The 56721-nt window shown below is 40.8% G+C and overlaps 1 protein-coding gene across 5 annotated transcripts; it reads right to left on the bottom strand.

Moving 5' to 3' along the window:
* Positions 1 to 237: 237 nt before the first annotated feature.
* Positions 238 to 32681, bottom strand: TXNDC8 (thioredoxin domain containing 8). Of its 5 annotated transcripts, none has more exons than NM_001416040.1 (6): positions 32543 to 32634; positions 29153 to 29257; positions 21992 to 22051; positions 18200 to 18265; positions 1203 to 1268; positions 238 to 345 (listed from the first exon to the last, which is right to left on the bottom strand). In NM_001416040.1, the coding sequence occupies exons 1-6, from the start codon at positions 32564 to 32566 to the stop codon at positions 283 to 285; spliced, it is 384 nt and encodes a 127-aa protein (NP_001402969.1). In that variant the 5' UTR covers positions 32567 to 32634; the 3' UTR covers positions 238 to 282.
* Positions 32682 to 56721: the final 24040 nt, after the last annotated feature.

Genomic DNA, 56721 nt, shown 5'->3' on the forward strand with positions numbered 1-56721 from the left:
TTGATTGCTATGATAGATCCCGTCTTCTGCCATCTCTGGAAAACCTTCTCACTGAAGTGGTATTACTTAGCTGTGCAAGGCTAAAAGAATGGAAATGACACGATCTCTGACAGCACAAGAGTTTTGACGATTTTTGCAGTGAGATTGCGATATGGAATTCAACCTGTAAAGCATCAGGAGAGCGATCAATAGAACACCACAATGTTTGCTGGAAATAAAAACACAACACATTCACTGTGGCCTTTTAAAACACTGCAAGTGTATTTTGTCTTGGAGATCAGCTTACATGAATTCTCGAATCTTTTCTTCCAGTTTTTTAGCATCAGCTCCACAAAGTTCAAAAATCTGTTCACAAATACACAAAGGTGAAATATTTATTGGTTCAAATATGGCAAAGATGGAGCTTTGTGGAATTTTGTTCCTGTTTATAAATTTATCCACTACTCATTTCCATCATCTGCAAGATAGAAATTAGATAAACTTTAGATAGAAATACACATTAAGACACTAAATTTCTGATGTTTTATTTGGCACCTTTTCAAAATTGCTTATGCTAACAGATTTATGTAATTTTCCATGATATTCCTCTAAACTAAGATCTAAAATATATCATGTTGCTGGAAATGAGGAAAGCTGATCATTGAAACTTCTCAGGGCATTTATACACTGATCTTGAGGGCTTGCTAATTCATATACATGATCCCCTAAAGTTAAGTAGCTTGTGATTTCCCATGCCCTGACTTTAGTTCAGGTAATAATAATGATTCTAAGAAGCACATTTTCTTTTCAGTTTTTCACATCTCTGAACTAGGATGGTGCATCTATCAATGAACACCTTATATCTGATGAAATATGGAAGTTAAAGACCCTTACTCTTCATGATCAGTTCTGTACCAATTGCTTGAGGTGGGTTGGAGAAAAGGAAGAGTGTGGGTAAACTGAAGCTGAGATTTGGTGAAGACTTGAGTTTCTAGTGAGGGAGGTTTCAGCAGCCAGAAATGGTGTTAGGACTTTGGGGGTAGGGGTTAGAAAAGTCTAGAACTACTTTCAGTGCTCAGTGTGCAACAGGGAAGATATTACGCCCACATCTAATGATTCTGCTTCCCAGGTAGCAGCATGGCGCCTGTGGGCATCATGGTTCATTCTATTTCTTGAAAGTCAACCCCACTCTTGTGCCTCTGTCTTGATCCCATTTCACTTACCGGCTCGCTCAGGGATCCACTTCTATAACAGCAAATTGCTCTTTTGATTCTCGAGAATAGGGTTACCTAAGTGTGGGTGCAGAATTTCATGTTTTATCTGGGTTGTCTGGTTTGTAGCCATCTCCTCTATAACTAGTTCTCTCGGCCTTGGCCACCAGGGGAGGAAGGTGTCAGAAAGGATCTGCAAAAGGCTCTTTCTTAAGAGCCAGTGGCAGCTGGATGGAGCCTCTAGGGCATCATGGGAGTCTCATGCTCCTCTCAGGCTAGGGGAGGTACCAAGCCAAGAAGTCTTGGCAGTAACATAGGTAGGACTTGGTCACCTGAATGACCAGCTTGGCCAGGGGTAGAAAAAGGATGGTAAGCTTAGCCAACTGACCAAAGTACTGAACCCATTGCCAGGAAACTCCTGGTCAAGATGAGGCAAAGGAAGCCAGCCTTTGCCTGCTTGGCATGCTCCATGAAGCGGGGGGCTGGGAGCTGGGAGCTTGGGCATGCTTTTTTCACTCTTTTCACTTGGGGATATTAGGACTTCCTAGACAGCTCAATCTGGTCAGAAAGGAACTTTGTCCCTGGTCTCTAACTGATGCTGGGGTGGAAAGCGGGGTGGGAGAGGCTTGGGGTTCACTCCAGTCTCAGTCTGTTTTTCCCCCTGTTTTTAACTATGTTTGCAGTGGCTCCCACTTATCCTTCCTTGTGGCTTCTGTCCAAGGTTCCTCCTGAGTCTCTATCCTCTACTCCTCTGCTTCAGGAGTGGCTTGACTCCAGTGAAGGCACACGTAATAGCTGAGCAGAAGAAAGGCGCTGGCAAAGAAGGGATGAGAAGTTCCCAAGGTGTGTCTGTTCCCCATTGTCCGCTGCCACGTAATTCTAGACAGTGCCCCGCACCCCCGGTGCTCTAGAAGATGCTGTTTTATCATTCTTAGGGCAATGATTCTAGTAGATCTGATTCTGACTCCTTATTTTAGGATCTCCCCCACTGCCAAAAAGCAGCATGGAGCCAAAGAGTTTGGGGGCCCCTAAAAATGGGCTTCTCTTTTTGGATGAGAGTTCCCTGAATAGAGGGGTGGCACAATCCGTAGGGGTATTAGAAGCAGGAGGGCTCACCTCGAAGGGAGATTTCCAGGGAGGGGTGATTTCCATGACCATAGGGATTGTGGTATGCCCATGCTATGACTTGGGCACCCAGAAGCCACAAATGCGCTAAGAGTCTTGGCAACCGTGGAATTTGACTCCTCTTTCTTCTAGATACATTGAATCTAATACAGGGCCACCATCACCTACCCAGACATCTGAGCCAGGAAACCGAGGCCACTTAAAATATTCATATATATTCAGAACATCGCACAAATGACAGCATACAGCTTGGCGAGTTATTACAAGAGAGAGCCCACTCGTATAACCATGTCCTGATCAAGATGTAGATGTAGCTTAGCTCCTCGCTCCCAGGCATTGCCCTGTGCCCAAAGCCAAAGTCTACTCCAGACTTTTCACCACAAATGGGCTTGGTCTGTCTTTGAACTTTTATAAATGGAATTCTATAGTATGTTGTGTGTATTCTTTTGCACCTGGCTTCTTACTCAACATGATGTTTCTGAGATTTATCTGTGTAACGGCCATACATTCATTTTCAGCTTTTTTTTTTTTTTAGTATTCTATTGCATGACTATAACACAGTTTATCCACCTGGGCTATGACCCAGAGTGCTGCTAGGAACATCCTTTGTGCAGACATCTTTGGGGGCATATGAACACCCATTCTTGTTGCATTCTGTAGTTTACCTGAAAGGGGGGGATTACTGAGTTCAGCTTTTATAGGAGTTACCCAACAGGTTTTCAAAGAGATTGCATCAGTGTAAACTCCACCAGCAGGGGATAAGTGTTCTGCTTGCCCCACATGCTTGACAGCACTTGGTACTGCCAGTCTTCTTCATGCTAACCATTTGGTGGCTTTAGGTGACATTGAATTTGTGTCTGAATCCCATGGTTTTTACCCAATCAACTTTCCCCTGGATTTTAGCAACAGCTTACACTTTGCTTTTTGGAAGGAATGATGCTAAAGCTGAAATTCCAATACCATGGTCACCTCATGCAAAGAGTTGACTCATTGGAAAAGACTCTGATGCTGGGAGGGATTGGGGGCAGGAGGAGAAGGGGACGACAGAGGATGAGATGGCTGGATGGCATCACCAACTCGATGGACGTGAATTTGAGTGAACTCCGGGGGTTGGTGATGGACAGGGAGGCCTGGCGTGCTGCAATTCATGGGGTCGCAAAGAGTCGGACATGACTGAGCGACTGAACTGAACTGAACACTTTGTTTCCTTCTCCAGTCTTATGCCCCTGAGACTTCTTCCCCTCAAAGCTCAAAAACACAAATCCTGCCATGCTATTTTTCTTTGTGAAATTCTTGAGTGTTTTTCCATCATCATAAAATTCAAGCTTCTTACAGGGATTCCTTGATTTTATCTTTTCCACCTCCACTGTCGCTCTCTACCATAAACTGGACTCAAGCAAAAATTTATAGCTGGATTTGTTACTTAATAAGTGCCTACTCGATCCAGACATACAATGAACAAAACAAGACAAAATCCCACCACAGAGCTCATATTCTAGCGATAATTAAATACTCTTGGTGTATGATTACCAAATAATTCCTGACCTCATACCAGAGATACTTTATAAGTCTCTGCTTCTGCTCATCTTTAATCACTTGCTAAACTTAGTAATCCTTTACGATTTAACTCATGAAGGCTTCTCTGAAGTCTTTTTCTGTCATCTCAGAGTAGCCAGTGCAATTCCAGAATCCAAGAGTTGATTTTATTACCCATCTTCTCCGCTAGACCAAGGATGGGGACTATATTTCTCCTCCACAGTTTTAGTATCTAGCTCAGAACCTTACCCAGAGTAGGGGCTCTATTAGAATGGTATTAACCCTGAAGTGAATGAGCTAAGTTGAATCCTGGTCTTTGAGGGCCGGGTCCAAGACTCAGTGCTAAGTTTGAGGGATTAGGTGTTACCTATCTTATTCTTTCTTTGTCCAGTCTGACAAAGGCAAACATTATCTTTGTGTCTTCCTGTCTAGCACAGGTCTTTGCATACAGGAGTTTAATAAATGTAGGTAACAGATGAGGAGCCGTTTACTGATAAGGGCTCATTTCACAAGTAGCTTTCTTTCGAAGGGATATATTTGCAAGGCCATTAATATCTAATTTCTGCCCAAAATATTTTTTCATTTTAACCTGAATGTTTAGTTGTACCTCTCAAAGTATGCTCTACATTGAAGCATTAAGAAGTAGTGTTAACCTTGGTCTTCTCAACGTCTTCATTTTTCTTGTACAGCTGCCACCCTAGTAATGACTGCTAATGAAAATTTCAAGCTCCAGTTTGCAAAGACCAGTGGAATATGTGGTGGTTGTTCATGCATTAGAGAACCACCAACTACATCCAACAATCAGTGCAAAGAAAAACCCCAGGGTTTCCTGGTGGTCCTGTGGCTAAGACTCTATGCTCCCAATGCAGAGGGCCCAGGTTCCATCCCTGGTCAGGGAAGTAGATTCTATATGTCACAACTAAAAGTTTACCTGCCATAACTAAAGATTCTGCGTGCCTCAACTAAGACCCAGCACAGCCAAATAAATAAATAAATAGAAAACCCAAACTTTCGTTATGGACATTTTCAAACATATACAAAAATAGAGAATAATAACATGAACACCCCCCCCCCCATTTACCCACCACCCAGGTGCAACCAGAGGCAGTTTTTTATGCCAAAGACAAGCAATCACCTATAAAGAGTTTATTCCTGCCACTGGGAAAATGTAAGCGTGCTGGTGAGGCAGTGACTTCTAAGAATATACATCAAAGAGTCTGGCTAGTGATGTCCTTATAGAATAAGTATAAAATACTTTGATCAGTTGATACACAACTGAATGAATACTGAAGTTACATTTGGACCACTTGTGTGAAAGTTCAACAATTTCAGACATCTGTAGTTAGAAACAACAGCAGCAGCATAAAATTCTCAAAGCAACAGCAACAACCAACATAAACCAAAAAGCCCAACCAAACTAACCCACACAAGATACTTCTTGGGGGATGGGCTGTGGAAATACTTGTATGAACAATTCAAGTTTATAATTGAAATAGCATGATACTCTTTTTCTTCTGAGACATTATATGTGATTAATAAAATGAAAAGGGTATATCCAACAAAGGAATGTTTGAAAGTACCTCAGCCTTCTACTGAGAGGTGGATAGGGTTAATTACAGTTGGTTCCTATCTTGGCTTTTTTCTCTGACTCTCTGACTCCAGCCACACTCATTCTTTCCTCAGAACCATCTGCATCTTATTGCAGGTATTTGCACACTTCCTCTTTCACTTTCACAACACCCAGGGCAGACTCTGCAAATGCAAGCAGGTAAATTAAGGTTTTTGGAGCTGAGCAAAATCTAACCAAGAAGACACAGCCTCTTTGAAATAGTCTGTTTCACACAACTTGAACTTACTTGCACCTGAATTTAAGAAAAAAGCATATAAAGTAATCTGTTAGCTAATCTTTCCTTAATCTATACTGGCCCTTTTCTCAACTTGTTCCAGTAGTGAGATTTTGATAACATACTAATTCACTTTCATTTTCCTGTAGTAGAGTTAGAAACTGCCTATGCACCTGTTTCTCAGTACACTGGTGGCGTGAACACTTTTTCGGTGAGGGACCCGGTAATACCCATCTTAGGTTTTATGGGCCATATGGTCTCTGTCGAAACTACTTAAATGAACTCTCTGTACTATCTGCAACTTTTATGTAAATCTACATTTTTTTGTCTATAAATCTATAAAGTTATATAATATTGAAAATACAGTATAATTTTTATAATGATAATGCAGCAATAAACTTCCTTTTACTGAAGAAAAATCTACTCAAGTTATTAGGAGAACCACTGACTAAAACTACCCCAGCTGGCTAGGCATGATAGTAACAACTTGGGTGAGTTATCTTATGACAGGAGGTCCTGGTAAGGAATGTGGTACTAACAAGCTACATCAGCCAGAAGAATTTGGGAAAGGTCTAAAGGAGAGAAGAGATGCCAGTTCATATGTCCTACCAACCTCCCAGAATCCTTCTCACTGACTCCATCTTGGCTGAGAGATACACGTGCCACCAGGAAAAACCCTGAGTCATAATGATTGGCCAGAGACAACCCGGAAACTAACTCTATTACCATAAAACCTGAGACTGTGAGTCACATCAAAGAGCAGTGCTCCTGGGTTCCCTTACCTTCCTGCTCTCTGCTCAGGCGCCCCTTCCCAATCAAATCTTTTGCTTTTCAACACATGCATCTCCTCAGACAATTCATTTCCAAGTGTTAGACAAGAGGCCACTCTCAGGCCCTGGAAGGGGTCCCCCTTCCTGCAACAAAAACAGCTATTGTAGTGCAAAGGTAGCTGTACATAATTAAACAAATGGGCCTAGCTGTGTCCCAGTAAAACTGAGGGTCAGATTTGTCCCTGGGGCCATAGTTTGCCAAGTATGAATAACTATGCCATCAACTGAAGCTGCCTGAAAGTCAGTCACTCAGGATAAGGTGGCTTTCTGTTGGAGGGGAAAAAAGAGGCATGAACCTAGTGTTGTAGGAATTTATGTTAAGCTACATTGAAAGTATGACAAGTGATTTTGGACTCTGGCCAGAGAAAATGTTATCCTGCCCATTACTGGAAGAGTGGGAGGGAATTTTGTTCTTGGGGATAAAAATAGTTTTGGAGCCATTCCTTTCAATGGCATATACTATTGTTTTTATGTCTCTATTAAGCAATCTGCTCAACTGTCCAGCATTGGGAAAATATACCTGTTCACTATATTCCTTCACTTTCTTCTCCCTAAGTTCAAAGGTAAGCTTATCAGCTGAGCCAAGACAAAGGAATGAGCTCATGCCTGTCCTCCTCTTCCTTTTAGGAGTGTCTACTCAAGGGACAGGTCTGTCCCCTTCTGGAAAGCATGTTGGAAGTAAGCCTAATATCTGCCTTTTAAAGATAGCTCTGAAAAGCTATCACCCTCCCTTTGGGGGCTAAATAGTTACAAAAAGCAGCTTCCCTTTGGCTCAGATGGTAAAGAATCTGCCTGCAAGGCAGGATACCCAGGTTCATTCAGGGTCAGGAAGATTCCTTTGGAGGGTGGAATGGCTATCCATGCCAGTATTCTTGGCTGGAGAATTCCATGGACAGAGGAGCCTGGCAGGCTACAGTCCACAGGGTCTCAAAGAGTCGTTCACAACTGAATAACTAACACTTTTTTTTCACCATTACAAAAACAGTAGTATTTCCTCCACCTGGGCGGGTTAACTGTGTCCTCTGCAGTTCCAGATTCACCCATAGATGGGTCATCTCAAGGTCTAGGTTCCAAGAATCTAGTGGAAAGTCTTTTGACATGGATCTAAGCCATGTTCTTCAATTACCACAATTTAGCACTTTATTACTTTTAATAAAGATGACACTTCAATTTTCCACATGAATCCATGTGAGAACAAAGGTTAATGTAACAGGGCTGGTTGCTTATTCCTGGTGTGTCTCCAAGAGAACCATGACTTCACTAAGTCCTGGGGACTGTGGTCCTCCAAGTGTTTCTTGCGTGAGTGATGGATGATTTTGTAGTATATATCTCTAGAGCAATGGACTATGCCATTGCTGGCTTATTAAGCTGCTTTGCATAAACATCTATAATGATGATGAGCACCTAGTTTTACTGCTGAGTTTCCATTGTTATGGCTGGTTGTGAAGCAATGGTTGCTTAGCAAGTTATGTCATTGTGACCAGTCCCCATATAAAAGAACTCAGACCCAGAGACTCAAAAAGGCATCCCTAGGCATAGATATTCCACACATATCCTTGAAGTTCCTGCTAGGGAGTGCTTGTCCAGGGGTACTTAGAAACTTAGGTACTGCTAAGTAGCCCTGGACAAGGAAGAACATCAGAAATTCGTGCTGGACCTTTCTAGACTCCAACAATGCCTATCTTTTTTTCCCTTGTTGCTTTAACTCTATGTTTATTGCTGTAATAAATCTTAGCTATGAATATAACATGCTATTCATTGAGTCTTGTTAAAACTTTTGTGAATCACTGAATCAAACACTCCCTATAATTTCAACAAATTTAAAATTCAGAGAAGAACAGGGCTGGGACTAGGGTGGAAAATTTAAGGGGTGCCAAAAAATGTTAGTAATGAAGATAAATAATATCTTAGTACTTTAAAAAAAGTATTAAAATTTAATGCAAAAAAACCCATGATAAACAAAAGTTCAAATGAAGAAACGTTTCCACCCAGTAAGTGCAGTATCTTGCCTCACCCAAAACCCTGCCCTGGAGAAAAGACATACTACACAAGTAATTACTGCCTTTAAGTTGCTAAAGCTGAGAGCTGTATCTTTAGCAATCTTTAGGAAGGTTGCTAAATGGTGGTAAATAGTTGCTGTACTTCTCTGACTTTCCCTTCATGTTCACTTAGTTCTTGCCTCCTCCAGTCAATTAATCTCTGCCAACACATTAGATGCTCATGGGGCTGATACGTAACCCCTTCTAGGCACTGACACCTCTCAGAGCCCTGAAGACCATGTGAAAGCTCTTTACTTTTTCCCCTCATGCAGAATGCCTCTGTAACTGTGTGGGCTAAGTTGCTTCAGTCGTGTCCAACTCTTTGCAACCCTATGAACAGGAGCACACCAGGTTCCTCTGTCCATGGGACTTTCCAAGCCAGAATACTGGAGTGGATTGCCATGCCCTCCTCCAGGGGATCTTCCTGACGCAGGGATCTAACTTGCATCGTGCATGTCTCCTACATTGGCAGGTGGGTTCTTCACCTCTCTGGCCACCTAAGAAGCCACAATCTATTAAGACTGAAACCACGGGGTAGGTAACTCTAGAATACTAAGATGACTTAGCTTAAATGCATACTGTAGTTACTCAAAGAGCTTTAGAGGCCTCCAATAACCTTTATTTCTATATTTCTATTTACATATAAATTTTCAGGGAGATAGGTACACAGCTAGGTCCTAGGGCTCGAATAATAGCTACACTTCATAGTATACACCAAGTCTAGCGTGAGGCACTTTATTTACATTGTCACAAATTTTCATGATCAAGGTTCAAAGACACATGATGTTGTCGCTATGAAGAATGAAACTGAGCCTAAAGGTGGTTAAGGTACATTCCCAAGATCCTCACTAATAAGAAGCAGACCTGGAATTTAACTTACGATCATTTGATTCCAAAGACGGCAAGTCAGCCACAGACATTTTTTTGGAGTGGTGGGTCAATGCTGTTTGTTTTCTTTTTAGGGTGCAGCATATATATATATATATATATATATATTTTTTTTTAATACAAATAAAGTGACAATTTTATTATTTGGAATAAAGTTATGTGATTGCAAACTTCTTCTCCCCCAGCAATATCCAATAAGTCCATCAATACATTGTTTAAATAACCACATTCAAATGCATTAAAATAATGTATTTGAAATCTGATGTCATACATTTTAACGTTTTTATGAAGATGAACAAAGACCATTTGGGAGGGTGATTCTCCAGGGACCACCATTCTCCTCACTTCTACTATCTCATCTATTGTCCCTGCCTGGCCCTTGAAGACGCTGAGTATATGACCACTGCTTCCAACCCTATCCTCTTTCCGGCACCCAGTGGTGCTGCCCACTTGGGATTCTTTTCATCTCTGTGCCTCCTTCAAGGAGGGCGCTTGCTGAAAATGACGTCCGTGTCCTCAGCTGGAGCCCACAATTCACACCCATAAGGGCAAGATCTTCCTCTCACTTAAAATGAGAGCTCAGTTCTTCTGAATTATTCATTTATGAATAACTCATTTATTAGCATCTATGTACTTACATCCCTTCACTCTCAGCTTTCCTAAGTGCTTTGGGAAACCATCTTACTCTTATATCAAAAGATGAAAAAGTTAAAGTGAAAGTTGCTCAGTTGTGTCTGACTCTTTGTGACCCCATGGACTGTCCATGGAATTCTCCAGGCCAGAATACTCAAGTGGGTAGGCTTTCCCTTTTCCAGGGGATTTCCCAACCCAGGGATCGAACCCAGGTCTCCCGCATTGCAGGCAGATTCTTTACCAGCTGAGCCAGAAGGGAAGCCCAGGAATGCTGGAGCGGGTAGCCTATCCCTTCCCCAAGGGATCTTCCTGACCCAGGAATCGAACAAGGGTCTCCCACATTGTAGGCAGATTCTTTACCAACTGAGCTACCAGGGAAGCCCAAAAGATGAAAAGATGGAACCAATTTTTGAGAGTTGGCCCATATTTAAGCAGTTGACTAAGACCTGGCAAATCTCTGTTACTCTTCCTTCTCTACTTCACAGACTTCTACCAATTTCAGTCTGGAACCAATGTTATGAACATAGGGGATCTAGTGATTGGCTTCACAGGCTCACTGAATAGCCTAGCAATATATGCACATTTCAATTTAGATGCATACATATATTCTTATGGAAAGAATTTATAGTCTCCATTGGATTTTAAGAGGGTCTATAAACAAGTTTATGAACTACCCTTAACAGAATATAGTGTAATATTCTGGTCACAAAAATCAGCCAAGATTTTGGGTGTCCCATCTGAAAGACACCAGAGGAATGCATTTTTATTTTTTGTTTTCTTTCTCTTTTTAGTTTTTTTTAAAATTATTTATTTTTAATTGAAGGATAATTGTTTGACAATATCGTGTTGGTTTCTACCACACATTAACATGGATCAGCCATAGGTACACCTATGTCCCCTTCTTTTTGAACCTCCCTCCCACCTCCTACCCCATCCCTCTAGGCTGTTACAGAGCCCCAGTCTGAGTTCGCTGAGTCATACAGCAAATTCCCTCTGGCTATCTATTTCACACTGTAGTGTATATATTTCCATGCTATCTTTCTTTCTTTTTTTAACCACAGTGAATCTTACTGGAACAGCCTATGATGGCCTAGATGAAAACACTCAGGGGCAGAGCAGGAAAGAACAATCCCACTGTATTTATTACCTGGAATTTGCTTTGGCTGGCCTTTGGCCTAAAACTGTGAAATAATTATAGCTGTTGTTTACAGCACATCCCAGCCAGATGTTCACCCAACCTCTGCATGGAAACTTTCAGCAGCAGGGAAGGCCCATTATCCACCATAACCCTAGGTCATGGTTATGTAGCTTCATTTGATTTAGATTTTTAAATTTTTATTTTGTGAATAGTCTATGCGCTTTGTGAATATTTTGAATGAGCAAGACTCAAGAGGCTAAAATAATAAAACCAGGGGCTCTCCTGGTGGCTCAGTGGTAAACAGTCCGCCTGCCAATGCAGGGAAGACAGGTTCGATCTCTGATCTGGAAAGATCCTATATGCAGCAGAGCGACTAATCCTGTGTGCCAAAACTATAGAGCCTGTGCTCTAGAGCCTGGGAGCTGCAACTACTGAGCCCCATGCCTCAACTGCTGAAGCCTGCCTGCCCTAGAGTCTGTGCTCCACAACGAGAAGCCACCGCAACGAGAAGCCCACACACAGCGATCAGAGAGTGGCCCCCGCTTGCCGCAACTAGAGGAAAAAATCTGCACAGCAGCAAAGACCCAGCACAGCCAAAAATAAATAAAAGTATCCAAAAATATATAACAAAACCATTAAAGGATGATCCAGGGTGGAGTTGGCAGTTAGGAAACGCCAGGAAACTGAGGGTAAGGGAGACTACTGTGTTTGAGTAGAAGAGGTAATCCTGAGATTTTTGGCAGCAATGAAAAGAGAGAAACCCAAGGGATTCCCTAAGTCTTCTGGTCTAATGAGAGGAAGCTGATCATATTTTCAAGGGAGGCAAACATTCCCCTAACTCTCAGTCCTATGAGGAATTACCATAAGGTTTTTTATACAGTGTACATTTTAAAAGACATTAATGGACAGTGGCTCTTTGCCAGATGTTTTACCAGAAATGTAAAGACATTTCTCATAACATTTCTTCATAGCAGCTAAATTCTAGGGGTTTTAAAAATACTAGATAAGTAGCAGTTAACTGCTTCAATAAGTCAATTTTCAGTTGTGCCGTGCCAGAAGAAAGAGGAGAACATTTATGGAAGTGGTCTCAGAGAACTGAACTTAGTTTTTCGCCACCCCAGGAAAATGGTGAATGTTACAGGTAGCCTTCCTATTGACAGGTGGGGGTAAATTCACTGGTGGCAGTGCTGGTTGTGGTGGTTTAGTCGCTAAGTCGTGTCTGACTCTTGCAACCCCATGGACTGTAGCTCACCAGGCTCCTCTGTCTATCAAATTTTCCAGGCATGAATACTGGAGTAGGTTGCCAATTCCTTCTCCAGGGGATCTTCCGGACCCAGGAATCAAACCTGAGTCTCTTGTATCTCCTGTATTGGCAAGTGGGTTCTTTACCAGCTGGATCATTGGGGAAGCCCAAAAGATTTATAATACTGTGTCTATATATCTCTCCCACCCCATTTTTTTTGATGCCTTTGTCTTTTGCACAGAAGATTGACATTTTTTGTCAGTTGGAACCAGCATTACAAATCTTTTCCACAGGTTTTCAAATGATATCTCAATTGCTACAGATATGAATCCTTCTGGAGATATGATTACATATACACACAAACAAAAAAATTTGGAAAACTCAGCAGTGGCCACAGGACTGGAAAAGATCAGTTTTCATTCCAATCCCAAAGAAAGGCAAGTCTAAAGAATGTTCAAACTACTGCACAATTGCATTCATTTCACATGCTAGCAAGGTAATGCTCAAAATTCTCCAAGCCAGGCTCAACAGTCCATGACCCAGATGTACAAGCTGGATTTAGAAAAGGCAGAAGAACCAGAGATCAAGTTGCCAACAGCCACTGGATCACAGAAAAAGCAAGAGAATTCCAGAAAAACATCTACTTCTGCTTCATTGACAATGCTAAAGCCTTTGACTGTATGGATCACAACAAACTATGGAAAATTCTTAAAGAGATGGGAATGCCAGAATACCCTACCTGTCTCCTGAGAAATCTGTATGCAGGTCAAGAAGTAACAAGCTAGAACTGGACAAGGAACAATGGACTGGTTCAAAATCAGGAAAGGAGTATGTCAAGGCTGTATACTGTCACCCTGCTTATTTAACTTATATGCAGAGTACAGCATGTGAAATGCTGGGCTGGATGACTCACAAGCTGAAATCAAGACTGCTGGGAGAAATATTAACAACCTCAGATATGCAGATGACACCACCCATATGGCAGAAAGTAAAGAGAAACTAAAGAGCCTCTTGATAAAGGTGAAAGAGGAGAGTGAAAAAGCCGGCTGAAAACCCAACATTCAAAAAACTAAGATCATGGCATTTGGTCCCATCATTTCATGGCAAATAGATGGGGAATAAAATGGAAACAGTGGCAGATTTTATTTCCTTGGGCTCCAAAATCACTGTGGATAGTGACTGCAGCCATGAAATTAAAAGACACTTGCTCCTTGGAAGAAAAGCTGTAACAAACCTAGATAGCATATTAAAAAGCAGAGATATCACTTTGCCAATAAAAGTCTATATAGTCAAAGCTGTGGCTTTTCCAGTAGTCAGGTACGATGTGAGAGGTGGACCATGAAGAAGGCTGAGCACCGAAGAATTGATGCTTTTGAATTGTGGTGCTGGAGAAGACTCTTGAGAGTCCCTTGGACAGCAAGATCAAACCAGCCAATCCTAAAGGAAATCAGTCCTGAATATTCATTGTAAGGACTAATGCTGAAGCTGAAGCTCCAATACTTTGGCCACCTGAGGCGAAGAGCTGACTCTTGGAAAAGATCCTGATGATGGAAAAGATCAAGGGCATGAGAAGAAGGGGGCCAAAAGAGGATGAGATGGTTGGATGGCATCATTGACTCAATGGACAAGAGTTTGAGCAAACTGCGGGTGGCAGAAGGACAGGGAAGTCTGGCATACTGCAATTTATGAGGTTGCAAAGAGTCGGACATGACTTAGCATCTGAACATTTGATATCATGACATAACATACCAAGTTTTAAAAATTAACTCCATAATCAGCATGCTAATTTAGTGCTATTCAACAAGAAATTCTAGTCTCAAGAAAATTTCTTGGGAGATAAATATCCATGTGATAATCAAAGGCTTGCTGGATGACTCTGCAGTTAGAATACAGGGAGGCAGATCAGCTTAATGGACAGGGTCATTTGACTTTATTTTCCATTAGCTAATCAGCATAAAATTCAAATTGAAGCTCCTTAGTGATCCCTAGAATACAGGTATCCTGTTCCATTAATTCAACAAGGATCCACACCCTACAGACACCAGTTAAGAAATACTTGATGATAAGAGGTTGGTCCACCCCTAGGGCAGGGCTCTTTTACCTCCAGTAGAACTGAGACCAAACAGGACCAAGTCTGTCCTCAAAAGCATGGCTATGGATTTGCTCCAGAGCCTAAATACAGAATCAACTGAGAATCCAAAGTTTTATTTTTATAAAACAGGGAAAAAACTGTTGAGTAGCAGCAGCCATCAAGCAATATCATCTGCAAAGAGAAGGAAACCAGAAAGCTGTTCTGAGCTGGAGAGAAAATTTCTCTGAGTCTGATTAATACAAGGATAAAATCAGGAAGGGAGACAAAGCTGGTGGGGGGATGCAGGGGAAAGACAGCAAGATTCACTTGTTCACCCATTCATTCATTTGCTCACTCATTGGTGATGGTTTAGTTACTAAGTAGTGTCTGACTGTTGTGACCCTATGGACTGTAGCCCGCTAGGCTCTTCTCTCCATGGGATTTCCCAGGCAAGAGTACTGGAGTAGGTTACCATTTCCTTCTCCAGGGGATCTTCCCAACCCAGGGATCAGACCTGGATCTCCTGCATTGCAGATGGATTCTTTACCAACTGAGTCACCATCAAACACAAAGTGTGTGTTTTCTATAGAGCGGGGATTCTCCTAGGCACTGGGGTTTCAAATCAGACATGAACAACTCCAAGTAATTGGAAGAGAATGAGAATAATGTACGAAGTTAAGATCTGAGTCACACAAAAAATGGGCTTGGGAACATAGGCTGGGTTAAAATCATGGAGAAATTCGACTCAGACTGGAATACAAGGGTCTAGTCTTGATTCTATAGGTAACGGCAGAGGAGGGGTATAAAAATTTAAATAAGAGGATAACATACATGGAGCAAGGAATTATTTGGAAAAGAAAACAAGAGCTTTGGTGTGAACTTGAGGCTATTGTTTCAGTTAAAGATATTTATAGCTAGAATTAGAATTGGGGGATGAAATTATTAATGGAGAGAGGTAGAATGGAAAAAAGATAGAGCCTTGGAAAACACATGTGAGAACAACTGGAGATAAAGAAGCCAGAGGAAAACCTGGGGAGGAATCAGGGATCAAAGCCAAAAGAAGAGGAAGTTTCCAGGGTATAGAAGCTGATCAGTTAATGCACTTTGGTGTAAGCAAGGGGTACTAGGATTGAGAAACGGGAATTTAAACTAGGTGCAAGAAGATCCTTGGTAACTTTCAAGACTGTAAATGAGGGAATGAGTGGAAAATGAGACTTGGAAGCAGTGAATACATCTAATTCTTTTAAGAGTTAGATTATGAATAAAAGAGAATATTCTGAGAGAACAGACATATTCATTAGAAATGTTTTGGTTGCAAATGACAGAAAAAGCAACCCAAAGTTTATATAACTGAAGAATTTATGGGGGTAGTTCAGGCTTCAGACATACATAGATTCAGGGTTCCATCAATGCCATGGGCACTCCTTGGGCTGATTCTGCATTCCTCTGTATGGTAGCTTCATTTTTAGGTTCCCTGTGGTGGCAACCCAGCTATAGGAGCTTTAGCACTATATCTTTCCAAGTTCAAATTCAATGCAATCAAAATAAGAGACTTTTACCGAGTTGCTTAAGCAAAACCCTGGAATTAGCTCTGGTTGGGTTTGGATTGGCTTGACTGGAGTGAAGGGCCCATTCCTGATGGTGATGGAGTTCACTGACTGGTCTACACCTAGAGATGGACCCCTAAGGAAGTACATGGACTAAGGACTAGAAAGGGCTTGGTTTCTTGGAGGACAATCAGAGAACTGCTAACAGGGAATGGAGAATGGTAGCTGGGTAGCAAACAACAGAGTCCAATGACCAGGTTTGAAACAGGATAACTAATGGATAAAGGCAGGGCACAGATGGGAGGGATGCGGTCAAGAGACAGATGGAACTGACTTCAAAGGAGGAAGCATCTTCATTTCTAAGATGGAAGAGAAGAGAAGATAATAAAAGATGACACACAAACAATTTGATAATGTAGGTAAGCGGAGTTGAGAAGGCATGTGTTGAACTGTTTCAATTTTCAAGTAAAAACTCAAGAGAGGAAACAGGTAGTGTTATCTTTTGGGGGAAGAACTATTTAAATCTATTGCCTCAATTATGTTATAGCAAGCACATATGGACAAGCAGAAATTGAAAATAAAATTCTACAGCTAGCATATCAAATGATCTCATTCTTTATACTGTAGACATAATTTTTAAAAAAGTAAAGTATGAAATTTTTTACTTTATATATATTCCTTATAACTCTTTTTATTTTATTGAATCTTTTCAACACATTTAAAAAATTCTAAAACATTTTTATAATTTTGAAAGGTTGCTTTCCATTTATAGTTATTATAAAATATTGGCCATATTCCCCATGTTGTACAATACATCCTTGAGCCTGTCACACCCAACAGTTTGTGCCTCCCACTCCTCTGCCCCTATATTGCACTCCTACCCGTAACCACTAATTTGTTTTCTATATCTGTGAGTCTGCTTCTTTTCTATTCACAACTCTTTTTAGTTGTATACTCTTTCATAGACTAGATGGGCTTCCCAGGTAGTCCTAGTGGCGAAGAACCCGCTTGCCAATGCAGGAGACGTTAGATGTGCGTGTTTGATCCCTGGGTCAGGAAGATCCCCTGGAGAAGGGCACGGCAACCCACTCCAGTTTCTTGCCTGGAGAATCCCATGGACGGAGGAGCCTGGCAGACTACACTCCACAGGGCCGCAAAGAATCAGACATGACTGAAGCAACTCAGCACACACATAGACAAGACGTATCATAAATCACTTAGCCACTTGACTAAAAAAAGTCATTTACATTGCTTCCATATTTTGTTAGAAATAATGCTACAATTACCATGCACTTAGATTTTATTTTTCCATGAGGTATTTTCATCGGCAAAAGTTCCCCCAAATTGGATGGTGTATGAAAGGGAATGAACAGTTTATTCCTCTTAAGTATGTTGCAAAATCACCTTTCATAAGGTACACACAGGTGTCTGTGCTCCCAGTCATATACATTATTACTAGTTTCATAACACAAAGTATTTGAGACACTTCATTCCATTAATATCTTCAAGATAACAACTAACATAACATATCCGTGGGTCAGGAAGGGTCTAAAAAGTTTAGTTGTGTTAATTCACTTCATTTTCAAAACAATCCTATAAGGGAAGGGGAAACTTGCTATGATTCATGTTTTTACAGATAGAGAAACTAAGATACCAAGAGCTTAGTAAGTAAACTGCTAGGAAATGGAAGAACTGGTTTTTGAACCACAGAAATCTGAATCCAGACCCTGCCTGGTCAACCAGTAGGCCATATTACCTTGTGATTGCTTTTGATTGACATTCACTCAAGTGTTGTTAAAAATGTGTATATATTTGTGCTAGAATTTCACCATGTCTTTTGTTGTAAGGTTATTTTTTAATGGTCATGCCCCCAGAGAGAGGTAAGAGTGGGGTATTTCGTATAGATTTGGACACTTCAAATGGTCTGAATGGGAGGTTTCTCACAGTTCATCCCCCCTTTTTTTTAACTCCTTGCCAATATGTAAGTGCAAAGAAACTAAGAATTGCATTGCTATAAAAATAAGTTGTTTCATCCATCGAGGATACCTCAGGCCTTTTTTAGACTCTGATGGCTTTATGATCTATTTCAACCTGCCAGCTACAATAGAAACATACCTTCTTGGTTTGCTTGAACAACTGAAATGTGGGTACTGCTTTGATGTGGTAAGTTTGGGCCAACTCCTAGAAAAGAAAAGAAATGGAATGAAGTCATCATTTTCATATCCTCTTTTTGGACCAAGAATGGTACTTGGTGACATCTCAGGAGGCATGTCTGAGAGCCCGGGGATTGCTGATACTTTACACATTCTCTTGCCAAGAACTTTCCTAACATATCCTCAAAGCCTCCAGGAATCTTAAAACATAAAGTGACTGTTTCCAGCATTCCTGAGCTTTCTCACTGATGGGCTCTAGGAGCCAAAGCAGAAGGACTGAGGAACGAAATGAGCTCTATTTAAAAGAGCTTGTGAAAGACTGCAGAAGGCCCCAGCAGAGCCCAATATGGAAAGAGTATATTGCAAAGAAGTAAGAATGAGTAAAGGTCTCTTTACAACTCACACTTAGACATGGAGTGGTATATCATGCATTTTAAGGCTTATGTGTTTCTTTCTTATATGCCTTACACCTTTTCACTGCCCATTTCTGTAAAAGATTTTGTAGCCATGAGATAAGAAAATATATCAGAATCCCAACTGTTCTAATCCATTACAATCTGATTTCAAGTATCACTTTTTTGTTTATCTTGTTTAAGAGTCAAGCGAAAGTTAGCCACCCACAGTTCAGTTCAGCCGCTCAGTTGCCCTTTGTGACCCCACGGACTGCAGCACACCAGGTCTCCCTGTCCACTGTCAACTCCCGGAGTTTATTCAAACTCATGTCCACTGAGTTGGTGATGCCATCCAACCATTGCATCCTCTGTCATCCCCTTCTCCTCCTGCCTTCAATCTTTCCCAGCATCAGGGTCTTTTCAAATGAGTCAGTTCTTCACATCGGGTAGCCAAAGTATTGGAGTTTCAGCTTCAGCATCAGTCCTTCCAATGAATATTCAGGACTGATCTCCTTTAGGATGGACTGGTTGGATCTCCTTGCAGTCCAAGGGACTCTCAAGAGTCTTCTCCAACACCACAGTTCAAAAGCATCAATTCTTTGGCACTCAGCTTTCTTTATAGTCCAACTCTCACATCTATACATGACTACTGGAAAAACCATAGCCTTGAGTAGATGGACCTTTGTTAGCAAAGTAACATCTCTGCTTTTTAATATGCTGTCTAGGTTGGTCATAACTTTTCTTCCAAGGAACAAGCGTCTTTTAATTTCATGGCTGCCCACAGGATCAAAACAAATCTTTCCCCTACTGCCCACCCCTACTCCCAACACACACTAAATTATAATTTTCATGACCACAGTAATGACAACAATGAATACATTATTAGAAAAGAAAACTGCATTTTGTCTCACCTTGAGAAACAAAGAGCTATAAAAATCAAAAAGTGAACAGGAACTAATGCTGCTGAGGATATGGAGAAATAAGAAACCTCTTACATTGCTGGTGGGAATGTAAAGTCGTACAGTACTTTGTATGATAATTTATAAATTCCTCAATAAGTTAAATATAGAGTTATCATATGACCCAATAATCCCACTCCTAGATATATAGCCAAGAGAAATGAAAATATATGCTTAAATGTTTATGCCAGTATTAGTCATAATACCCAAAAGTTGCAAACAAACCAAATGTCCATAAAAGAATGAATGGATAAAAAAGAGGTAGTAAATTATTCAGCAATAAAAGGGAATGGAAGACTGATACATGCTACATCATGGATGAATCTTGCAAACTTATGTTAAGTGAGAGAAGCCAGTCACAAAAGACCACATTTTCTATAATTCCATTTATAAGAAATGGCCAGAATAAGCAAGTCTACAGACAAGGTAGACTAGCAGTTACCTAGGGTTGAGGTGGTGGATACAGGGAACTAGGGGGGATGACTACTAACGAGGGCATATTTCTTTTTGGAGTTGTAAATACCTTCTAAAATTGATTGTACTGATAGCTGCACAAGTCTTTGAATATCTGACAGATAATAATCCTAGCTGTTTATTCTGAATGCACGGCACACAATTCAGCGTAAAGGACAATTAAACACTGTCACACTTTGAGGGAAATAGAAAAATGGAACTTTTATTACATTCTGGGTATAATGCCATAATGTTTTTTCATATTCTGTTAAATATTATTACTTTGTTTTACATATAGAGAAACTGACATTTATAGAGGTTAACAGATAAGTGGTCACAAAACTGTTAAGGGCAGAAAGGGTAAATAATAGATTGTTTAATTATAAAGCTTAAATTCAATCCAATGTATGCACAGGCCACTTATTACTGCTATTTTTCTTCATTTTAAAATAACAAATACTAGGAAGAATAAGTTTTTAGACACATTGTATGTATTAATAAGCACATGTTGATTGAAAACATGAGGCTGATTATTTGGCGGTGGGGGTGGGGCTGGGATGAGGAAGAAAGACTCTAGAGAAAAAAGGGAAAGGTTTCCTGGAATTCCCTGTGATGCTTAAAAAAGTCCACACACACACACAAACAGAACTCCACAAAAAGCATAAGCTATAGAAAGGGGAAAGCAAGGTACGTAAAAATGTCTGTAATGCACAGAATTGGATTTTAGAAATTTATTAATAATCTATTACAGGGGTGAAATTAAAAGATGCTTCGTCCTTGGAATGAAAGCTATGACAAACCTAGACAGCATATTAAAAAGAGAAGCATCACTTTACTGACAAAGGCCTGGGCCTCCCGGGTAGCTCAGCTTGTAAAGAATCCTCCTGCAATGCAGGAGACCCTGGTTCGATTCCTGGGTCAGGAACTTTCCCCTAGAGAACTGATAGGCTACCCACTCCAGTATTCTTGGGCTTCCCTGGTGGATCAGATGGTAGAGAATCTGCCTGTAGTGTGGGAGATGTGGGTTCAATCCCTGGCTTGGAAAGATTGCCTGGAGGAGGGCATGGCAACGCACTCCAGCATTCTTGCCTAGAGAATCTCTATGGACAGAGGAGCCTAGTAGGCTACAGTCTGTGGAGCCGCAAAGAGTCAGACATGACTGAGCAACTAGCCACACATGGTTATTCCAATCGTCATATACAGATGTGAGAGCTGGACCATAAAGAAGGCTGAACACTGAAGAACGGACACTTTCAAACTGTGGTGCTGGAGAAGACTCTTGAGAGTCTCTTGCATAGCAGGGAGATCAAACTAGTCAATCCTAAAAGAAGTCAACCCTTTTAGTATTCATCGGAAAGGCTGATGCTGAAGCTTGAATACTTTGGCCACCTAATGCAAAGAGCGGATTCAGTGGAAAATACCCTGATGCTCAGAAAGATTGAAGGCAAAAGGAGAAGAGGGCAGCAGAGCATGAGATGGTTAGATAGCATCACCAACTCAATGGACATGAATTTGAGCAAACTCCAGGAGATAGTGAAGGATAGAGGAGCCTGGTGTGCTGCAGTCCATGGGGTCACAAAGAGTCAGACACAGCTTAGCAACTGAAGAACAACAACAGGGGTGAAAATCATTTTTCACTTTGAGCCCAACTCTAACCAACTGGTATTGTCTGTCTAGAGCAATTCTGTTGGGTAGGACTGTGGGGCAGAGTCAAGAGAAATTGATGAAAAACACTGGACTTATCAGTGAATTCTACCATAGTGTGCGAGAAGGGCACACAGCAGGAGAGCCACATATTTATTGTCTTTTAAAGAATACAAAACATACAAGAACCTTATGAAGGCATTTACTGCTTCATTACACTTTAAACTGCTTGTATAATCACTGAGACAGCATTTCAACATCACACTGGATTTTACGAATCTACAAGGAGGGATTTAAGATTCTTACCCGAGCATTGTCCACATCCACATTAGCAAACATGACGCTTCGGTATTGCACAGACATTGCCTTCAAAAGAATAAAAATTTCCCATTAGCTTAATGTTAAGATTAAATCACACACTAGCAGTGTCTTTTAGCAAGAGCAAGAACCAAATAAAAGAGCTGAGAAAAGAGAGCTAAGCATCATCCTGGCACTACTGCCTAGAATCTTAAGGACAGAAGTCAAGGGCTGGGTGTTGCCAAAGTCAAGCAAAGATCAATGGCAGAACCAGAGTCTAAAGTCTGTGTTATGTATCAAAACTAGATTTCCCAGAATACTCTGCCAGTTGTCTTCCTGTTAGGTTCTGCCAATGGGAAGCATTTGCAGGAAAATGGAAAATGGGAATAGGGAAAAACAACTCTTCTCTGCTTCTGTTCCAGACGTTCTGGAAGCATCTTTGACAGTGGTGGAGATAATGGTGGTGGTATAATGGGCGTACGGTAATGGATGCAGAAGCAGCCTGTAAATGTCAGCTCCTGGGATATTCTTTTTTTCCAGACAGCTGTGCTTATTCTGTAAAGGTACTTAATGGGATATTGATTTGTTTGCATTACATCCTATCTCAAGCATTCCCATCGAGCTGTTTCAAATGAAACCTCTCTTTCACGGTGGTGTGAGGTCTCTGGAGCATGACCAAGTGGAGGTAACAGCAGACAGAGCTGTCACTGGGGGCTGCACCCACGGACAGGCAGGAAGCAGCATGACATGAACTGATTAGGTGGACGGTAGGTGCAGAGCTCTGTTGAAGGGATTCTCTCCAGTTGTATGTCCATAGAATGTGCCCTAAGTGGGAGTTCTTTCTTCAGTGGTTCATCAAGATGGGGAAATTAGGGGGAAATTCTTGGATGATAAACATGAAGGCCTTTGGTATTTTAGAGTACTTTTCAGATTAAAAAATAGACGCTGATTTTGATTGGCAGCATCTCCATGCCTGGCAGGAAGATGGTGATGCCCAGGAACTCTGGGGAAACTGACTTGTGCTTTTCAAGTTTAAGATATGTGGATGTTCCCTGGTAGCAGTCAGGTAGGGAAATGGATTGGACAGATATGGACATCTGATTCCAGAGTCAGGTTCTATTGATGAAATTTTCAGAGTTTCCCAAGTCTGACAGGAAATGGATAGGGTTGTCATTTTTGTACTGAGTAGTAGCCAGAAGACCTGGTACAGATGTGGGTTTCTTGCTAGACTGACTGGTGTCCCTTATGAACACTTGCTTCCCTCTCTATGCCATACCATCCACAACAGACCATCCTCTGTCCTCAACAAAAACTCCTCCTTCTGCTCTATTCTTCCTCCCATACAATCTGTTACCACCTAGTCACCTATTCTGTTGATCTTCACTCTAAACTGTCTCCTGAATTTGATCTTTCCTTTTTCTCCCCAAACCACCACCCTAGTTCTGATAAATCCATCACTGACATTGTTGTTAAACCTGGGTTACCTGCCTCAGCCTTTCTAGCCCACTCTTATACAAACTGCCAAAAGTATTTCCCCCAAATTCACAGCTGATCATTGCAAAACCCTTAACATTCTTTATGACTCTGCTGCTGCTGCTAAATCGCTTCAGTGGTGTCCGACTCTGTGCGACCCCATAGACAACAGCCCACCAGGCTCTGCCGTCCCTGAGATTCTCCAGGCAAGAATACTGGAGTGGGTTGCCATTTCCTTCTCCAATGCATGAAAGTGGAAAGTGAAAGTGCAGTCGCTCAGTCGTGTCTGACTCTTTGCGACCCCATGTGCTGCAGCCCGCCAGGCTCCTCCGTCCGTGGGATTTGCCAGGCGAGAGTACTGGAGTGGTGTGCCATTGGCTTCTTCGTTATGACTCTACAGCAGCTCATTAAGCTATAACACAAGGGTCTTTCCCCTCTGGGCTCAGCTTTCTTTCAAGGCTCATGGGTTGCCACTTCCACTGTATAAACTGAAAACGAGCCTCACAGAGTACATGCCTTCTCATGATCAAACCATACAATTTCTCAACAAATTTATAATCTCCCTTTTCTCAAAAATGCTCTGTTTGGGGATCTATGCCTGGTGATTCTCTTAGCCCAGAGTCAGCAATCTTTACCCTATACACCAAATCCAGGACTCCATATGGTCTCATGAACAAAATTTTAGTGGAACACGTTTGCCCATTCATTTGCATATTGCCATTGCCTGCTTTTGTGCTACAACACCAAAGCTGAATATATATACTATAGACCATACAGCCCATAAACCTGAAAATATTGACTGTCTTTAACCTCTACAGACAAGGTTGCTGGCCCTTGCTTTCAGTCCTCAAGGCCCAGATCAAATGGGACCATGGAATTCACTTAAGACTTAAAAGCTTTAAATCGCTTCTTAAAAACCACTTTCAGTTATGATTTACTTTTTCTTATTACCAGACATCCTTTAGTAGAGACTGTGGGTGGTCAACTTTCAGTTTTTGTGTATTTGAAAATATCTTGGATTCTTCCCCACCTAGAGTAACGGTGTTGTCAGCTCACTTCCATTCCACCTTCCTGCAGAGCCTGGAAAAGGGAAAAGGGAAAGATTCCTCGGATTCCCTTGCAGCTAGAGTTCTGGATGCAAACTGGTTTCACCAATGAGACTCATGCAGGTAAGACTGGGAAGGCAGAAGTGAGACGGAGCTACTTTCTTTTTGTCTTTGGATGTTCCTGCTGGAGAGCAAGATCATGCTACCTCCATGCTGCTGGATCTAAAGGATCCAGTGCCCCAGCACCAGCTTCCAGATTCTGGTTCTGACTCCCCAACTGCTATTGTTGTTGTTTTCTCCCAGTAGTGGCCTCTCATCTCCTCTCATATCTCATTATGGCAAAGTTAGGATCCCCTCAAATGGGTCTGTGGTGCTCTTGAGTCATTCTTGGGGTTCCAGTCTGGAGCCCATTCATCCAGCCTTATAATGATTTTATGAGCATTTAATTCCTTGTATTAAAGTTTTTTTCTATCTAATTTGGTTCCTGTTTCCAGTTTTTGAGCTCTGACTGATACAGTACCCTAGAGTAATAAAAGCCTTTTCTCCAAATCCATTAGCTACTGTGGGTTTTTAAAAAATGACACAGAATACATAAATACATTCTCTTGTAAAAGTTCAAACATCACAAGAAAAATAAAGCAAAATATGAAATTTCCCTATTCTCAACCCTACTCCAATTTTCACTCCCTTTCACAGAAAAAAAACCATTTGCTATGCATCTTCTGCTCCTCTTTGTCTACATACATACTGATATATACACACACAGATACAGTCTGCATGCTTAGTCGCTCATTCGTGACCCCATGGACTGTAGCCCTCCAGGCTCCTCTGTCCATGGGATTCTCCACACAAGAATACTGGAGTGGTTTGCTGTGCTCTTCTCCAGGGGATCTTCCCAACCTAGGGATTGAACCCAGGTCTTCCATATTGCAGGCAAATTCTTTACTGTCTGAGCGACCAGGGCCCTGGTGTGTATATATATATATATGGATATTTATCTCTGCTTTACATAAATGGTACTATATCCATAAATTTTCCTATATTGTTCTCTTTTTACTTAATTCTATGTTGTCTTGGAGAGAATTTCATCATTATGTATGGGTCTACTTGACTCTTTTTATCATCTGAATAGTATTTCAGAGTGTGGATACACCCAAATTAAAAAAAAACAAAACAAAACTAAACTGTGTGTACATTAGTCTGGATTCCAACAGAAAACAGCACATTCAAGTTAGGATAATTTAGGGAAGTTTATCACCAAAGGGCTAACTATAAATAACTGTAAAGTTAAGGATGGGTGTGGAGGAGCTGTGAGAGCCTGGACACAATCCCAGCCATTCTCAGGGCCTAAAGGTATGAAGGGAAGAAGGGGTTACTAAGCCTGAGCCTAAAATGCCTGTTGGGAAATAAAATCTGATCAGCTTTGACTTTGTGGCAGGTGAGGATATTTATACTCCTAAAGCTAAACATTGGAGACCCTTAAGTTTTAAGTGTCTGAATAGAGAGGCCTGCCAGATATTAAAATATGTGCTGTAGATATTCCAATAATTTCAGGCACAAAATAGATGTTGATATGTGAACTGTGAACTTCCAGATGTTCAAGATGGATTTAGAAAAGGCAGAGGAACCAGAGATCAAACTGCCAACATCTGCTGGATCATGGAAAAAGCAAGAGAGTTCCAGCAAAACATCTATTTCTGCTTTGTTGACTATGCCAAAGCCTTTGACTGTGTGGATCACAATAAACTGTGGACAATTCTGAAAGAGATGGGAATACCAGACCACCTGACCTGCCTGCTGAGAAACCTGTATGCAGGTCAAGAAGCAACAGTTAGAACTGGACACGGAACAACAGACTGGTTCCAAATTGGGAAAGGAGTACATCAAGGCTGTACATTGTCACTCTGCTTATTTAACTTATATATATCATGTGAAATACTGGGCTGGATGAAGCACAAGCTGGAATCAAGATTGCCCAGAGAAGTATCAATAACCTCAGATATACAGATGATACCACCCTTATGGCAGAAAGCGAAGAACTAAAGAGCCAGAAAGAGGAGAGTGAAAAAGTTGGCTTAAAACTCAACATTCAGAAAACTAAGATCATGGCAGTTGGTCCCATCACTTCATGGCAAACAGAAGGGGAAACAATGGAAACAGTGGCTGACTTTATTTTCTTGGGCTCCAAAATCACTGCAGATGGTGACTGCAGCCATGAAATTAAAAGACACTTGTTACCTGGAAAAAAAGCTATGACCAACCTAGACAGCATAGTAAAAAGCAGAGACATTACTTTGTCAACAAAGGTCCATCTAGTCAAGGCTATGGTTTTTCCAGTAGTCATGTATGGATGTGAGAGTTGGAGTATAAAGAAAGCTGAGCGCCAAAGAATTGATTCAGCTTTTGAACTGTGGTGTTGGAGAAGACTCTTGAGAGTCCCTTGGATTGCAAGAAGATCTAACCAGCCAATCCTAAAGGAAATCAATTCTGAATATTCATTGGAAGGACTGATGTTGAAGCTGAAACTCCAATACTTCAGCCACCTGATGTGAAGAACTGATTCACTGGAAAAGACCCTGATGCTGGAAAGATTGAAGGTGGAGGGAGAAGGGGATGACGGAGGATGAGATGGTAGGATGGCATCACTGACTCAATGGACATGAGTTTGAGTAAGCTCCAGGATTTGGTGATGGACAGGGAAACCTGGCGTGCTGCAGTCCATGGGGTCACAAAGAGTTGGACATGACTGAACTGAACTGATGTCATGTAGCGAATTTCGTTATCTGAATATGTTTCTTTTAAATATCAAAGTTTATGACTGGTTAGAATGAATTCAAGTAGATTTAAGAGTTTAAGTCAAAAAATTGAAATGTTAGAAACCCTGCTGAAAAATAATATATTTTCGGTTGTGTAGAGAAATCTGAACTTTATAACTGAAGTAGGAAATTGCACAAAATGGACCATAAATGTGAAACTTCTGTGCAGAAGGAGAAATGAAAAGAAAATGTCCTGAGTTTCTTTCTGCAGCATGTTGTACACTCTCCCCACCAAATGGTGTAAACACTTAAATGGGGTAACAGAAAAATTAACTAGATGAAACACTGTATGGACATGGAAAGTATAATCTGGAGAGTTGATAAAAATATAAACCAATGTGTAGATGGAAAAAGACCTGAATATAAACATATGATTACAATTAAGTGGAATATTTTACAAAGAAATTTTATAAAGGAGCTCAGATATGAAAGGAATAAGTAAGACATAGGATTTCTTCTGATAATGGGGTTGAAAGATTGGGGGTAGTTTACTCTTTTTTATTATAGTTTAAAAAATACCATGTTCATCTGTAATCTATTCCAATATTTGGAAGTTCTGAACTCTAGAACTTTGGTAAAATGTCATTATTATGAATAATCCATTCCTTTATACAACTGTACTCTCGCACATTTTGATGATCCTTGTAGAATTATCCACAAATAAACAGTATTAATCTGGTGTGTGTACTAATGATCTAATTAGATCTCACTAAATTATCTTCAGGTTAAGCAGGACGCTTCCAAAAAAAACTATGATTCCATGCAGAAGATTTTAAGTGTAATCAGGTCCCATTTGTTTATTTTTGTTTTTATTTTCATTACTTTAGAAGATGGATCTAAAAAGATATTGTTGCAATTTATGTCAAAGAGTGTTCTGCCTATATTTTCCTTTATGGTATTTGGTTTTACATTTAGATCTTTAATCCATTTAGATTATTATTTTAATACCATTTTTATATGGTGCTAGTGAATGCTATAATTTCATTCTTTTACATCTAGCTGTCCAGTTTTCTGAGCACCACTTACTGAAGAGACTGTACAGTCTCTTCTCCATTTATAGTCTTGCCTCTTGATAAACTGATCTTCATAAATTGATCATAGGTATGTGGGTTTATTTTTGGCTTTCTATCCTGTCCCATTGATCTACATGTTTGCTTTTGTGCCAGTACCATGCTGTTTTGATTACTGTAGCTTTGTAGTATAGTCTGAAGTCAGGAAGCCTGATTCTTCCAACTCCAATTTTCTTTCTCAAGATTGCTATTTGCTTTGTTTCCATGCAAATTAAAAAAATTTTTTTCTAGCTCTGTGAAGAAAGCCATTGGCAATTTGATGAGGACTGCATTGAGTCTGTAGATTGCCTTGGGTAGTACAATTATTTTAAAACAAATTTATGCTTACTAACAAAGAAAGGAGGGGGAGGGATAAATTAGGAAGTTTGTGTTGGGATTATTTATTGGGATTAACACATACACACTGATATACATAAAACAAATAACCAACAAGGACCAGGGAACTATAGTCAATATTTTATAATAACTTACGAGAAAAAAGAATATGAACAAAATATCTCTGTCTCTATACCCCTATCTATCCATCTAAGTGAATCACTGTGCCGTATGCTTGAAACTAACACAACACTGTAAACCAACTATCCATCAATAACATTTTAAAGATTAAAATAAGAATAGTAATAAGGAGGTGGGCACTAAGTGGGGGAAAAACTATCGCCCCAGAATGGCTCGTAACTGCCAAACTCTTAAGATTTATTGGGAAAAGTATTCAAGGACTTTAAATTCCTTCTAAAAAACTGTGAAATAGACGCTGATGATACTTACATGAAAAACAGGATAAATCCTTTTGCAAGGCCCACACCATTTTGCTGAGAATTCAATTACCACGAGTTTGTTTCCAGCAGCTTTCAAAAACGCTTTTAATTCATCCTGAGACCAGAACATAAATGAGGAAATGTGTACAGTCACTGAATCTCATATAGTCAAGCAAGGCACAAAATGACAGCATAGTTATGGTGCCCACCCCATTGTTCTCCAGGGAACCCAATCTTTCCTAAATGTCCCTGAGGGCATATATATATTTATCTTCCTAAGTATACATGCTGCTGCTGCTGCTGCTAAGTCGCTTCAGTCGAGTCTGACTCTGTGCGAACCCACAGACGGCAGCCCACCAGGCTTCTCCGTCCCTGAGATTCTCCAGGCAAGAACACTGGAGTGGGTTGCCATTTCCTTCTCCAATGCATGAAAGTGAAAAATGAAAGTGAAGTCGCTCAGTTGTGTCCAACTCTAGTGACCCCATGGACTGCAGCCCACCAGGCTCCTCTGTTCATGGGATTTTCTAGCCAAAAGTACTGGAGTGGGGTGCCAAAAACTTTCAGTTCAGTTCAGTTCAGTCACTCAGTCGTGTCCAACTCTTCGCAACCCCACAAAAACTTTAGGATTCTATTTACCAGATGGATTGGTAATGATGGTTGATAATGGCTGGATACCTCTGGCAAGAGACTGAGATGGTCAATGAGAGATGAGGGGTAGAGGGTAAGGATGAATGGGTGTTCAAGGTGGATATCTACATCTAATTTTTTAAAACAAGGACCTAAACATGCATTAACAGAGAAATCTAAACAGAAGCTAATTCAGCACCTTTAATCATTTTTTGTTTTGGTTTGTTTTTTTTGGGGGGGGAGGCTGATCATTATTAAAGCTATAGTTAAAACCATACATTTAAGGATAAGACATGCTTCTTGCTGAATGTCTTAAGTGAATTTTCTATCAGCTACCTGTATCATCTAAATAAAGTAAGACTTCCCTTTTGGGACCTCATGTCATGGTATCTATGCTTGATTGCTTTGTGAACAATGTCCTACAGTACTTATTTCATTCACGACTTTCCAACAAGTCCCCCACAGAGCCCAGTCCTGATTCACTTCCGTGCCTTCATGGCCCCTAAGTGGCACATGGTAAGTACTCAGGGAGCATTTAGTTGACTAAATGAATAATCTGCTAATACACAGTGTTCTGTTAAGGATTTATTTTTCCTTTTCTCACTGGAATTGCAATAATAGTACCTAATTTACTCTATGGCTGGTATTCTCTTCCTTAATTTTTACAACCACCCTATGCAGTATTATCATTATTATCCCCATTTCATAGATGAATAAAATAACATTTTTAAACTTTCTCAAGGTCAACCAGCTGGTGAGTGTCATAGTTGGGGTTACTAACCTTACTAGTTTGACTCCAAGGTCCATTTCCTTAACCACTATAGAAAATTGCCTCCTGAGTTCTTTATGGTAATGGAGCTTACTCTCTCTCTCTCTCTCTCTAGCCCAAATGCCATCATTCACTCATCCCTGGACCACTAATTAAGATGGAGGGGTGGGATCAGTAATTGAGTTAAGTCAATTGGGGCCTATCACTGGAAATAGGGATGGGATTTATTCCATACAGATGGAATACACTCTATAACAGGGGAGTCCTGACAATTACACCGTCATTTGACTTCCTTTCAGGAGGTGAAACTGATAACTCAAAGAAGACACATTCTTCCTTTAATAATATGCCTCCAAGAGAGGAGTGATTAACTTTTCAGAGAGCCACGCCACCTCCACTTCTCACTTGCTTCTGAAGTTGTAAGTTAGATGTCATCTTCAGAAACCCCCAACTCTTCACTTCCCAGTAGTTATTAGGGTATAAACTGACCTAGTTGGTCCCACGAACTTGACTTGGCTAAGTTCTCTGTAGGTAATACTCCATGGTACAGAGTGATCCCACATGTACCAGTTAAGGCCTACTCTGTGCCGGGTACTGGACACACTGCTAGGATACAGCATGGACAAAAAGACAAAACATTCCACCTCCTCCCTTCATGAAGTCTGCATTTAGGGGAAAGTCAACGGTAACCATCTCTGGGGTTGCAAAGAGTCAGACATGACGGAAGCGACTTAGCAGCAGCAGCAGCAGCAACGGTGAGATAAGTGAAATATATAGTAAATTTGTGATAACTGCTAATAAAGAAAAAAAGTGAAAGCAGCTTAGTCATGTCCAACTCTTTGCGACACCATGGACTACACAGTCCATGGAATTCTCCAGGCCAGAATACTGGAGTGGGTAGCCGTTCCCTTCTCCAGGGCATCTTTCCCAACCCAGGGATCAAACCCAGGTCTCCCAGATTGCAAGCGGATTCTTTACCAGCTGAGCTACCAGAGAAGCCCAAAGAAAAAGAGGAGAAGAACAAAATAAGAAGGAAGGATGAGAGTTGGATTACAATTTCAGTCTGGGTGGCCAAGGACCACCTGGATGTAATATTTGAATAAAGGCATAAAGGAAACAATAGGTCCTCAGAATAGGTACCTAAGAAGGAGATGGAGAGGGCTTCTCTCTGAGATTCCCAGGAAACCAAAAAAAAAAAAAGAAAAGAATGAGTAAAATCATTAGCAAGTGTATGCTATATTTAAAACATTTTCTTAAGCCAAAGTTACTTGGCCATACCTTCTTTCAATCTGGTTGGTCTCATATTTGTGATCTTAAACACAAGCATGTTTGGGAAAGCGTCAAAAGTCTAAGTCTGAAGGTGCTAGTGGAGGGAAGACCCAGGCCCTACGCCTCCCCCTTCCCTCCAGCTCCTGGTCCCCTGAAATGAGTGGGTATCAGAATGTCTGGATGCTAATGCCTGCTTCACCTCTCTACTCTTTTAAAGGCAATTTTCTTCTTTATAAATAATTATCCCTGGCCTTTACATGTATTGAGGTCTGTTACAGAGGTACCACTGGACAATGGATGGCAAGTGGCTTTATGAAATACCACCTCAACAATTACTAATGCCCCCTGTCCAGGGGTTCTCTTTCCTAGGATAAGAGAAAAATGTGGACTATTTTACTTTCAGAAAAATTTCCAGGTACAATCAAAGTAAAATTGGTAGGATTAGATATAGGATGAGATATGTTACAAGCTGGTCTGGATCTAGCTAGAGTAAAAGCAAGAAATAAGAAGCAGGAAGGGGTAAAACTCTTTTTGATCAACTTTGCTCTTGGCTCTTCTCCACAGAATGCCATCCCTCAAGAAACAGCATGAAGAAAAAGCATTAAAAAAACAAACTCTTCTCGCCTCAGAGCAACAAAGATGTACCGCGTGGAGGAAATATTACTTAGAGCTAATCAAATCTGCTCTCAAGACGGTCTCTTTTGAAATACTTCTTGAAGCCAAATGAATACTTGCCATGTCTCTAATATTCTGCACCATGATTTACACCTGGGAATTGCTGACAAAGCTCTCCTGTTGGTTCAGTTGGCAGACTGTAGCTGTCTCTTACCAATTATAGCATCCTGGCCGGAGTATAAGGGTACCTTCTCTATGACATCACTGAACATGACATCTTAGAACCTAGAACTTTGGAAGACATGGAGCTAATTTCATTTGTATGCCATGACTACTTGGTCAGTATGTGGTCAGTAAGAATCTGACAACTGCTGGCCTTGTGTGCAGAATCAATAATGTGTCTGTCTCTTTTTAATCTCCTACTACCTATTTCTATGCGCCTCCTTCCCTCCCCCAGTCCTGGCAACCACCAAATGAGAAACAAGCAAGGTATTCATGTATTAAATAGATGAAAGTTATTTTCATTTAGGATTCTGAAGGAATTATTTTGCAGTTGAGAAAGATACTAAAGCCTTAATTCTAAAATAATGCTTCTTGTAAATTTGGTCTTTTGAGTCCCAGATTCCCTAAACTTTGTTATTTTGCCTTAATTATTTAGGAGGTAGTGAAATTTCACTCTTATGGACTGACTGCACCAGGGGTTGGCATACTTTTCCTGTCAAGAACCAGATAATATTGGGGGCTTCATGGACAACATGCAGTTGTTGGTTCATATTCTTTGTTTTCACAATCTTTTAAAATGTAATTTTTCTTCTTCTTATTTTTTTAAATATAAACTTATTTATTTTAATTGGAGGCTAATTACTTTACAATATTGTATTGGTTTTGCCATACATCAACATGAATCTGCCACGGGTATACATGTGTTCCCCATCCTGAACCCCTCTCCCACCTCCCTCCCTGTACCATCCCTCTGGGTCATCCCAGTGCACCAGCCCCAAGCATCCTGTATCATGCATCGAACCTGGACTGGCGATTCGTTTCATATATAATATGATACATTTTAACTGCTGGGCTTTATAAAAACAGCAGCAACTCCTTAAACCTTCTTCAGAGCAACAGCAACCACCACTGCTAGCTGAAATCCCAGCAAAATTATTCTTTCTAGCTTTTCCATTCCTCCATTCAGGCCTCTCAGGAATGAATTATCCGCCTTTCTTCTGTGTGTGTGTGCTAGATGGTAAACTATGAATATTTCTTGTATAGCTTCAGCCAAATTGTTTTTCGTAGCAGATATTTGTCAGTTGCTTTCTAGTACCCATTTCTTCCTCTTTCTACCAAAAATACCCTGATTTTCTGTGGGCAAATTTATCCCTCCCCCATTTTATTGCAGCTATGCAGTTTATATGGGATTACTCTAACCCTAAATCCAGGGTTCAACCCTGATGATTTTTTATTTTTTGGCCACACCACGTGGCTGGGAGATCTTAGTTCCCTGGCCATGGATCAAACTCATGCCCCTGCAATGGAAGCATGGATCTCTAACCACTAGGAAACCAGGGAACTCCCTTGACCTAATGATCTTAATCCAACCAACAATCCTATATTTAGACCAAGGGTTATCCAAGAGAAGATAAGAAAACAAGAGAAAGCAATTCCTAGCGGTTGTGACAGTTACTGAAATTTCCTCTTTATCCAGATATAAACAAGATGCTGATTGGCAGCTACCATAAAACATGCAGGAACCCAGTCTTTGTGTAATACCAATGTTTCAGATCTTCCCTGTAGCTCAGATGGTAAAGAATCTGCTTGCAATGTATGAGGCCTGGGTTTGATCCCTGGGTCGGGAAGATCCTCTGGAGAAGGGAATGGCTACCCACTCCAGTATTCTGGCCTGGAGAATCCCATGGACAGAGGAACCTGGTGGTCTATAGTCCGTGCAGTCACAAAGAGTTGGACATGACTGAGTAACTAACACTACTACTACTGTTTCAGAGAGCAGAGAGGAAACCTGGGTTTTTGGTTTCTCGGTCCCCAGGATGAAATACTGCCAGAAGTTCAATCAAAGCCTGGAATTTTTGTTTCCATAGACAGCAAATCCCTTTATAGTTTAAACTAAATTAAGTTGGAATTTCAAATAATTACGAAATCAGATTGATTATATTCTTTGCAGCCAAAGATGGAGAAGCTCTATACAGTCAGCAAAAACAAGACCAGGAACTGACTGTGGCTCAGACCATGAACTCCTTATTGCCAAATTCAGACTTAAATTGAAGAAAGTAGGGAAAACCACTAGACCATTCAGGTATGACCTAAATCAAATCCCTTATGATTATACAGTGGAAGTGAGAAATAGATTTAAGGGACTAGATCTGATAGATAGAGTGCCTGATGAACTATGGACAGAGGTTCATGACATTGTACAGGAGACAGGGATCAAGACCATTCCCATAGAAAAGAAATGCAAAAAAGCAAAATGGCTGTCTGGGGAGGCCTTACAAATAGCTGTGAAAAGAAGAGAAGCGAAAAGCAAAGGAGAAAAGGAAAGATATAAACATCTGAATGCAGAGTTCCAAAGAATAGCAAGAAGAGATAAGAAAGCCTTCCTCAGCGATCAATGCAAAGAAATAGAGGAAAACAACAGAATGGGAAAGACTAGGGATCTCTTCAAGAAAATCAGAGATACCAAAGGAACATTTCATGCAAAGATGAGCTCGATAAAGGACAGAAATGGTATGGACCTAACAGAAGCAGAAGATATTAATAAGAAATGGCAAGAATACACAGAAGAACTGTACAAAAAAGATCTTCACGACCCAGATAATCACGACGGTGTGATCACTGACATAGAGCCAGATATCCTGGAATGTGAAGTCAAGTGGGCCTTAGAAAGCATCACTACAAACAAAGCTAGTGGAGGTGATGGAATTCCAGTTGAGCTATTCCAAATCCTGAAAGATGATGCTGTGAAAGTGCTGCACTCAATATGCCAGCAAATTTGGAAAACTCAGCAGTGGCCACAGGACTGGAAAAGGTCAGTTTTCATTCCAATCCCAAAGAAAGGCAATGCCAAAGAATGCTCAAACTACCGCACAATTGCACTCATCTCACACGCTAGTAAAATAATGCTCAAAATTCTCCAAGCCAGGCTTCAGCAATATGTGAACCATGAACTTCCCGATGTTCAAGCTGGTTTTAGAAAAGGCAGAGGAACCAGAGATCAAATTGCCAACATCCCCTGGATCATGGAAAAAGCAAGAGAGTTCCAGAAAAACATCTATTTCTGCTTTATTGACTATGCCAAAGCCTTTGACTGTGTGGATCACAATAAACTGTGGAAAATTCTGAAAGAGATGGGAATACCAGACCACCTGACCTGCCTCTTGAGAAACCTGTATGCAGGTCAGGAAGCAACAGTTAGAACTGGACATGGAACAACAGACTGGTTCCAAATAGGAAAAGGAGTTTGTCAAGGCTGTATATTGTCACCCTGCTTATTTAACTTATATGCAGAGTACATCATGAGAAATGCTGGACTGGAAGAAACACAAGCTGGAATCAAGATTGCCGGGAGAAATATCAATAACCTCAGATATGCAGATGACACCACCCTTATGGCAGAAAGTGAAGAGGAACTCAAAAGCCTCTTGATGAAAGTGAAAGAGGAGAGTGAAAAAGTTGGCTTAAAGCTCAACATTCAGAAAACGAAGATCATGGCATCCGGTCCCATCACTTCATGGGAAATAGATGGGGAAACAGTGGAAACAGTGTCAGACTTTATTTTTCTGGGCTCCAAAATCACTGCAGCCATGAAGTTAAAAGATGCTTACTCCTTGGAAGGAAAGTTATGACCAACCTAGATAGCATTTTCAAAAGCAGAGACATTACTTTGCCAACAAAGGTTTGTCTAGTCAAGGCTATGGTTTTTCCTGTGGTCATGTATGGATGTGAGAGTTGGACTGTGAAGAAGGCTGAGCACCGAAGAATGATGCTTTTGAACCATGGTGTTAGAGAAGACTCTTGAGAGTCCCTTGGACTGCAAGGAGATCCAACCAGTCCATTCTGAAGGAGATCAGCCCTGGGATTTCTTTGGAAGGAATGATGCTAAAGCTGAAACTCCAGTACTTTGGCCACCTCATGAGAAGAGTTGACTCATTGGAAAAGACTCTGATGCTGGGAGGGATTGGGGGCAGGAGGAGAAGGGGCCAACAGAGGATGAGATGGCTGGATGGCATCACTGACTCGATGGACGTGAGTCTCAGTGAACTCCGGGAGTTGGTGATGGACAGGGAGGCCTGGCGTGCTGCGATTCATGGGGTCGCAAAGAGTCGGACACGACTGAGCGACTGATCTGATCTGATCTGAACCACTCAGATACGGTATTATAGAAATTTCTCCATTTGGGTCAAACTGCAAGAACTGTGACTCAACATTGCCACTGCTGTTTAAAAAATCTCTCATTCAAGATATACAACAGTAGAGCAAAATCTAACTTTAGAACTGAGGAATCTAATTTCTGTCCTGCAATATGTCCAGACTCAAAATATTCATTGCCACTCTGAAATAACTATTTACCAACTGGCATTCCAGTCATCTAAGTTTCTTTCTGAGCTTCCCTAACTGCTTAATATTTATCAAGGGAGAAGGTGGAAGGAAAACAAGCTTTAGACTCAGACAAATGTTATTTTTCCACTTTGCAATACATGAGAGGCACCAGACTTGGATGAAACAACTTGGTTTCAAATCTGAGTGCTGCTACTTTGAGCTCTTGAGCAAATGATAGCTTATCTAAGCTTCTATTTCTTTATCTGCAAAATGGAGTTAGTGAGTACCTCCTAGGGATATGATGATAATTAACAGATATAAAGAAGTATATTTAAAATGATTATTTCTTTATATCTTTTATAATTATATATGTTTTTATAATTATACAAGATAATTAACAGATATAAACAGATATGAAAAAGAGCTCCCAGCTCAAGTCAGCAAAGGCATGTATCACTCTGGCCTTCCAAGTTTCTACTTCAGAAAGGCTTTTCTTACCTCTTAGTGGACAAAAGGCAAACTGCAAGTCAGTATGCTCCCTTCTGAGCTGGCAGATCTCTGAAAAGGAGAAGCAACGTGGGTTGTAAATTAATGTCCACAAGCCCCTGATGGCCCACTGTTGGTCATATCATAGGGTTGACCAACATTTACAAACTGGAATACTTTAGGAATAAACAAAGCCTCTTACTCATCTTGCAAGGAGTCCTAAGATCTGGCAACCCTGGGCCTCGACTGTCAAACGAAGAGCAGTGGTTGCCCTGCTAGAAGGAGCATGCTCTTTCCAGCTGGGTCCTGTCCTCATCATCTTCCATTGTTCCAAGAACCCAAGGTGGAGTAGAAAGATGCCATTTTTGTTGAGGGTGTGCAGCTATTTGTCTTCTACCATGATAATAGGTAGTTGAAGTATTTCTAATGTCCCTGTCCAGTATCTGCTGTATTCTTTTTGTTGTTGTTGTTCTGGGGGTGGTTTGCTTATTAATATTACTTGCCTGGCTTCTATTGGCATTTGAGTTTGAGCCTGCTGATTTTGATGCTTTTAGCATCACAGCCCAGAATTTTATTCATGGTTATCCACTGAAGATCCTGCCATTATCTCTCCTTCTTTTTTTCCTTTTTTATTCAAGACGAAAAGATAGATATTGGTACATATTGAACATCTTCCAAGCCCTCTGTTGAGAAACGCTGTTTCAAAGTATGGACTCTGTTCTTGGCATCACTTTGTTATTTTACAAATACTCTCCTAGTTAAGGTGATTGTGTCCACTCTACAGATGAGATCATCAAGGTGCAGCAGCAAGCTTAGATAACTTATTTTAGCCAGAATTAATTCTGAATTCAAGTCTGGGTTACCTGTCAGACAGGGAGGAACATAAGGTCAGCTGACGAATCTGCAGGTCTCTTAGTGAGCTAGTTAGTACTGGATGAACTGAATGCAGTGAATTTCTTTTTTCCCCCACAACAATAAGATATCTACCATCTCCACTATCCTTTTCCTTATGGAATTAGCTCTTCTTGAACTTCCTTCCACTGCACTTGGATAGGAGATGGCACAGATTTAACTCTTAGGCACAGCTACTAAACCAACAAACTCCTGCCATGTCCCTGGGTTCCCAGAAGTGGAGCAAGATTGGGCTAGGACTTCTGCCTTTTGGAATTAGGGCTTGCAGATTTTTCCATATAATTTGCAGCAAAGCAGCTTGCCCAGCCCAAGGGCAGGGAGAGTAGGAGCTGACGGATCTCAGAAGTCTGTTTATATCCAACTGGAATTAAGCACTATTATAAGGTTCAGGAAATGAATGATCAAGTTCATAAAAACACATCTTTTTTATGTTTTGCAGAAAAAGTACTTAGTTGGTAAGAAGTACAAGTTTCTAGTCCTGGATAAAAGCTCTCAGTCAAGTATTTTCTGGAAAAGGGCGCTCTAGCTTTGCCTTTTGTACTTGACTGTCTTCTTTGTTTCCCCAACACACACTCACATGTATTTTCCTAGACCCATGTCTGACCTCATTGTTGGAATCATGAAGCTCCAAAACAGTCTGGGTGGAGTCGATTTCTGAGTACCTGGGGTTGCATTAAAATAAAAACAAAAATTATCCAGGGATGGAATCCTAAGCATTGGTTGAGAATTTAAAATCTTAAAAATATTAACAAGAAAAAAAAAAAAAAAACAGAGTGGGAAGAAAAGTAAAGGAGAAAGAAAGAAAAGAAAGTCAGTGAGAGGAAAAGGGAGCAAGGAAGAGCAAAAGAGGGCCAAGAGAAAATAATTTTTAAAAGGATAACTAAAAAATAAGAATAAAGAGATAAATCATTGATATACATGACTTGCAATCCACCTCAGAACTTACAGAGACATGCCAACATGTGAAGGACTATTTAGTATTAATATAAGATTCAGATCATGGTTAGTTTTATCCTAAGGGAAAAAAGATCAGATTCTCTCTTACCAAACACTCCAGTGGGTAATACCTTCTTTGAGTTGATTTTGGTTTTAGTTGAGTGGTGAGGAGAAGTTCAAGGATACGTTTGCAAGCAAGAGTGACTTCTTTTTTTGCCTGGGCTCAATCCCTAGGTTGGGAAGATCCCCTGGAGGAGGAAATGGCAACCTGCTCCAGTATTCTTGCCTGGGAAATCCCATGGAGAGAGGAGCATGGTGGGCTTACAGTACATGAGGTCACAGAAAAGTCAGACACAACTTAGCGACTAAACAACAACATGAGAGGAAGAAGGGGTTGTTCTGAAGGGCTCTGCAACCAAGGCCTAGAATTAAAGCCATTTTAGGATCTTACTCTCCAGGATGCTCTCAGACTAACAGTATTAGCATCACCCGTGAATTTGTCATTAAAGAAGAAAAGAATGAAAGAAGCTGCAGGAACTATAAAGAGTAATACATGAAAGAAGGATGGGAAGGGAATCGTGTACAGAAAGGATAAAGGATTTGTAAGGCAGGACTTTCATTATGTGGATGAGAAGTATGAATTCTCTTTAGAAGACCTTGCTATTCAAGGTCATACAGACAGTGGCATCATCACCTGGGATGCTTAAAGGAAAAGCAGAATGTCAAGCTCCATCCCTGATGTTCCGAATAAGAATCTGGATTACAAGATTCCCCAGGTGGTTCTTATGCACATTGGTGTTTGAGAAGCTGCTCTAGAGATCCTTTTCGATCAGGGAGCTGTCTGTGGAACAGAGGACCGGGAGCATCAGCCTCAGGGTTGCCTGGGAATTGTGACAAATGCCAATTCTCAGGCCCCACCCTGGACCTAATGAATCAGAATCTCTGAGGGTAGGGCCCAGATGTGTGGTTTAACTAGCCCTCCAGGTGATTCTGCTGGGTGCTCAAGCTGGCTAGAAGTTCTTTGTAACAAAGGGATTGATTTATATATTGATCTGGTGTATTGGGCTTTCCAGGTGGCTCAGCTGGTAAAGAGTCTGCCTGCAATGCAGGAGATGCAGATTCAATCCCTGGGTCAGGATCCAGGATCCTCTGGAGATGGGAATGGCAACCCACTGCAGTATTCTTGACTGGAGAAGCCCATGGACAGAGGAGCCTGGAGGGCTACAGATCTTGGGGTCACGAAGAGTCAGATATACCCAAGTGACTAACCATGCATCTGATGTATCACGGTTTGAGCCACCAGGGAAGCCCGATGATGAAGCAGCAGCAATCAAAATCACACCCTGAGAATTCCCTGCCTATCCAGTGGTTAGGACTTCTATCAGGGTAACTAAAATCCCATAAGCTGTGAGAGGCAGCAAAACAAAGGAAAAGAATGGAAACAAACAAAGGAAACTTACACCCTGAGTGCCTTGGCCACTGATCAATCCAAATTTGTATCAGCTTAGCTGGTGCCTGGCCAAGTATTAACCCCTTGGTTAATACTGGATTGTATTAACCAAGTTGCTGGATTGTAGGGAGATCCAGGGTGTCCTAGGGGAGGGACTGGGGCAACCTCAATGAAGTGGGACATGAGGGCAGAGGCTGCTTATTAGCCTACACATTCCAATAGTTTAACAACTGGTTCAGCTAGCCATTCCTGCACCTATCAACTAAGGATCAGCCTCGTGATATTGATGAAAAATGCAACAACTGCTCTTTCCAGATATCCAGGGCAATTGTAACATTCAGAAGTTGTTATTTACCAAGAGGAATATTTGCTTGGAGCTTTCACATTGAGAAAGGAATAAAACCTTCTGTGATCCCTTAACTGTGTTGTGCTTAATGGCTCAGTTGTGTCCAACTCTTTGTGACCCAATGGACTGTAGCCTCCCAGCTCCACTGTCCATGGAGATTCTCCAGGCAAGGATACTGGAGTGGGTTGCCATGCCCTCCTTCAGGGGATCTTCCCAACCCAGGAATCGAACCCCGGTCTCCAGCACTGCAGGCAGATTCTTTACCATCTGAGTCACCAGGGAAGCCTGATCCCTTTACTAGAAGTAAGCAAAACTCTGCTAGGTCCCTAGGCTGAGGGCTAGTCTATGGGACAGAGCAGGAAGGAGCTGTGTTACTTGAGAGGCACTTGGTACTGGCTCAAGATTATGGGGCCAGAGTCACAATGGCGGGTAGTGTGAATAGTACAGAGCTCAGATAGTGGGGAGAAAAAGAAAGGCAAGAGGCCAAGGACTCACAGAAAGACCAAGACAGAAAATTTTCAAGCATCTCTTAACCCCCCCACAACAAGCCTTCAGGGAAGTGAATGAAATTGTAGGTATCAAAAACTGTGCCAAAGGCAAAGTGTTCACAAAGGTGAGTTGTTTAGCATTAGGGTAATTATTAATATAACCATCACAGGGCAATTTCTGCCAGCTTGGGGCAAACTCGTGCCTCTGACTTTTGTGGGCTGTGGCTGCAGTACATGGGTGTGAGATATGTGATACTGTGGTAAAAGTAAGGGAAAACACGTACATCATTACCCCAAACTCCTTAGATTTGGATCCTAAAAGTCCTTGGATTTTCCTTCAGACATGGAAAGAGCTGGAACACAAGCTGAGGTCAAGGAAATGCCTGTTACTTGGAGTGAGGGAGAAGTTACAAGGGAGTCAGTTTAGAAAACAAACCATCTGCTTGAATCAGCAAACGTTCTGTAAGAAGAAAAGAAAAATCACTGTTCTCTTGGATAAACTGAGGCACAGGGGATCGCCAAGGAAAAGAACTGACCAAAATGTTCCCATAGCTTCTTTCCTACTGAAAGATCCCTTTGTTTTCCTTATTTCAGAGAACACTGGAGTTTTCATTTACTTCTCTCATGTCCACAGGTGGCTTACAGTCCTCCCACACTTCCCAAAGCTTCTTGTAAAATCTATAGTTACTTGTTTATTTCTGATTGCTTTTTTATTAAAAAAAAATTTCAAAATACTGAGAACAGGAAACTAGAAAAATAATTAATGGAGGTTTTATTTCCAAGATTGTATTACCACCATTGTTTATATTTTGATGTTATGCACACACACAATTTAGTTTAATCAAATCACCATTTTATTACTGTGTGGTTCTGCATTCTGCTCTCTCCCTTAATGTTATGCTAGGGACATTTCCTGATTATCTAATGAACTCAGACTGCATAATTTGCAATTGTTGCATACCATTCTATCATTTGGGTGCATTGTGTGTTTTTTGGTGTTTTTTTTAAAAAAATTTACTTTGGAGTATACTTGCTTTACAATGTTGTGCTAGTTTCTGCTGTATCTTAATTGATTTTTTCTTATGGTCTTTACAAATTCACAGTCACAAAGCATCACATAAAACTGTGATGAGTGTCTTTCCAATAAGTAATTGTGAAAACTCTTTATTTTCTGAGAGTAATTTCCTAGGAATGTACTATTTTAAGGAATCTCGATGTGTTATGCAAAACTTCCTTCTTGAGTGCTTGTGCCAGTAAGTAACTTACATCACCATGTCCATGAATTTGCTCATCTCACCATTTTTTAATTATCAGTACTGATTTTTATGACTTTACTTTCTGGTAAATTGATAGATAAGATGTTATTTCATTATAGTTTAAAGTTGTATTTCCTTGATTACTAATGTGGTTGAACATATTTCTATTTTTTATATAAACTTACTCAGTATTTTGGAGAAGGCAATGGCCACCCACTCCAGTACTCTTGCCTGGAAAATCCCATGGACAGAGGAGGTTGGTGGGCTGCAGTCCATGGGGTCGCAAAGAATCGGACACAACTGAGCAACTTTACTTTCACTTTTCCCTTTCATGCACTGGAGAAGGAAATGGCAACCCACTCCAGTCTTCTTGCCTAGAGAATCCCAGGGATGGCGGAGCCTGGTGGGCTGCCATCTATGGGGTCGCACAGAGTCGGACACAACTGAAGTGACTTAGCAGCATTCAGTATTTAATTTTTTATTAGGATGTCTGATTTTTAATTTGTGAGAGTCTCTTTATGTTTTAGGTTTTTTGGTAATTAATATTTTTTTTAGGCATAGAAATTAAATTTTTAGTCAAATCTGTCGATCGTATATTTTGCCATTGCTCCACTGATTGTATACTAGGAAAGATACCCTCTTTTTGTGGTTATTAGTGAATACTCATAATTTTCCTGATAACAAAAAGTAATTTTAGTTTTTAAACTTTTTTTGGTAATGATGAAAACACTAATTATAAAAACCCAGGACAATCATAATACATAAAGGACAAAGGATGTACCCATCCTTCAACGAACAGAATATCACATATATTCCTCCCCCATCGTGTCCATGTACACTTTGCTTTTTAATACTTTCATCATTTCTTTTGCTGCTGAGGAACAGATGAGGATATATTTACATTTTCCTTGATCCGATTTATGGAATGTCCATCTTTCTCCCTTGCTATATGATGTTTCCTATATAACCTATTGGTTATATATATATATATTATTGGGATAATATCTGACAGGGCACGTTTAAGCATTTCTATTTTTCTACCACTGCTTTATGTATTTATTCTTGTACCAGACCCACATGTGTTCATCACACATTTAATTAAAACACAAAAACTCATATTACTTTTCCACTGTAAACTTTTCTTAGATATGAATAAAAGGGTGGGGTAGGGATAGATTAGGAATTTGGGATTAACAGATACACACTGCTACATATGAAACAGATATACAACAAGGACCCAGTGTATAGAACAGGGAACCACATTAAATATCTTATAATAACCTACAATGACAAAGAATCTGAAAAAGAATATATATGTATGTATGTATATATCAATAAATCACTTTGCTGTTCACTTGAAGCTAACACAATATTGTAAATCAACTACTGTAAATCAATGAGAAAGAAAAAGAAAAGAAAAAGAGGTCTGGAAAAAAATTTGTGCTGTTAAGTTATATAAAAAAATAGCTCCTTAAAAAACTAAAAATAGAGCCACCATATGATCCAGCAATCCTACTCCTGGGAATACATATAAAGGAAACTATAATGAAAAATACAGCCACATCAATGTTCTCTGAAGCACTATTTACAATAGCTAAAACACGGAAGTCACTTGAATGTCCACCAACAGAAAAAGGATAAATAGGAATAAGAAAGGCATGGTATATTTCTACAAGGACTATGATTCAGCCATAAAAAAGAATGAAATAATGTCATCTGCAGCAATACCAAGGGACCTAGACATTATCATACTAAGTGAAATAAGTCAGAGACAAATATACATTATCACTTATACGTGCAATCTAAAGAAAAATGATACAAATGAACTTATATACAAAACAGAAACAGACCCACAAACATAACAAACTTACCTTTATCAAAGGGGAAAGAGGTGGGGGAGGGATAAATTAGGAGTCTGAGATTAACATAAACATGCTGCTGCTGCTGCTGCTGCTAAGTCGCTTCAGTCGTGTCCAACCCTGTGCGACCCCATAGACGGCAGCCCACCAGGCTCCCCCGTCCCTGGATTCTCCAGGCAAGAACACTGGAGTGGGTTGCCATTTCCTTCTCCAGTGCATGAAAGGGAAAAATGAAAGTAAAGTCGCTCAGTCGTGTCCAACTCTTTGCCACCCCATGGACTGCAGCCTACCGGGCTCCTCCGTCCATGGGATTTTCCAGGCAAGAGTACTGGAGTGGGGTGCCATCACCTTCTCCAATAAACATGCTACTACATATAAAGTAGATAACCAACAAGGACCTACTGTAGAACACAGTGAACTATATTCAGTGTCTTGTAATAAAATATAATAGAAAAGAATCTTCAAAAAATATGTATAACTGAATTACTTTGCTGGTAGCTGAAACTTATACAACATTGTAATCAGCTATACTTACATTAAATAAAAAGAAAGCAAAAAAAAAAAATAGTTTTTGCACATGAAGGACAATAGAGTGTTAATACATGAAGTGGAAATGTGAGTTGTATAAAAGTTGTATAAAAGATGTTTGACCACTGTATCCCTCTATGTAGGCAACTTGGAGATGAGTTGTAAGAAAAGTGACTGGATAGGTAGACTGTGGTCAGATTACAAAGGGACTTCACAGAGAAGAGTCTGATGTTAATAAGCAGCTAAGAAGAACATTACAGGTTCTTGAGAAGAAACAGCGATGGTGGAAAAGCATACTTTAGGGAGGATTTTTATACTAATGTTATGTGGCTCAGTGGTAAAGAATCACTTGCCAGTGCAGGAGACAGGGATTCAATCCCCGGGTCAGGAAAATCCCCTGGAGGAGGAAATGGCCACCCACTCCAGTATTTTTGCCTGAAAAATCCCATGGCCCTCCATGGCAGGCCACAGTCCATGGGGTCACAAAGAGTTGGAAGTGACAGAGCATGCATCCTATACAGGCTAAAGGCAGAGACACTGATTCAGAGGCGCATGTTGGGAATTACAGAAATTCATCTATAGTAGAATTAGAAATTTTATAAGAGTGCGATGGAGCAGAAGGCAATGTGTCCTCCATATGTAAAATAAATATGATGGCACTGGCTCAACAGATATTTACTGTTTCTATATACTCTAGGTCTACAAGGGACAAGAAAGAGAGGATGCCACTGTTATGAGCCTTATACTAGTAATGTGTGTTAGTTGCTCAGTCGTGTCCGACTCTGTGACCCCATGGACTGTACAGCCTGCCAGGCTCTTCTGTCCATGGGATTTTCCTGGCAAAGATACTGGAGTGGGTTGCCATTTCTTTCTCCAGGGAATCTTCCTGACTCAGGGATCGAACCCAGGTCTCCTGCATTGCAGTCAGATGCTTTACCGTCTGAGCTACTAATATCACTGATCAAAATGGGAACATTTTCTCCTACTGTGTGGGCTACAGGAATACCCCTTTTCCACTCAACTCACCATAACTAAACCCAAAAGACTGTCCTCATCATTTTTCTCTACAATAATTCCCAAGGAGAACCCAAACATTTTTTTTTTTTTGTCCATCAATCCGTGGATGGAGAATCCAGTTGTGATTACTGGTCATGTGCTCTGACTTACAGGTGATCTTCACTTCCCTCCACTCTCCCCAAGTCCCATGCAGGACAAACTCCAATGGGGGTTTTCCACCTGGGAGGTCCCTATCATCAGTTTATGTAGGAGGAGGAAAAGGGTCAAATTGCCCTCATCCTTTCTAGGTCTTGGAGACAACCCCTCCAGGGTGATCTAGCCCTTCTCATCAGAGTATAAGGTGATGGCTACTGACCTTACTTCAGTATTCAGTCTTGAATTTTGGGCTAATTTTGGTTCTCTGTTTGACCATCACAAAACTAGTAGGAACCCAGAGGCTCCAGCCCTGTTCATGGTCCAGACATTCAGGAGGATTTGGGGAGCAGAGTCTCAGGGGAGTTTTGTCACAAAAGAGCTGGATCTCTTACACAAATTTCATAATATGTTGGAAATGCGGGCAGTGCCCTTTGGCAATCATTATGCTAGATTATTGCAACAATGGCACTGCCCGCATTGTGGGCAGATTCTTTATCATCTGAGCCACCAGGGAAGGGATTTTATCTCCTTTCACTTCAGTCACTCAGTCATGCCCGACTCTTTGTGACCCCATGAACTGCAGCAAGCCAGGCTTCCCTGTCCTTCACCAACTCCCAGAGCTTGCTCAAACTCATGTGCATTAAGTAGGTGATGCCATCCAACCATCTCATTTTCTGTCATCCCCTTCTCCCCTCCTGCCTTCAATCTTTCCCAGCATCAGGGTCTTTTCTAATGAGTCAGTTATTCTCAATAGGTGGCCAAAGTATTGAGCTTTAGTTTCAGCATCAGTCCTTCCAATGAATATTCAGGACTGATTTCCTTTAGGATGGACTGGTTGGATCTCCTTGCAGTCCAAGGGACTCTCAAGAGTCTTCTCCAACACCACAGTTCAAAAGCATCAATTCCTCAGTGCTCAGATTTCTTTTTTTTTTTTTTTTTTTGCTCGGATTTCTTTATGGTTCAACTCTCACATCTATACATGACTACAGGAAAAACCATAGCTCTGACTATGTGGACCTTTGTTGGTTAAATAATGTCTCTGCTTTTTAATATGCTGTCTAGGTTGGTCACCAAGGCTTCCCTGGTGGCTCAGATGGTAAAGCGTCTGCCTGCAGTGCGGGAGACGCCGGTTCAATCCCTGGGTTGGGAAGATCCCCTGGAGAAGGAAATGGTAACCCACTCCAGTACTCTTGCCTGGAAAATTCCATGGACTGAGAGGTTCCTCAGAGCCTGGCAGGCTACAGTCCATGGGGTCGCAAAGAGTTGGACACAACTGAGCCACTTAACTTTTTAGGTAGGTCACAGCTTTATTTGAGACAAAAGAAATGAATCTTCTTTGAATTTTGTGTGTGTTCCTGTGTATTTTTGTTCAAGAAGGAATGTAGGCTTTCAAGATCTTTAATAGCATGGGGAGAAGAATACATCCCCAAGTCCATGTTAAATAATTTTACTGTAATGAAAGAATGATCATGAATGGATCCAACCAGGGAAGATCCTCAAGTGGTGAAGGCATTTAAGGGGTCAAAGATTAGGGACCTATTGCCTGACTGAGGTGAGGGCACCTAGACTGCAGTGTGGGACGTGCTTTAACCCTTTCCACAAACCTTCTACTCTTTGATGTGGACAATTGATTCTTTCTTGATCTTCAGTGAAATCCTATGCAAATCAAGCTCCATTTCCCAACCACACTGCTGCACCTATAAAGTCATCACATTCTGGGTGATAACAGTGATATCCAGTGCATTCTCATACCCTTTTATGAGGGGGAAAAAAAAAAAAAAACCCTGTTATGATCCAGAATGACTACAAAGAGGATGACAGCTATTCAATACTGCAGTCTATCTGATCTTCTTAAACTGCAGTTCAGTTCAGTTCAGTCGCTCAGTCATGTCCGACTCTTTGTGACCCCATGAATCGCAGCACGCCAGGCCTCCCTGTCCATCACCAACTCCCGGAGTTCACTGAGACTCACGTCCATCGAGTCAGTGATACCATCCAGCCATCTCATCCTCTGTCGTCCCCTTCTCCTCCTGCCCCCAATCCCTCCCAGCATCAGAGTCTTTTCCAATGAGTCAACTCTTCGCATGAGGTGGCCAAAGTCCTGGAGTTTCAGCTTCAGCATCATTCCCTCCAAAGAAATCCCAGGGCTGATCTCCTTCAGAATGGACTGGTTGGATCTCCTTGCAGTCCAAGGGACTCTCAAGAGTCTTCTCCAACACCACAGTTCAAAAGCATCAACTCATCTAAACACAGGGAAGAGGTATCTATTCCCTAGTGGTGGTCGCCAAGGTTCTATTATTTACTTTGTTGACAATGATGATGTTGCTCTGTGTAAGTTCCTCAGCCCTGAGCTTCATGTTTAAGAATCTAAAAGTATACACAGCACACTGTGTGTACACAGTATACACAGATGTATAGAACATTCTTTTGGACTCTGTGGGAGAGGGAGAGGGTGAGGGTGGGATGATTTGGGAGAATGGCATTGAAACATGTATATTATCATATGTGAAACGAATCGCCAGTCCAGGTTCGATGCATGAGACAGGGTGCTCGGGGCTGGTGCACTGGGATGACCCAGAGGGATGGGATGGGGAGGGAGGTGGGAGGGAGGTTCAGGATGGGGAATACATGTACACCCATGGCAGATTCATGTCAATGTATGGAAAAACCACTACAATATTGTAAAAAAAAATCTAAAAGTAAAGAGAGTCCATGACTCTCAAGGACCTTAAGAACTTCACTAAAGTCTGTATCCCTTCCAGTAACAATAATATTACAGAGAGCTGTGCTGTTAGCAGGACTGATTGGTTGTGATTGTTACTGCAGAAGCAGGAAAGAAGAATATAAAGTTCAAGGTTAGCACACCGAGGAGAAAAGGGAAAAATGACCGTATCAGCAATAGGAAGACCAGGACTTCGCTGGTGGAAGAGTGGATAGGAATCCGCCTGCAAATGCTGACGACATGGGTTAGATCCCTGATCCATGTCATGGAGCAGCTAAGCCTGTAAGCTACAACCACTGAAGCCTGCATACCTAGAGCCTGTGCTCTGCAACCAGAGAAGCCATCACAATGAGAAGCCCATGCACCTCAACAAAGAGCAGCCCCTACTCACTGCAACTAGAGAAATCCCATGCAAGGAAGCAAGGAAGACCCAATGCACCACCCCCCCACCCCACCCCGCCAAAAAAAAAAAAGAGGAAGACTAAATGTTCCTCTTCAAGGTGGAGGGGTGTAGTCCAGATACCGCTGCCAAACAGACAAGCCCTCCAGTTCATGCTAATGTGAATCACCCAGGAACTTGATGACAAGACACTGGGCGGAGAAGGTACTTCAAGTACATGAAAGGGAATGACTATTATAAGTGGCATCTTAGGTGGAAAGAAGATGGATTTAACCAACTCCTTTTTCCCATAGCTTCCACTTAGCCGTAAGAAAAACTGACAGAATTGAGGGCCAGGGTAGACGCGGGTCAGGGTCTAGAGAGATCTTCCACAATGACTCATACTAACAATGATGCTTAGGAAAGAGCCTTTCTCAAATCAAAGTTCAGAGTTTCAAAGAACTTACATGTTTTTCTTCTATCTTGATGCTTACTTTTTTTTTTTTTTTTAATTAGAAATAGAAGAGTTTAGAGAACACAGAGACTCCACATGGCTTTTCACAGACCCAGGAAATATCTCTAGAGCTCTGGGTCATAATTCACCTAAGCTTGTAAGTTTCCATATGTCAAATGTTATATTGATACAATGCCAGGAACTGAAGATGTCATTCGATCACTTCTTACAGAATCTAAGCTACAATGATGGCAAGGTATACTCTTAAAATGCCAATTGTACCACACAATGCCATTTTAAGAGGTATTCCTAGTTCCAAGATGTTAAAACACATGCATTTAGGATGAATGAAGCATATTTAATATCCTGTTGAATACTGTGATTTCTATTTAATTGCTACCATAGCACTGTTATACTATCTAGGGATGTGGTGAGGCAACTCTGGCCAAGAGTTTATTAATTCTCAGGGCCTTATTGTGATACCTGGATCAGAATCCTACACACCAAGCCAGGAGAACTAAGTGGGGAGGGTCATGGTAGTGTGCTGGTAGCAGGGGCGCTGGATAGTAACAGGAAAACTGATTGTCTTGGCAAATTGATAGCATGGCACAACAGGCCAAGGATAAGAGTGCTTTTCAACTCTACTTCCCAATGCTGATAGTGCCCTTATCTCAATATTGTCCTTTCTTTTTTTAAAAAAGTATTTCATTAAAGTATAGTTGGTTTACAATGTTAATTTCTGCTGTACAGCAAAATGATTGAGTTACACACACACACACTAATACTGTCCCTTCTTTAGTGGAAAAGGTTTGGGGTCATCCAGGCATCAAATCTGTAAGATGCACAAAATGTTTTATTTACTCATCTAGAGCATCAGCAATGTTGGATTGGGATTAATTTGCATGCAATTTCCTGCAGGCAATGCACTGAAGTGCTTGGCTTTCAGTATTTTGACCAGGTTTCCTAGAGGGTTGCCCAGACTGGATATGAGGTTAGGCGATAAAAGAACCTGGATTACCGACCCACTGACTGTTAGCATAGTAGTGAAACTCACAAGGAAATGTACTTGATAGACAAAGATGGACTGACTCGGTAAATTCTGTGAGTATCTCCTTATTTGTGAGACTTGATCTTCACAACAATTGGAGCAGGTCTTTCATTATGCAGATGAGGACAGAGAGGCACCTTGTTCAATTCACACAGCTTATAAAGCAAGAGGCTAGCACTTGAATGTGGTTGATTAAATTCCAGAGCTTGTGCTTTTAATCAACTGCACCTGGTAGCTCAGCTGGTAAAGAATCCACCTGCAAAGCCAGAGACCTGGGTTCGATCCCTGGGTTGGGAAGATCCCCTGGAGAAGGGAATGGCTACCCACTCCAGTATTCTGGCCTGGAGAATTCCATGGATTATCTATATAGTCCATGGGGTCCCAAAGAGTGGGACACAACTGAACAACTTTCAATTCACTTCACCCATAAATAAGAACTCAATCTTGCCATTAAGGAGATTCAGATATGAATCAGTCATGACAGAATGACAAAAGTGCTTTAATCAACATATGTATGGAGTGCTACGGAGCCCAGAGAATGAAGCAACTAAGTTTATGTATCTCACATACTAATACGAAAACTAAGCAGGAGAAAGAGTCAGCTATCTTTTTTTTTTTTACACATAAACATGTATTTATTCTTTTTCAAATTCTTTTTCCATTTAAGTTGTTACATAATACTGAGGTTTTCTAATCTCACATTCAATGTTCTTTCTCATGTGTGTATTTCTTCTCCTTTTATTTATTTTTAATATAAATTTATTTTAATTGGAGACTAATTACTTTACAATATTGTATTGGTCTTGTCATACATTGACATGAATCTGCCACAGGTGTACATGTGTTCCCCATCCTGAAACCCCCTCCCACCTCCCTCCCCATCCCATTGCTCTGGGTTATCCCAGTGCACCAGCCCCGAGCACCCTGTCTCATGCATTGAACCTAGACTGGTGATCTGTTTCACATATGATAATATACATGTTTCAATGCCACTCTCCCAAATCATCCCACCCTCTCCCTCTCCCACAGAGTCCAAAAGACTGTTTTATACATCTGTGTCTCTTTTGTTGTCTCGCATACAGAGTTATTGTTACCATCTTTCTAAATTCCATATATATGCGTTAGTATACTGTATTGGTGTTTTTCGTTCTGGCTTACTTCACTCTGTATAATAGGCTCCAGTTTCATCCACTTCATTAGAACTGATTCAAATGTATTCTTTTTAATGGCTGAGTAATACTCCATTGTGTATATGTACCCCAGCTTTCTTATCCATTCATCTGCTGATGGACATCTAGGTTGCTTCCATGTCCTGGCGATTATAAACAGTGCTGCGATGAACATATTAAAGAAGGAACACACAACTAGTGAGCTCGCGAGCTGCAACTACTGAAGTCTGAGCACCTTGGAGTCCATGCTTTGCAACGAGAGGAGTCACAGCAATGAGACGCCCCTGCACTGCAGCTAGAGAGTAGCCCCCTCTCACCACAACTAGAGAAAGCCCACACACAGCAACAAAGACATCCAAAAACAAAGAAATGTTTTAAAAAATAAAAGAAGGAACACATCTTATTGTTCCATAATGACAGCTTACGGGTTCCCAAAGTACCGTGTATCTGCTTGTTCGTGGCTCCAATCACAATGCTTTTACTCCTAGACTCCTGAATATTAAACCTGAGATTCATCGATACTAGCCAATAAATGAGACATAAACATGTTTTTCTTGATTATGGAAAATTTCAAACACTCACAAAAGTAGAGAAGAGAGGATAATGAACTTCAAGTATCCCTAACTCAACTTCAACTATTATCAACACTCTGCTGTTCTTGCTTTAGCTATACCTATCTCTCCTCTTCCACCATGTCCCCTCCTTTTTTTTCCTAGAGCATTTGAAAGCAAATCTAAGCATGCATATAATTTATTAGTAAATACTTTGGTGTGACTGTCTAAACTACCAACGCTTAAAAAATAATCAAATGCCATTATACCAACTAGTGAAATAACAAGAATTCCAAATGTTCATCTAATACCTAGTTTATGTCTAATTTTTCCTGATTAATAAACACGCTTTTATCAGAAGGACTTCTGTCACTATCAAACCTCTTCAGGACACCAACTGTTAAGGACGCTGGACCCTTCTAGGAATCCTCTGAATCAATCCAGCTATCACCATTTTCACTTTTCAGATTTCTTCTTTGACTTTGGTAAGGCACATTATGAAAAAGGATTGAGGAACTGGGTTTTTGCCTCTGAGGAAAAATTATACACACACACAAATATTATCTAAAATATCATGTTATATTTTTATGATACTGTATTCCAGGCTCCCCCTAAATACTTTTTTGTTATCTTGTATGAAAGCTTTTCTTCCCCACCGGTCTTTACTATTTCATTCTTTCCTTAGTATCTATTCTATGGAAAATATCATCAAGGATAAATTGATAAATAAGACACAATTTCTGCCTTCATGGAGGGAGGCAGGCCGGCAAATGATACTATGTACCATGGCCTAGCCTCAGAACCACAGATTGGGGGTGGTGGGGCAACTATTGATCAGGAGAAAAATAAGAAGGGTAATTTACTCTATGAGAGAAAGAAAATGTATCAAGTTTAGAAGTAGACAGAGAGTTGAACTGATCAAGTGTTTTATATATCAGAAGGTGAAATGAGGAGAAAACGCAATGACTTATATTGCTTCTTTGGGAGTAGGATGATGGTTACCATGACTTGGGTAGATTTGTTTTCCTTCAATCTACTGCAGGATTAGTCAAATACTCACATAATAATATACATGAGGCCAAGAATACATACGAGTGGGTGGGCCCTTCTGTCGACTCCTTTGATCCACTTGGAGTTATCAGAGTTTGATCATCTTGACAACCTGGGCACGGAGGAATCAACTGGAGCTCAGTGCCTGTTCTTTTACTTTGACAGGAGACACCTTAGCACCCAAGTGTCTACTCTGTTAAAGTACACGCATATTCCTTTCACACTATGCTTACAGGCTTCTGGGGGCCATCTCTATATTTTGGGGGTATACTCAAGGTTCAAGTGTGGCAAGTTGGGCAGAATCTTAGGACCAAGCTTGTGAACTATTTTGGTAGGAATAAAATGGTTTGTGGTGTGCATGCACTTGTATGTAATACCACTTCCAGATATATCTAACCTATTGTTTCTTCCCCTGAATCTTACATCTTTCACACCCATACCCACAAACACCCAGAGTATTCATTCTATACTTGAATAACAATGTTGGTTTGTCTGTTCTGCTAACTGGCAATGTTGACGAGAAGTGAGAATGGGACTGAGGCAGGAGGATTTAGAACAAGGACAGCATCTGAAGGCTCAAAAACAAGTGCTGTTGCTGATGCTGGGGTTGGGGGAGAACTGGGAGCAGAGGAAAGTGACCCAGGTAAAGGAAATGCCTGTGCAAAGGCTTCAAGATGAGACCATGGATATCCAGAGGCCTGAAAGCTATTCGTCATGATACCTTTTCAATGATGCAGCCATGACTTATGGAACACTTTGAGCTGTCCTTTAAACACAGCCTGGAGTTATTTGGTGGGACTCCTAGGAAAACCAAGGTTGCTTTGTGATTAGGAACATTTTCTTTCGCAAACCTCAGAAACACAGGCTGTAATAATAAAGTACCGTAGTTATAAAGGTTCCTGAAGGTTGAGAATGTGCTGTGGCTGGTTACTCTGAACCTCAGCCTTGGTCTTCAGGTGTCAGGCAATAATTTCTAGATCTTGTAGGCATTGCTTCACTGCCTCGGTTTTCTTAAATGTAAAGAGGGAGCTTTGCAGAATTAGCTGAAATGGGGTGGGGAGGGCCTGAAAAGCATGAGGGATGCAGGTATTCATCCAGCCACTGCTAAATGCCAGGCACCCATGTGAGTTCCCGTTCTCACAACTTTATGAGACAAAGAAGAAAATACAGTTTAAATTATAAAGCAGAATACAAACTCTAAGGTGTGCAAAAAAAAGTTTGGAAACCTTTCCCTTTTGACTATACATTTCACAGACTCTCAATAAAGGATTCAGCTTTCTTTGAAGAAAGTGGCAGAACTGAGAAATGCATACAAGTGGTTTTTGCTCCTTCTTTGTGATCCTCTTCTTACTCCATTCTTTCAGGGTTTTCTCGTTTGTCAGTTTCTGTTTATTATCCTTGCTGACTGAATACACTTTAACTTGGAGAAACATAAATGACCTTGAACACTGCTGGGAAAGTAAAAGATACAGTGGATATAATGAAAGCAAGAACTTTAATGATTCAGAAGGGCGAGGATCAGGTGTGTAATTAGACAGGTCAGGACTCATGTGGGTGGAGCAAACACACTACAGAGTGGTTTCTATGAGGAGCGGGTGTGATCAGCATTTCCTCCGAAGAGAAAGGAACAGCGGTCTGTACTGCAACGTTTACAGACACCTCAAGAGCCTCAGTCTATGTGGTCTCTTTTAAGCAGTTTGACTGTGTGCACAGAATTTAACAGCCCAGAAATATTCCACTGAGGATCATATACTTTAAGTGACTTTGCCTGCCGATTACTGTGGCTGGAAGAGGTAGCTGTAGAACCAGCTGAAGACATGTGACCCTTACAATATGTTTGCAGCTTTTTTATTATTTTCAAAATAGTGCATTTCTTTCAGGCTCTATCCAATGCTACACTTTGACCCAGGGACCTTGACGAGCTGATTGATAAGATGATTAGCGGGGGGATGGGGGGGTGGGGGGCAGGGAAAGTCTGAAGTTACTGTCACTGTTTTAAGGTCAGAGTCAGGACAGAATCATGAGTAATTAAGTGTAATTCCTCCTAACAAAAAAGCAATGCAGTTGCTATGTTAGTTGTTAAGGAAGTACAATTCTGATGTAACTTGGCTGGTAAATTTCAGGTGTTGTAAGTGTAGGTCTCTTATGTTCCCTGGAGCATAAAGCACAAGCATATACTCTATAAATACACTGAGAGTTTTAATAACTGATTTAAGTTCCTTAATATGATCATCAGCAAATATTTCCCTTTGGTGTATATATAAACAGCTCACAATTGATTGATATTTCCTCTTGGTAACAGTTCCCATTTTTATGTTAACCTACTAACCATCTTGCTCTGAACTTTTGTCTCTGTCCATTCTAAGGAGAGTTTAAATTATATGGAGGCATGATTTTTAAACTTATACAATACATGCCAATGCATATGCAAGGCTAATTAGGGAAACATGATATTATACTCATTCATGTGGGGCTTTTATTTGAATTCATTTTCATGAATTTAAGTTTATTTGGTATGAATATTAAAGTACATTTAAGAATGTAAAAGAAACACATGTTCATTGAAAATACAAATAAAGGGAAAATTAGATGAGATAAAAATCACCATTGTTTTCTATCTTAGGGAAAATCATTATTAACAAAGTTTGTAAATTTCTATGAATACTGCATATGGATATTCTAGGCAATTGAAAGCGCATTATAAACACATTTTATATAGTGATTTCCACTGAACACTATGCCATGATGATTTTTCCTGTTATTAAAACTCTTTGTAAACATAATACCTCATGGCTTAATAATATTTAATCTTATGAATTCCATAACCAATACCATGAATTCCATAACCAATTCCAGGAATTTTAGTCATATAAATTGTTGCTGATTTTTAATATTAAAAATGCTGGACTTCCCAGGTAGTCCAGAGGTAAAGAATCTGTCTGATGATGCAGGGGGCACAGGTTCGATC

The sequence above is a fragment of the Bos taurus genome, chromosome 8 (genome assembly GCF_002263795.3).
Source record: "Bos taurus isolate L1 Dominette 01449 registration number 42190680 breed Hereford chromosome 8, ARS-UCD2.0, whole genome shotgun sequence".
NCBI lineage: Eukaryota > Metazoa > Chordata > Mammalia > Artiodactyla > Bovidae > Bos > Bos taurus.

Excerpts from the sequence above, each read along its gene's own strand:
- TXNDC8 (NM_001416040.1), bottom strand. The coding sequence starts at position 32,566 with ATGGTGCAGAATATTAGAGACATG. Across the intron at positions 29,258-32,542 it reads TGCAGAATATTAGAGACATG|GATGAATTAAAAGCGTTTTT; the intron begins GCAAGTATTCAT and ends TTCTGGTCTCAG. Across the intron at positions 22,052-29,152 it reads GGATTTATCCTGTTTTTCAT|GCAATGTCTGTGCAATACCG; the intron begins GTAAGTATCATC and ends ATTCTTTTGAAG.